Source organism: Hemicordylus capensis, chromosome 4 (genome assembly GCF_027244095.1).
Source record: "Hemicordylus capensis ecotype Gifberg chromosome 4, rHemCap1.1.pri, whole genome shotgun sequence".
Classification (NCBI taxonomy): Eukaryota; Metazoa; Chordata; class Lepidosauria; order Squamata; family Cordylidae; genus Hemicordylus; species Hemicordylus capensis.
Window position 1 is genome coordinate 235,602,036 of NC_069660.1, and position 72,089 is coordinate 235,674,124.

Genomic DNA, 72,089 nt, shown 5'->3' on the forward strand with positions numbered 1-72,089 from the left:
TGCAGAACCGGCCCAGTTTGCAGTGGACAAGTACATTTTGAACCATTCGTGCACACCCCTAATTAGGACTATAGAGTGGTGGAGCTACTTGACTATTTTGGTCTGGCTAGGGATGTGCCTGGTCCGGAGCAGTCCGGACCGGCACCGACGGGGGGCCTTTCTTTTAGGGCTGGGAGGGCTTACTTACCCCTCCCGCCTCTTTGCCCCCTCCAGCGCCCGTATTTTACTGTGTAATTGGGGCGCTGGAAACCAGCCACCCCCGCCGCCCCCCCCCCCCCCGCTAGCGGATTAGGGCCAAAAGTAAACTACTGCCGCCGTCGCCCACTCTCCCTCCCTCCCAGCCACCCGCCCGAGTCCTCACCACATGTTTTTCCAAAAAAGAGAGGAGCTCGCAAACAGAGCTCCTCTCTCGGCAAAGTCTCGGCTCCAACTGGGGCCTTGGGTGCGCATGCGCCGCAAAGGACGACTGGGAGTTCTGCTGGAGGCCCGGTCTACCTGCCGGCAGGGGAAGAGGCCGGGTAGACCGGGCCTCCGATCGCCGGAGGCCCGGTCTGTCTGGCCTCTTCCCCTGCCGGCGGGTAGACCGGGCCTCCGGCGGAACTCCCAGTCGTCCTTTGCGGCGCATGCGCACCCAAGGCCCCAGTTGGAGCCGAGACTTTGCCGAGAGAGGAGCTCTGTTTGCGAGCTCCTCTCTTTTTTGGAAAAACATGTGGTGAGGACTCGGGCGGGTGGCTGGGAGGGAGGGAGAGTGGGCGACGGCGGCAGTAGTTTACTTTTGGCCCTAATCCGCTCACGGGGGGGCAGCGGGGGCGGCTGGTTTCCAGCGCCCCAATTACACAGTAAAATATGGGCGCTGGAGGGGGCAAAGAGGCGGGAGGGGTAAGTAAGCCCTCCCCACCCTTAAAGGAAGACCCCCCACCCGGACCCGGACTGGCCAGGTCCGAACCGGTCCGGACAGTTCGGAGGCCTTTAGAATGGCCTCCAGACCGGTTCGGACACACCCCTAGGTTTGGCCGGGTTTCCAAGCTGTACCTGTTAAGTTGCCCGTCAAGAGAAGGCCATAATATCAGAATCCTTATAAAATTAAAAACAAATATTTCTCCCATAAGACACATTTCAAACAGGATAAGTTTGATGATGTCCAATTAGTAATTTCAGTTAAAATGCCTTGTTTTATTTGGAAGCCATAACCACCTCCCTCCCTTTCTCCCTCAAAAGAGGTGAGAGAAAAATAAGGGAGCTAGCAAAAGGCTTCGCTTAAAATCCCAGAACAGAAAGTGGGAGGTATAAGTAGGACAAGAGTGAAGGCAGGGGGCTGCTTGCTTTCTTGCTTGCCTGTTAGAAAAAGAACCACCCAGACGAAGTCCCAGTCCACAACATCTCCCACTTTCCCCCTCATTCTCTAGATCTCTGAAAGTTGCCAAGATATGCCAGTGGCATTTTTTTAAAAAGAAAGGAAAAGAAGAGAGTTCCCAGCAAATTCTGGAGAAATATAATGTCTCTTGAAGGCTTAGTTGGGGTGCTGAATGAGGAGGGAAGGGCTGGAGAAGGGGAGGCTGGAAAGGAAGGAAGGAAGGGGAGGCTAGAAAAAGGTAGCCAGTCCTACCTGTTCTGAACTCCATTTGCTTGCAGACTGAGTGCTCCCATTTTGCACAAAGATCTCTCAAATGTCTGTTCAGCCTGCTTAGAAGGACCCTGGGAACGCAGATTACTGAGCTGTCTTTGTTTGCTTGCTGTTGGTCAGAAGAGGTGCCTGTAAGCTATTCTACTTCTGACTGGTTGGGGGCAGGGCTCACCCCAGCCCATCCTTAGCGGGGGGGAAAAAGACACATCCTGATTGGTGCTGGGCACTAAATATGCAATTTGGCTAGTGACTAAATATATGGTAATTACTTCGTTTGGGGACAATGGATCCCATTGAACACCCTAAGAGGGAGGAAATGGCTTTACAAAGGAATTAAAGGGGGATGGCAAGAGCCAGTGCCATCTACTGACAAGCAGTGAAAATGCAGAAGCAACGTTCAAGCAAGACAAACAGAGTGAAAGACAGAATAGAAAGATGATATGTTTTGTGAGAGAATGGGTGGCTGGCAAGGAGGAGGGCAACACCCCCTCTGCCCCAAATGAGGAGCCTCCATTGCTTACCAATAGCATTTGAGAACAGATCCACACTTCCTGCTGGTCTTCAGCTCTCAGCACATCTCATCCTCCTTGCCAAAAGAGCTGTGTTGGCAGCAGGAAAAATGGAGGGGACACACACAAGCCTAAAAACACAAGTACCCTTTATTGTTATACTCAAACTCTGCAAAAGCTCCACCCAACAGCTACAGCTCCCCCAAAAAACTTTAAAAGCTGCAGAAGAACAAAAAGCAGAACTAAACAACACAGCGGCCCCTGACATACTTTGCTATGCTACTTGGATGTGCACTGGGAGAGAAAAGAGACTCTGTAGTCTAAAATGATATCTGGATCTTTGTGTGAGAAGGAATCATGCCCTACATTTTTTATCATGCTCCTGGAGAAAGAACGGTTCATTTAAATTGATATTCTAGTTATAGTTTTTGCTATTTCACGTATCCCAAACCTATTTTCCAAGAAAAAAGGCCCTCACTAGAATTCCACAGGAAGCACCATTGTCTAGTTATTGTTCACCATGCAAGTCCTTGTTAGCACTGTGTCTAGCTATCTCACTGCTCCTGGGTTTTAGCCTATCTGTTATTTGCTGCCGCATAAAGTGAACAATAAAACTTGTTATCTGAGTTCACCACATTGGCTCAGAAGCTGCATTCTCTTCTCTTAACAACAAAAAAGATGTTTTCCCCACATGTTTCTTTCAAAGTTGGCCTGAATCCTCTTGTAAATATGAATATGAGCATAATTCTGCCTGCATGTAGATGCTTATTGGGTCACATTAAAAAAGAAAACTTGGCAGCAGTGGGGCGGGGGGAGTAAGTTGAAGTGAAATAAGATGGAGTTGCACTCTGACTAATGAATAGGTTAGAAACAAAACTTCCTGCTTAGCTATGAAGGCCGCTGGGTTATCAGTCACCACCACTCAGCCCCGCTTACACGAAGTTGTTGTGAAGTTGAAATGTCATTCCAACGTCCTTGCTGAAGAACTGGAATACAAATGTAACCCATAAAATCTGGGCATTTACATTGTCAAAAACATATTAGTCAGAATAAGAACGATTAATCTCCTGCCCAAAGAACACAGATAGTACGGTGTGGCTGCTCCTTAATGGCCCAAGCCTGCTGTGAGCATCTGCCCTGATTCAACCTGTTTGCAATACATGTGTTTAGCACCTTGCCATGGTGTCATGCTGCATTACATGTATGCAGCCCAGCCTGGCAAAGCACTTCCCCCAACACAGCAGACCTCCACAGTCTTCTTTTGACCCATATATGCAGGCTGAATTTTCACATGCTGGTCTGTGTGGTGGGGTGGTACTGCCAGAAAACACTGTTCAATCCATGACCCAAGGCGGGTCAGAGAGACCCATTCTCTTAATGAAAGCAACAGAATGACAGAACAGGTGGTAGCAGCAACCAGAGGCGGATTTAGCCATGGACCTTGGGGATCAGGTCCATGGTCTCCTATGTCGAGGGGCCTCCAAATGATATGGGGGCATCCCCAGAGCCCTGCTACTGAGACGCTTCCCCACGCCCACCCTACTGCCGCCCTGTACCCGCCACTGTCCCACCGCTATTTGTAATCCTCACCATCGGGTTGGGGGGTGAGCGGCCAAGCGGAGTAGACCTTCCCCTGGTGATGGTGGTGGGCCACAGACACAGTGGCTGGTAGGCCTGCTGGCAGGCACGCCTGTGCATTGAGGAGCGTCACATGCCCGTGATGTCATGGGCATGCAACTCTCGATGCTCAATACTGTGCAGGGGCTCTGGGGAGAACACACACACCCCCAGCATTTGGAGCTCCTTCATGACAGGAGCAGCAGTGGTGGTAGCCACAGGTAAAAAATATTAAGTGGGGGCCTCACAGTGGCAGCGGCGGCCTCCAAAGCCCCTCAAGTCCAGGCTCCTTTTTGCCCTAGGTTCTCTACTGGCAGCAACTAGTAGAAAGTTAGAAACCCCAACAATTAACGCAGCCTAATTGACTAAAAATCAGCCAGAATTTATTGAGTTATTATTTGCTCAATGGCCAGCATCCTAATTTATGAAGTGTACATGCATCAAAGGAAGCATGCACACATTTTCTGCATTCCAGAATAAAGCAGCAGGGGCAGTTCAGGGAGGGGAGGAGCAATTTAAACCAATCCCCTCTTGCCCCTGGAGCACTTCAGAGGGAAAGGGAGATTGGCAAAAACCACACACATACTGACAGTGTGTCATGTGACCATCCACACTGCTTTGTGCTGGAATGCAACGAATATATGGGTGCTGCTTTTGCTGCACATGCACTCCATAAGTCAGGATGTCAGGCAAGTGTTCAACTTCTGGAGTTGTAAACCGTCCAGAGAAGTAAGTTTTGGGTGGTATAAAAATGTGTGATTAATAAACAAACAAACAAACAAACAAACAAACAAACAAACAAACAAACTACTAATGGCAAGTCCAGATGGCTCAAAACCAAAGAATTGAATGTGCTGTTTCAGCTTAGACTGCCTGTTATCTAGATGTGCAAGAATATTGAACCTGCCATGGCCGCTTGCTTGTCCACACAGCTGAAGGGAACCAGGATACAAAATGAGATCTCTATACTCCTGCCTATTAGACTATATGAAGCTCCCTTATACCAAGTCAGACCATTGTTCCATCTAGAGCAGGGATTCTCAATGTTGGGTCCCCAGATGTTATTGGACTTCAGCTCCCATAATCCCCAGTCCTAGTGGCCTTTGGTTGGGGATTATGGGAGTTGAAGTCCAATAACATCTGGGGACCCAACGCTGAGAATCCCTGATCTAGAACAGTGTTGACTACATTGACTGTCAGTAGTGCCCCAATGCTTCAGAAATGAGTTTTTCCAGGATTGAATCTAGGATCTCCTGCATGCAAAGCATGTACTCTTCCACTATGCTATGATCCCAGTCCCTTTGTTGCTACAGCTTTGAACCGGATGCACAAAAGCTGCCCTTAAGTTAAAGAATTTGAAGTTTAAGCTAGGTTTATGTATTACATATGTTAATATGTAATATTAACATATTAAATATGCTGCTCTTCCAAGAACAGCACTTTTTGCTGGACTGAGAAACAGTGACTTGCCCAAAATCAGTCAGTCCACTTCACACAACAGTAAGGCTTGGAACTGGGTTTCCCACAATCAAGCCCAAAATACCAAGCCTTGGGCTACTCATCAGTCTCACTTTCCAAAGTTAAATTGTTTTTAAGGATTGCTTTATTAAGATTAATCTGAATTTAAGGGGCATTCATCTCACATTACCTTAAACTTTGCTTTTCAGCCAATCTCTGTATTAGCATTGTCATTAGCTCTGTAATAAAGGTAAAGTGTGCCATCTAGTCGGTGTCAATTCAATCAATCAATCAATCAACTTTATTATTACAGCCTTAAGCCAACCAGGAGGAAAAAAAATAAGAAGAACATACAGAGGTGCAATAAATAGTCGGTGTCAACTCCTAGCGACCACAGAGCCCTGTGGATGTCTTTGGTACAGGAGGGGTTTGCGATTGCCTCCTCTATATCTCCAGTATGAGATGATGCCTTTCAGCATCTTCCTGTATTGCTGCTGCTTGATATAGTCTGGGAAACATACCAGTGGGGATTCAAACCAGCAACTTCTGGCTTGCTAGTCAAATCATTTCCCTGCTGAGCCATTAGGTGGCTCTGTAATAGCTGTGTATTAAACAGTAGCTTGACAAATGGTACAATGAACTTAATCTACTGTGATTGCTAGTAATTAACATTCCAATTAAGAATGTTAATAATCTTTCTTTTACTTCCTATACTGAGTTCCCAACCTACTCACTAATAGTGCAAAGTGAAGTATGCAACAGTCTCAAGGAAGTATATGTAAAAATCTTCATTTGTTCCTCTTCCTTTTTTTCTAATATTGTTGTGTCTGTCAAGAGACTGGTCTAAGGGCACACAATGCAGTTCTACTGCTGGAACAATCTATCCTTCCTGGAGAGGAGATCACTTGGGTGCTGTATAGAAGTTGCTCTGAGCTCATTGGAGACAAGAGTGGGAGGAAAATATAATAAAATAATGTCATTATTGGAGCTGTTTTCAGACAAGAGAAGACAACCTTTGGCTCCATTTAACAAAAGTACAGCATTAAATAGCAAGATACATGGTTACACTGCTAAATGCAGCAGTTGGAAAACAAATTCTAGATTTACAGAACAGCACAGTGTGGGAGGCTTTATACAAAAGTAACACAAAAGCATCAGAGGCAAAGTACTATAATCCAAAAGATGGAATCACCTCTTTAATGGAGAAATAACAGCAATGAAATTTTTTATCTCTCCCTTTCCATTTTGGCTAGTTTCATTATGCATCATGTACAGAAAAGCATTTATCCGAGTAGCTGAACTGACCTTAGGACTGCCACCTTTTCTACTGGCCCTGCTCTTGTGCTTTCAATAACAGCTTGAAACACACAAAAATAAAGCAGGGAAAGCTTCTTTTGTGACTTGTCTCTGCATCAGGAGATTTTCCCCCCTGCTTTTTCTGAATTAGATTGGGTGTTGTATTTTTCTTTACCTCCATAGTGTTGCTTGTGACAAAGCAGATCATTTATTTTAAAGTGACATTCCTTCAAGGCTGTAATAACATGACAGTTGCCTTTCTGACTGATATAGATGTTCCAGCTAGTTTGTTACGCAAGGCCATGATGCTGGTCTCAGCATTGCTTCTTTTGTCTGGGCAGAAAAGTAAGAGAGTAGTGCAATATGACTTGTAGAAGAAAAAGCCTCGAATAAGGACCAAAATCTCTGACTCCTTCATAAATTTCTCTTTCCAGAAAGATCTGCTGCATACATTCCTGTCTCCTTTATGGGACCTTTGCAACTCCCACTGACAAAGTACGTAAGTATCTGAACTTTTATTTCTTTTTCTCTTCCCCCACCCAGGTTTTTCCCCCCTTTGGAGTGTCTTCCCTATCTCTTCTTGCATTTCTGTTATTGTCTCCCCATTCATCTGCACCTTTCCCAGTGCTGGCCAATTAGCTAATGTTAATTTCTTCCCTTATGTGGAATTAGAAATAGAATCAAGGGCACAGCACACTCCTGTTTTGGGATCTAACTTTGCTCCTATTAGTAAAACATTCCCAAAACCTTCTAGGGAATTAGGCGGCAATCTTACTATAGAGCAAGTCCCATTGAACTAAATGACACTTGTTTTTGAGTAAAACATGCTTACGGTTATGCTGTTCTAATTGTTTCATCAGTGCAAATGACAACATCATCATTCCATCAGTTCCAGTGTTTGCTTTTGCTCATTGATATGTTTGGTTTTCTCTGCTGTAAAATTGCTCCCCCGATCCTCTTTTACTTATGGTCCTCCAAAATATCTACAATTTTTGTATGGGAAGAAAACAGGCTGTTAATGAGATGTGTCGTAGGACAGAGATTTTCCCTCGTTCATCCCTTGGTTGGGTAATTTACACCAGGCACCAGTGTCACATTTCCAAACAGAGCTTTATTAAAGTTTTTGCTAGCAATCAAAGCTCATTGGTGGCGGCCACGCCCTCTAGCAGGTTCTACGTCTCTTTTATATTGAGATAACAGTACATTCCAAACTTGCTCATTTCATACAGGCCAATTTAACTCAAAACATCCCTGATGGTCTCAAGTATGACTTCTCTCATTCACACAGACCTTATTATCTGTAATGTTAAAACAGCAAAATCCTTGAAAATGTTCACAACCATAGTTGTTCTTTAACAGCAGATAATCATTGGCCACTCTGTTCTGTAACACGCCAGTTCTAACCTGGTCCAATTCTTCCAGTAAAAGTGATATAGCCTTAGAAGTTCTGTTGACAGTCTGATGCAAAAGACAGGCTAGTCCATTTATAAGTCGGTGCAAGCGAATAGTGGACCCAGGGATTCCTACCAGAGAGGAAGCTAATGCAATATATTCAGTAGGAGTTAATAATTGGGGCATGTATGAGATAGTATCTTCACATTCCTCAGCCTTCAGATCCCTTTTAGCCTGATGGGTCTGAGTGAGGGTCTGATTCAGGTACTCCTTTGAAGGTACAGCTGCCAGAGATGTTAAGAATCTGGGCCCCCGAAGCTATTAGCAGGAATATAGGTATAGGCTAGGTTGCCACATAGTAGCTAGAATCCTAGAGGCAAAAACACATCGGGGTGTGTGTGTGTGTGTGTGTGTGCAGGTCATCTGGGTTGAAGAGCAATTTAGAGAGAGAGGAAAACTTGGACTAGTTAGGTTTTGAGGCTTTTGGTATACTCCGCCTCCTGGGGAACCACTCACCCTCCTTTTCCTTTCCAGGATCAGGCAGTAGGCCCCTGGGAATTACCCATGGTTCCTATTCAAACTTTTCTATGATTAGTGAGGGTATGAGGTTTATTTGGTCCAAAAGAGGACACTTCTATATCCATTCCATTGCCTAGGTGAATTCCTCCTTCCTGTTGGAGCTCTTTTTGAGAGCTTGGCAAACCATACAGGCAGAGTAGCGAAAGTTTCACCTGCAGAAAGAGTATTTGCTACACAAAAATTGGAGCTATTTCAGGCAGTGGAGGCTAACTCAAGAAAGAAATTGTGTCTTAAGGAATACTGGAACTCCTCGAGATCTTTACCCTCAGAACTACTCTCAGTGGGGTCAATGATTTGCTAAGATTTGTTTGAGGCTTGGTTAATGATGTGAGGATGCGAAGTTCCTTTACCCTCTTCTCCTTCATATTTGCCACCACCCGCTTTTCCCAACTCCGTGGTAGGGTAGATACAAATATAGGCTTTTGGGATGGCATAAAGTATTAGAAGAACCCCAAATAGAAACTAACAATCAAAATATATAAATAGATTGGATTGTGTGATCCCGCAGTTTAATCAACAATAAATATTAAATAATGTCATTTCATCAATATCAAGATACTGATCCCAATTGCTAAAAAACTATCTAATAACCACACATAAAATCCATATAAAAATATAAAAACAAAATCTCTTTAGAAGTCCAGAAATTCTATTTTAAGGTGTATTTTGATATATCAAGTCTATAAACCAACATTACTCAGGTTCCATGTATCTGTCCCAAGTTTCTACTGTGTAGTGCCACCAAGTGTTGGAAGATGTATTCAATGTTCTTTTATATTGGGGCACAATCCATATGAAGGTAGTAACTTCTCTGATGAAAATATGTGTAATGCTTCTTGGACCTACACCAGACACATTTCAGCACCTTTGCCTTCTTCAGTGGCGTAATATAGAGAATTCTGTAATACAGTCTACACAATAAAAAATGGTTCTTTCAAAAACATACTTTCATATATGTTCCTACTGGAGGTGGCTGTATGGCCATATCCTTAATGTAATACATTGAAATTGATAGTCACTAGAAGTATCTATCATTATATCTTAAACTAGCTAATGTTCATACAAATATTATTCCTCCAGTAATGGACCAAAAATAATATTTGGAATAATGTTTGTATGATCATTAGCCAATTTAGATTAATTTATAGATAATCCTAGTGACTATCAATTTCAATGCATTACATTAAGGATATGGCCATACAGCCACCTCCAAGTCCAATTTCTGGACCTTTAAAGAGAATTTGTTTATATATTTATATAAAGTGTGTGTGTGTGTGTGTGTGTGTGTGTGTGTGTGTGTGTGTGTGTGTGTGTTTTCATTTGTGAACCACCAAAAGGCTTTTACTTCATTGTGATAAAGTATTAGAAGCCACAATCCCGTCAGGAACATTAAGAGAGTTCTTCACATCATCTTCAAGTACATTTCCTTTAAAGCTGTCAGATCAAACTATTTTGAAAAAGAGGGAAAAGGATGCTGAAATGTGTGGTGTGATATCTATTCCATAATGCTCTCATGCTCTGAAGTCAGAAACCTTGTTCTGTCTTAGTAGTGATATTTATAGCTTTGACTATAGTTCAGTGGGGCAAAAATGCTGCCACAAAAGTGAATTCCCAATTTTGGTGTGTGTGTTTTTTTAAAAAAGATGTTTCCTTGTACCAGCTCTGTATGATTACTTATTAATTAGGCACCTGATCTTCTTAGTAGACAAAACAAAAGTCTCCAAGCAACCTTTCCACTGCTGCATGTGAACTTTTCCTTTGTCTCATTTCCTACATTTTGTAACTATGTTCTTAGGACCACATTATATATTAAGCAGAATCAAATGATTTTTTTCCTGAATTGCATCACTGCTTGGAATTGGGGGAACAACAAGTAGAGTCCTCCTTCCTATACCAAAACCCTTCCACATACAGCCACCATTTTATTCTTTTTTTTTAGGATGATCCTGTTTTTCCATTCCAAAAGGAGTGCTCGAGATAGCTTACAACATTTAAAATCAATACCAATACCAAATTGCAATAAAATTATATCAAAACAATATAATTCAGATAAACAACAGATCAACCTACCAAAGAGAAGTACAACAAAAACCAAGTGGAAGGCAAGTCAAGGGCTCGCCTAAACAGAAATGTCTTTAAATTATGCCGGGAAACCATCAAACAAGGGGCAAGATTAATTTCCCATGGCATGGCATGTTCAGCATCCTGGGAGCTGCCTCAGAGAATGCCATTTCCCTCTTGTCCACTAATTGCACATCAGCTAGTGGTCACATACCAAAAAGGGCCTCTTCAGTTGACCACAGAGAATGGGCAGGACCATACAGGAAGAGGGTATTCTTAGGTATCCTGATCCTAAATCATTTAGGCTTTAACATCAATAACCGGTGCCTAGAACTGCACCCAAAAACAGTCTGGCAACCAGTGAAGTTGATACAGAAGTAGTGTGATATACTCTATGAAACTTGCTCTGTTTAAAAGCTTCACTACAGGCCAGCATGTTGGAAAGAATGGTTTGGCCTAGCATTGTCCTTGACGTGCAGTCCTGGGGCATTTTTCTATGCACAGGGAGATTTTCATATAAGAACACTGAAACATGCAGTCCCACTAAAGCTTAACAGTCAACAAAATGCTATACTACTCAAATCTGCAAAAAGGGGGGAAAGTCTCCAGTATCTTTCCTGACAGAGACAGAGTGCCAAATCTGGGGCAGCGAGCCATATTTCTGCAGAGGAAAAGCATTTGGAAGGTCATATATAATCTCTTGCTCTCTCTCCTGGCAGAGACAGGGAGTGCCCATATTGGGACAGTCTGGCCCATCCTGGCTCCTCCATGGTCTCATTCCTTTACAGCCAGACCACAGAGATGATATCATGAGAGCTGCCATGTTTGCATCGTGGCACAGCGCTAAGTTAGCTGCTTCTCATAGTTCCCACTCTGTTTTCTGGCTTTAAGATAGAGCCATGAGAGCTCACACATCAATGCTGTGCTGTGGATGCCACGATGTTGGCTGGCTCTCACAATGGTGGTTAGCAAGGGCAAGCAGGAAAGGGGGAAAACAAGGCATGGATGATTGCCTCCCTAATTAATGTTTTGCTAGGCTGGTGTTTGTATGTTATTACCCAATTAACTATTCCCAGAAATATTAGATGGCTAGATTTTATACTCATTTATCTTCTCTGTTATTATGGTGCAAGTTATAAATTCCACATGTTTGAACTGAGTTGGATTGCTGCAGCTATTATTATTATTATTATTTATTTACACCATCAGACAGGTGTTATTGACTGGTTTGTTTTATCCAGACATCAAGGCCTTCCCAAGGACCTGGGATGGCTGAATTTTATTGTCAATGTTGATGCTGTTATAGATATCGTCACAGAATATAGGCTGTTCCCAGTAAAGTTGCTTTTTGTAATTGGCTGATAGTTATTTCTGTGGCCCCTATGGTGTTGAGGTGCTCTTCAAGGTCTTTTGGAACTGCACCCAGGGCGCCAATTACCATTGTTGTTGTTGTTATTCAGATATACATACTTCAATACAAAATATGCAGGTAGCATGGCAAATATGATTAGGACATGTTTGATTATTTGCTGCTTTTTGCCTTTCCAGTAGTAGTGAGGACGTGACTATCCCTGCTGCTCCTTACATTTGTATTAAAATCAACATGCAATAAACAGATGCATCCTTCATATTGAGGCTATGATTTTGTCTACAAATATTAGTGCTGGCAATTAGGCCTTCTAATGCTATAAAAATCAATGGCAGTGAGAAGATAAATTCTTACATGTTTATCCCATCTTTCCTCTAAGGAGAAGAGGGTGGTGTATTAGTTCTCCTCTTACCCACATTATCCTCATGACAGTCCTGTGAAGTTGGTTAAGCTGGACAGATAGTAACTGGCCCAAGTCACCCAGTGAGCTTCATGGCTGAGTAAGATTTGGACGTGGGTGTCTCTGACTTTAAAGCAACATTCTCACCACATTGCCTAGCTTTAGCAACATAAGTGCCAGTCTATACAGAGTGTTGTGATTTTATGAGCTCTATGAATTTAAGTAATTTATTGTTTTGATTCTAGTGGCACTTTTGTGGCCCATATAGACTTAGGGGCTATTCACACACAAAGGCAAAACCAGGCTAAGGAAGCCCAGCCTGGTTTTGCCGGTGCATGTAATCTGCCAGGAGCTACATGGCTCCTGGCGGCAGCATGGTGGCAAACCTGCTTAAGGAACCTGCTGCTTAGCCTTGGTTTGGGGTGCAAGGGCTCCCTTAAACCGGCCTCAAACCTGGTTGTGTAGGTATTCATGTGTAGGTGCCATGCAGCTCCGTGCAGCACCCACATGCTATAATGCACCGTGCTCTCACACAGTGTATTATAGGACTTTTGGGGACGGGAAGATGCATCCCAGCCCCCGATTCTCCACAGTGCCAGCAGTAGCCGGCAATTGTCTGGGCAGGCAATCCACCCACCCAGTAAGGAGCCCTCGGTTGTCTGCTGCAAGGTAAGCATTTTAAGGCTTCCTCCCCTAAAGATTGGAGCCCTTTCTCACTGATCGTGAGAAAAGGCTCTTAGTCTTTTCAGCCATTTTCTCTGGTGATCATGAACTATAGAAATGGTTTGATGAAGTGCACTTGTGGCCTAATCAAATTTTCTTTTTTAGAGTCTCTGCAAACAGGTTTGTTTCAAGATCAACTGTAATATTTGAGGCCAGTGTAATATATACATGCACTGTTAAGGCCTCTGTCTGTGTCTATTTTGTAGATTTGCAGCTAGCAACACATTAACACAAACTGAGCATGCCCAGTAACCAAAGTTAACTGGACTACTTTAGCAGCCTAGAAACAAAACTCTTAAATACAGAAATACCACATCCAGCATGGCATTTTGCTACAGGTCTGGTTGCCTAATGAAGAAGGTTTCCTGCCTCCCTTTATCCCCCACTTGCCCTGTGTTTATAGTATTTCTTACCTGCCTGAATCATCTGAAACTATTTTCTTTGCAGGGCCTGTAGTCTGATGCACTCCCTCCACCCCACTTGCTTGTAGCCCTTTGAGATCTAAGATTATGTGGGTTAATCTGTTGTGGGCTAACAATGCTTTCTACTATTTTCATCACTATGAATAATTCGTCTTCTATAGACTTCTTAAAAGTAGGCTCTTTCCAAAGGTGATATAGGAATTCATTGGTTACACCACTGAGATGGAGAGGGTGGGGTAAGTGATCTGATTAGTTTACCTTCTAATTCCTTCCAGCTTCAGATTAGATTCGAAACACTGGATCCACCACAGAATCCACAGAAGCATGCCTTGGTACCCTGCCTCTTACACTCATGCAGTTTGAAATCCTGCCTCTCCCATGAGGACAGGACTGTGCTCAGGGAAAGATTCTCTCTGGGATCAGAACACGCCCCCCCCCCCCCCGCCATCACCACTCCAGAGTTCGATTATTAATCACCGAATAATCTGCCCCGAAGTACAATGTTTATCTCTTCAGACAAACACTGTCTTCTCAGTGAGCAGGGGGTGGGATTTCAGTTGCATCAGCACGGGGGTGAGGCTTTGAATTGAGCTCTGTGGGTGCTGTACCTGAATAGAATATTCACAGAATTAGAGCACCTGAACAGAGAGTGGTCTGGAATGTGGGCACAGATTTGTTGCTTCCTGAAAGGTTTTAGTTTTTCTAGCAAGGTTTTTATATTTGCAGACAGTGGCTGACATTCTAACAAAGCACTGGTGCCAGAAGAGAAGCACCACTGTAGCACCAATGCTTCTAAACAGTTCCAGACTAACACTGCACTGGTACTAGTGTGTGGTATGGGGTCTGTCAACTACCACCCCTTCCCTCAAAAGCCCTCTGTGTCACCCAAAAATATGTCCCAAAATATTCCCTGAGGGTTATGCAACCCTCAGGGACATAGTTTTGGGTGGCATAGAGTGCTTCCTGAGGAAGGAGAGGTCATTGAAATTTGCCCCCACTGTTGAACCAGCAGTATAGCTGGATAAGCTGAACTTTTCAGACACACTGGTGCATCTCCTGCTTTGTTAGTCAGGATGTCAGCCAGCCAATGGCTAACATACCATGCAAGGGTACATCAACCCAGTAATGTTGCTCAAGTTGCATTAATGACAAGAGTTAAGCCCATTGGAAAAATGGGCTTGCTCTTGTATAACATCAGTTGCGCAATTTTTGCATGTGCACAACTTGCATACATGCAGCATAACTGGGCTGATGTACGCTTGAGTAGTAAGTTAGCCACTGCATCCTCTTTTCACTGCTTCATATATTTTGTTGTCAATGTGGTACTTTATAATACACAATCTTAAGCTGATTTGTCTTTATTCCTCTCTTGAGGAAGAGGTTAAATATATGCTTTTAGTGATGCCACCTGGTCTGGAAATCAACTTACATTATTCACACAGACAATAGTAGCACCTTAAATCTAAATACGCAAGCAACACTCAAGGAGCAACTAGAGAGAGCTGAACCCTTCAGTCATTTCTCTGGTAACATTCCTTTTGGAAGAGGCTTTTGTTGATGTTTGTTAATATCAACAGGTTTACATCAGCTGTTTTACTCCAATATTGAATAGGTTATCCGTTATTGGAAAAAAGAAGAGTACACATTTCCCCCCAAACAACTCTCAGCTGAAGGCCTCTTGACTTATTTTTACAATGAACTCATGAGACTCTTTGTCCTAGCCACATAGAAGCTGTGCTTCTTCTCTGTTTGTTTATTTAGTACATTTTTTATTTTTTAGCTTTTAGCAATAGTTCATTATATGTCATGCCAGCACTCAAGTGCATGTTGTATTCTATCGAGTAATATTTTATGTTGCGTTGTTGAGAAGTTTGTCCCAGTGGGGATCCTGTAGAGAGGGCGGGGGTGGAAGCAGCTATAAAACAGTGCATATATTTCATGGATAAGTGTTAGACAGAAAATTATTTTTAAAAGGTTGATGTCTGAATGTCATGGTAATTGAAAAAATGAAGCAGTCTCATCTTCCTTCTTCCAACTTCCAGGAGGAATGTTCTTGCTCCATGACAGTATATTTGAAATGTGTGGATGTTGTCAAGTCCTGAATAGATGTCTGTGGTTTTTAGTGGAAACTTAATGGATGGGATTTAAGGGCCCTAGAAGCAGCAAGAAGATTCCATCGGGAAAGGCATTCAGGGACCAAATACTGTAATTTTGCAAACGGTTTCCATCAATTTGAATTTGCCATATTACAGAATCAGTCCCTACGTGGACGACATTTCCCTATGGAATCTTATTTATTCTTCTTATTTATTATTTTATTCAACTTTCAACAAAAGCATTCTCAAAGTGGTTTCCATACAAAAAGCAATAAAAGGATTCTCCATCCCCAATGGGCTCACAGCCTAAAAAGAAATAAAAGGTAAACACCACCAACAGCCACTGCAAAGATGCTGGGGTTGGATAGGAAAAGATGCTGGGGTTGGATGGGAAAAGTTGCTCTCTTCCCCCACTCCACCACTAAATAAAAGAAAGGCACCACTTAAAAAGGTGCCTCTTTGCACAGTTCGAAGAAGTAAATGAACTAGTCACATGGTTCATCGTGATCTTTCCACAAAATGAGCTTCACAGAGAATTTAAAGGTGCCTGTTAAAGATTGAGATTAAGTTATAGATATGCTGTATGTTTTAAAATGGCACTCTAAAGTCCAAAGGTTAGCCTAGGAAATAATTCCATACATGTCCTTATTTCCCCATTCACCTGAAAAGGTTAGCCCAGGTGAAAAGGTTAGGCCAGGAAATTACAGCCTAAGGTTAAAAGGTTAGCCCAGGAATAGAAACCAAGAATGCAAAATCTGCCCTCCTGGTTGGCTGCTTTGGGCAGGGGGGAGAGGTCATTTCAGGGCATAAAAGGCAGAGTTTGCGTCAGTCAAAGAGAGTTAAAAGAAGAAAACTGTTGAAGAACTGCTAGCATCCGGGACACAGTTTCAGACAGAATAGCTGGATGCATTTATCCTATTTTGTTTTAAAACCTTTTGCTCATAAGGTTTTTAAATAAAAACTATCTTAACTCATGCAGAGCATCTGCACGCTAGTACTTGATTGCTCCCCTCAGCCCCTGACACAGCCCCCTCACCTCAGCTGTGCTCCTGCTTCTACTACTCCTCCATCCCACATCCCCTCACCCCTCTTGGTTGCTTCTCCATCCTTTTGCTCCATCCCCCTTACCCCAAACTTGTCAGCTTCCTGCGGGGGACGAGCATCCAAGGCAGTGGCAGTGAGGAAGGGCCCGGTCAACTGTTGCTGCTATTCCTGCGAGGAGCTGGAGGTTGCCGGCGCTGATAGGCCAAGCTGAAGCCCCCTAATCCCAGAGACCTCCCCACCCTCACTCGAGCCCTGCTCCTGCCCCTCCTCGTAGGAGTAGCAACAACAGTTGACCGGGCCCTTCCTCACTGCTGTCACCATGGCTGCTCATCCCCCTCAGGACACTGACAGGCTCGGGCCCATCCCTTGCCTTCCTGCCTCTCTCCACCAATGGTCTCTGTAGCTCTGAGCAGCAGTGACAGTTGACCGGGCCCTTCCTTGCTGCTGCCATGGCCACTTGTTCCCTTCAGGCCACTGACAGGCCCAGGCCCAGACCCATCCCTCACCCTTCCTTCTTTCTATTTTCCCCTCTTTCTTCTTCTCTCTCTTCCACTCACTCTTCCCCTCTGTCTTTCTTCCTCTCTCTCTCTCTCTCTCTCTCTTCCTGAGTTAACAGAACTTGTTCATCTTGTTTCCTCATCTCATTTGCACAGTGCCAGCCTCCTTCTCCTGAAGGGGCTCTTTCCTCTCCCCTATCTGCTTCTGGAATTCCCACTGCCCATTCCCACGGTGCTCCTGCTTTGTTACCTCCGATTGGTAAAGAATTGCGTGGGCAGGGCACACACAATTAAAAAGTATTATTGGAGGCAACACTACAGGTATGCATTTACCAACCTTAATTATATTGGCTTTGATCCTTGCAAATTAAAGCTGTTTACATTCTGAGCTTGAGAAGAACCATTTGGAGGCACAAAAGAACCGAAAGGCATTTTTGAGATGAGAAATAATTTGACAGAATAGATAATTTGATTTTTTTTAATAGTTAGGAATATATTATCAATAATGCCATTCCTTTATTGTAGTAATAATGTGTAATAGTAACCGGACAAAGCATTCACAAGAGCTATCTTGCCACAGCTTGAAGCTGATAATCAATAAGAGCTTTTCAAATATTTCCCGTGCAATTTAGATCCACTGAATGAACGGCAGACTACCATACAGAGAGTCCATGTGGTGTCTAACAAAGGAGCTAAAATATTGAGTGCCCAGTGATTTTCATTTTAAAACTGCAAAAGATGCTCCACATGGATTCTGCATTGCTCTGCATCAAGGGCACAGTGTTGTTATATAAAATGGCTTGAAGGATTTTCCCAAGCTGAGATGACAGACATTTTGTCCCCAGCTTTTGCTGCTCAAGTAAAGTCCAGTACAGTGAAGTGACATGCATGATAGCTAGGTAGGATGTTGACACTCCAAGGATGTCCAAGGTATCATTGTCAGGAATGTTACATTTTCCACATGCAGGGCCATTTAGAATGGTGGAGCCAAGGAGAGCAGGGGTAGGCCATGTGGCTCTCCAGATGTTGCTCCCATCATCCCCATCTATAATAAATTATGGCTAAGGCTAATGGAAGTTGCAGTTCAGCAACATCTGGAGAGCCTATCCCTCGGTTAGAGGGTAATGTTGGGCAGGTGTGCTCTTACTCCTGGACTTCCAGGCTGAAGTCCAGGGCCTCCACAGCCCCGGGGGTCCCCAAATCCGCTTCAGTCTGTCCCGAGTGGTGTGGTCACCTGGTAGAGCATGATGATGTTTAATTTGCAGAGGCGGGGGGGGGCCCTCCAAAGGCCTTTAAGTCCAGGCTCCAAAATTACCTAGGTGCACCTCTCTGATGTTGGGAGGAGGGGTTTGGGTTTTTTAGGACATATTTGCAGAAAGAAACCAAGACTACAAAAGGAACATACTTCACTTGAACCACTATGGAACCAAACTGCTGGTACTATGTCTCTGAGTACCAGTTGCAGGGAAACAGTGGCAGGAGAGGGGTATGCGTTCATCTCCTGCTTGTAGACCTCCCAGGAGCATGTGATTGGCCACTGAGGGAAACAGGATGCTGGACAGACTTTTGGTCTTCCCCACTAGAACTCTTCTTTTGTCCTTATGACTGGCCCTGCAATGAAGACTAAACATGTTTGTAGCAATCCTAGATACAATGGAAAAGAGTAACTCTTCTTCCTATTCCGTAAACACCAGAGGGTGGTGCACTTGTTTCCTAGTGAATAAAAAATTGAACTGAATTGGCCTCACTGGTTTCATTTGTTTTTAAGAATGAAATGAGTGCCAGAGGTCCCAGGTGGGCTCCAAATGAGACAAGTTTCACTTGCTTTCATTCATTACTCTATTTTCCCAGCAGACAGCACAGATCAGATTGATGGTAAAGTATAGGATAAAGAGAAAGCAAGGAAAAGATGATGTGCCAACCTTCAATTCGAACACATTTTAAATCAAGTGTGAGTACCCAACATCTTCTTTCCACACAAACACTTCCAATCACAGTGGTAAGAGGAAGGATTTATGTCTATATAAAAGGGACAGATGCTTGCTTTTCTCTGTGCTTTCTCTCTCTCTTTTTAGAGCTTAAAGATGCTGAAAGGCATCATCTCATACTGCGCCGAAGATGGCAATGGTAATCCCCTCCTATATTCTACCAAAAAAACCCACAGGACTCTGTGGTTGCCAGGAGTTGACAATGACCCGATGGCACACTTTTTACCTTTAATGTTGGCAGGCTACTTTTCTTTGCAAAAAAATTCCAGTCATATTAATTCATACTAGTCAGTCTGATCTTTGTGACTGTGTTGAGGTCTATAGTCATGGGAGGAACAGCCCCCCCCCGCCCGAATCCCCTAATTTTTTCTCTGCCCCCCCCCCCCCCGTTTTATACAAGAAAGCATAAGTGCTCAAGGTCACAAGTTATATGGACCTCCTACCTTTGTGGTCCCCCGCCCCAAGGGGTATGGGTCTGATTGTGTCTTAATCTCTACATTCTCTTTTCTCTATCCATTAAACCTTTTGGCTGTTGCCAAATCTCTTCCCTTTCACCATTCCCCCAAACAATGACAGATGGTATTTGCTAGGGACACTATTAGAGTTGCCAACCCTCTAATAGCCTGAAATGTCCAGGAATTACCATCAATCCCCAGGTAGCTATTGAAAGCAACCCTGGAGATGTTAATGGCCTGATAGTTTGAAAAATAGTTAGAAAAAATAGAAAAATAGTCTCCAGGAAGAGCTTAAGTCAGACATCAGCCCTGGGGACTATGGGGAAGAGCAGGCTCATAAGAATATAAGAACAGCCTTGCTGGATCGGGCCCAAGGCCCATCTTGTCCAGCATCCTGTTTCACACAGTGGCCCACCAGATGCCACTGGAAACTGACAGCAGGAGTTGAGGGCATACCCTGCTGTTACTCCCCTGCAACTCGTGCTCAGAGGCATCCTGCCATTGAGGCTGGAGGTGGCCCTCTGACTAGTAGCCGTTGATAGACCTCATAAGCTCAGGAGGAGGTTTAAGTGATTCTCTTATATTTAGCAGGGGAAGAGCAATTGGCCCTATCCAACATGATCACATCATGCAGATAGATAGATTGTGAGCCCTTTTGGGACAGGATTTGTTTATTTTATTTTATTTTATTTTATTTTATTTAACACATTTATATACCACCCACTATCAAAGTCCCTAGGTGGTTTACAACAACAAAATAAACCAAAAGATTTAACACTTTTAAAACATATATAAAATTTAAAGTTAAAACAAGCAATAAAATTCAACTTTAAAACATCAGCTAAAACTTCAACTAAAAAGCTTGGCTGAAGAAATGTGTCTTCAGTTGTTTCCTAAAAGCCATCAGGGATGGAGCAGCTCTGATCTCAGCAGGAAGTGCATTCCACAGTCTTGGGGCAACTACAGAGAAGGCACGCCTTTGAGTCACCACCAGACAAGTTGGCGGCACCCTCAGATGAACCTCCACTGATATCAATGTATGTATTTATTTTTCTTTGTAAACCACTTTGAAAACTTTTGTTTTGAAGTGGTAGATAAATATTATTATTATTAGTTTTTGTTTTTGTTTGGAGAAAATGTTCCACTGTCCTGCTGAAGGGAAACTTCATCACTCAGGACTGGCACTGAGTGGTGGAGCAACTCTCATTAGCAGGCTGGCTATCCCTGGCCTTTTACTGTAATGTTCACAGACCTTCATCTCTGCCAAAGTCTGCTTTGAAAATCAACCTGTAACCTGTCAATCTGTAACTTCTTGAACACCCTTTGAGATGGATTAAGCATTTCCTCAATGGGGAAGAGTTCAAACAATGATCAAGCTTCAGCAGCCTTGCCTCTTTCTCGTTCCCTGAATTCCTGTACATGCCATGATGTGGAAAATGTTAGCCTAAGCCTCCCTTCTGCTTTAGTGCTTATGGAGTAAGGGGGAAACTTCCCTTCTCTCTTCTCTCTCCCTACTTGCTACTTATAGGGCAATGTGGAAATGTTAGCACCTTGACCCCTCCTTTTTCCCTGGATGGATGCATGTGAATAGAATAATGATTGGGGAAAATGTTCCACAGCTCTGGGAGCATCTCTTGGCTCAGTTCTGATCCCAAATCAGGACCTGGCAATAGGTTGCCTGCCTGGAACTTTCCCAGACAGCAGGTTTTACCATGGATTTTCTGCAAGGCTTTACTGCGAGTTCAGATTTGCCCCCCAAAAACCAATGCAAAAAGTAGATTATTTTACCCTGGATATAAATCAAGCTACATTCTAACACCCGATGGAAAGCCACAATTGTGTGTGAAGTGCTCTCTGATAGTTTGCAAGGATTTCTGGCCCATATGTGGACACTCACCTCCATTCTAGAGGAGATGTGATCTAAAAGCCGGTGTGAAAAACTTCCTGGAGGTTTTACAGACAGGGCTTTATGCTGTGGGGTATCCAAGGAGCAAATCTATTTTGCAGCAGATTCGAGGCAGTTTAATCCGGGGGATCAGGTGGAGCATTCACATAGCCCTCGGCTGCTCCCCTACACACATCAAAGACAAGTGTCAGAACTTAGCAGAAACATCGAGGTTTTTTTCAAAAGCCGCTGGAAATAGAGGATTATTTTAAGTTGGACATACCTCAGGCTAAGCCACAATTCGCAGCCTCCCTTCAGGAAAAACAAAGCCCTGTCTGTCCTGGTCCCTGATAGCCTGCAGGGAGGTCGGGTTAAATACAGCTCAAATCAAATCAAATCAAATCAATCTTTATTACGGTCTCTGACCAGCATAAAATGTAGGGGTGATTACATAATAAAAGTAAGACTAGATAAAAGAAGTGATTGCATATAAGATAATACATTTTAAAAAGCTAAAACACTAAAATATAAGAGTAATATAAAAACCTGTAAAACCTCCTGTTATTTCTTCTCTCCTGCATGTCACAGCCTAATGACCTTGTCAGCAATAGTTTCCCAAAGCAATTCATCTGGCTGGGGCCAATCCTACACTTTGCCTCTCATATATACTCTTGAAACCTGATCCCCAGATCTGCCTGCCTATTGGCATTATGTTGGCCCAGCCAGATCTTGTTTCCCAAAGTAGTTGATCCCTCTACCATGCCGAAGTCTGTTCCCAAAGACTGCAGCAAATGCAAATTAATTTGGGATCTAAGCACTTTGATAACTTCTAAGGACAACAGCCATGGTAAAACTCAACCACCTGCAATAGTTTCTCATTCTCAGAAAGGTTGGTTTGTTTGTTTGTTTGTTTGTTTGCTTGCTTGCTTGCTTGCTTGCTTGCTTGCTTGCTTGCTTGCTTGCTTTTTAGACCACCCTTACAAAATAGCTCAGGGCAGTTCACAAACATCAAAGACCCTTTAAAACAATTTAAGAGCACTGGAAGCCCAGGCTGAACAGGTAGGTCTTTAGGGCTCTCCTAAATTCCAATAAAGAATTCAAATTACGGATGTCGGCAGGGTGATCATTCCACAGTCCAGGAGCAGCTATAGAGAAGGCCTGCCTCTGGGTCGCCACCAGACAAGCTGGTGGCAACTGGAGCCAGACATTTTCAGATGATCTTAGCATGCGGTGGGGATCAGACCGAAGAAGGCGCTCTCTAAGGTAACCTGGACCTAAGCCGTTCAGGGCTTTAAAGGTAATAACCAGCCCTTTGTATTTTGCTCAGAAACATATCAACAGCCAGTGCAGCTGTTTCAAAACAGACATAATATGGTCTCTCCGGGTTACCCCGAAGACCAGCCTTGTTGCTGCATTTTGAACTAACTGAAGTTTCCGAACTATGTACAAAGGCAGCCCCATGTAGAGCGCATTACAATAGCTGGTGCACCACTGTTCTGAGGTCATCCTCCTCTAGGAATGGACGCAGCTGTCGAATCAGCCTAAGCTGATAAGCACTCCTGGCCACAGCCTCCACCTGAGATACCAGAGTGAGGCCTGGATCTAGGAGTACCCCCAAGCTACATACCTGCTCTTTCCGGGGGAGTGTAACCCCATCCAGCACAGGGAGATCTAACTAATCCCTCAGATTCTGAGCCCCTACAATGAGCACCTCCGTCTTGCTTGGATTCAGCTTCAATTTGTTATCTTTCATCCAACCCATTATTGCCTGTAGGCAGGTATTTAGGGAATGAACGCCATTTCCTGATGAAGCAGATGAAAGAGAGAAGTAGATTTGAGTGTCATCAGCATACTGATAACACCCAGCACCAAGTCTCCTGATGACCTCACCCAGAGGTTTCATGTAAATATTGAAAAGCATTGGTGACAGAATGGATCCCTGAGGGACTCCATATAACAGCTCCTGCTTTGAGGAGTGACTGTCACCAAACTCCACCATCTGAGATCTGCCCAAGAGATAGGAGCGGAACCACTGCAGAGCAGTGCCTCCTATCCCCAACTCCGCCAGGCGACCCAGAAGGATGCCATGGTCGATGGTATCGAACGCCGCCGAGAGATCCAAGAGAACCAACAGAGTCACACTCCCTCTGTCGATTCCCAGGTATAGGGCATCCGTCAGGCCGACCAAGGCTGTCTCCACCCCATAGCCCGCTCTAAAGCCAGTTTGAAATGGGTCTAGATAATCAGTTTCCTCCAAAACGGCCTGGAGCTGGTCGGCCACCACCCTCTCGATCACCTTGCCCAACCAAGGGAGATTAGAGATTGGCCTGTAAATCTAGGGAAGGCTTCTTAAGAAACAGTCTAATTATTGCCTCCTTCAAGCATGGAGGCACCTTACCCTCCCTCAGCGATGCATTTATGATATTCACCAGGCCTGTACTGTCCATATTGCTCAATCTCTACCAAAGTCTGCTGCCTAAGTGTAGAGCCAAACATAAACAGAATGCTATAGTTATCTTATTTATTTATCATTTCTCTGTGTAAACTGCCCTGAGCTATTTTTGGAAGGGTGGTATAGAAATTGAATGAATGAATAAATAAATAAATAAATGTGAAAATGTGCAAGTGCTTGTTTTGTGTCTCTGAGTCATCACCATCACAATGGGCCAGTTTGTATGATACAGCCCCTGGCATGATGCATGCAATATGAAGGGAACACAAGAGTTCACCCATTGGGATATTTATTTATTTAACTGTTTGTCAAATTTGTACACTGCCCAAAACCTTTGTCTCTGGGCGGTTACCAATAACTGCCCAGAGATGGTTATTAATATGCTCTGGGGATGTCCTGACAACCCTTGATGCATCCTTTTTTCTCACAGGCAACTGTTCATCTGAATGCTCTCTATACACTCACCCTAAGTACTTGTTTACTGCACTGGCTCCCAGTCTTTCTGGGCCCAATTCAAAGTGCTGGTTTTAACCTTTAAAGCCCTAAATGGATTGGGACCAGGTTTCCCGAGAAAGTGCCTTGCCCCGTATGTCTTGAATGACCTTCAGATCTGCCCCTGCCAAATGAGCCAAGGCGGGTGGCTACTAGGGAGAGGGCCTTTTCTGTGTTGGCACCCCATCTATGGAATAGCCTCCCCAGTGAGGTTTGCCTGGCATCATCACTTTGTTCTTGTACATGCCAGCTGGAGACTTTTCTGTTCACTCAGGTTTTTAAAAACTGGTGTTTTTTTAAGGTTTTAAAATGTTTTGTATTGTGTTTATATTTCTATTTTATATTATAATTTGTTCGTCTTGTTTTATGTGTTTTTATTGGATGCTTTTTACTGTTGCATTATTAGTGTCCCCCAGAGAACAATTTGTTATTTTTATTTTTATTATCATTATCATTTAAACAAGTATTTAGAGAATATGTAACGGAGCCATTCAGATGAACGGCCCCCACCCCACCAAGCAGTAAAGTAAAGGCACAGGCCAGGAGGTTATCAGGATATCTGCGTAGAACATCTGGATGGGCATGTTCTCAGCACATCTCATTTATATTTGTGTGTGATGGAGGCTGTGTTGTATGAACCAACCCAATACGTACCAATGCACACAGGGGGTTTCTGGACAGGTTGTGGACAAAGAAGAGTGAGAACAGCAGAGCCTATTGGTACCCACCTGTCTGGTTTGCCAAAGTGCACTAACTCTGTACCTCTACCCCAGAAAAGTCTGCTGTTCAAGGCTGGTAATCAGGTTTGCTTGCCTTGGTATCCCTGCACTATGCCTATAGTTTTCATTTCTATTGCTATTCTCTTTATATAGTAATTATGCTATATGTCTGTGTGCTGTTTTTAATGCCTTTTGGAATATGAGCCATTTTTCCTATCTGTCTAAAAACTGTCAGGTCTGTTGGTACGGAGGGGTAGTAGAGTGCCTGAAAAATGAATGCCAATTGGGTGAAAAATACAAAAGTCACAGGCAGCAGAAATGCAGCTGCATTTTCCACTGAAATCAATAGGAAATGAAAGCAAATGGGACTTAAGAGAATGGGAAAATCTAGTTACAAAACTAATGTGGTTTTAATACATGAATAGCAAAACAAATTGTTTTTTAAATAACAAAAATGCATTAAATATTGAAACTTTGTAGGGAAGAACCAGAAAGGTCAGAGGGAAAGTTTCAATTTGCATGCCCTATGTCTTAGTTAATGAGGACCACAAAGAGTGCATATCTGACAGGGGCATCAAAACCTAAAGCCAGCCCAGCACCAAATGTTTTACTGGCAAATATACAACAAATGCTATATTGCTATGGAAAATCAGTTGGTCTCTTTTGGTGGGCAATACATTAATGGTGTCCCTTGTTTTTCACAATCTGTTCTTAGATCCTGATTGGGAATGAAACTGGTTACTGGAACCACTCAAATATTTTAATACATAACAAATGCCAACCGTTCCTTCTTTTAAGTGATGCCTCTCATTTGAACAGCATGCCTCTCTTTCAGGTACTTAGCTGTTCACGGGACATAATGGATGCCTCTGAAGTGTTTAATGGATAAAGCAGTGCACAGAGTTCAATTCACTACTATTCCAAAGCACAGTGTAATGCACATATCAGGAACTCATCTTATCCCTGTCATAACTGATTATCCCACTCAATTCAATTGAATAGAGGGTTGTGGTCTAGGACTTGGAGTGCAGAATCCTGAAAAGCCTCCTTAGTGATCTTGGGCAATATTATTTTCAATTTGTCTTGTTATCCTGGTTGGTTTTACTAGCTTTTTCTGGCATCCATGGGGAAAACTGCCAGGGCAATGACTGTGCCTTTGACACAATAGTAAGGATGCATTCATGTAAGCCTCTTACCAGAAATCAGCTACGGGGAGGAGCTAGCAATTAGTGACTCATGTTGCCATCTATATTGCTAATAAAGCTACAGGTTCTAGTTTACAGTATAAACATGAGATTAAAGCTAAGAATACATTTAAGCATTAAGCAGCTTGAAGCTGGATTGCTCACTTGGTCAGATTGATTTTTGAAAAGTAATACAGATCTTCAGTGGCTGATAATACTACATTTTATTCCTCCTTCATTGTGAACAGTGACCAAAAAAAGATGATAGACCTATTTTTCATACACACACACACACCTCCCAACAGATCTTTTAAGCTGCATGTCTCACATTGTTGTGAACCAAGCCTGATTTCTACATTAGATATGCTCCGGAGCTAGCATATGAAATTAGGCTTGTTTCAACAGTGTCACAAAGTGACCAGTTCTTTAGACGATGACCATGTATAGTCTGGGCATGAAGGTAGAAAGAAGACCCAAAATACTCTCAAACAATTCAATTGGCTTTATTATAGAAAGTTGCTCATCAGGATAAAATTCAAACAGGTTATCCAAATTAAATATGTTTCTGATTCAAGCTGTAGTGCAATGTGCCTAGCTATCACATGTGTGTGCAATCAATAATTACAGCTGTCTAACAAATCTTAATAAAGCATTTAGAGAGAAACAGAGAGAGAAGAAGGAAGGGAGGACTTATGAAGGGAATGGCAGTGATTGGTAGGGAGGAGGGAAGTGGGGGAGCAGGCTGGGCTGTGCGTTGAATCGGCATCTCGCCAGGTTCCCAAAGAAGTCTTCAAAGGAACGTTCATTGCTGGGGCTTGGAAGCGATGCAGGCTTCAGATGAAAAAGGCTGGTGCTGGATTCCACAGACAGAGTCCTCCCTTGATTCTTCACCCCATGGCAAGAATCACTGAGCAGTCTCTTGTCGGCAGGTTCCAAGCCTCTGCTAGCTGCACAGCTAGACAGCAGGCACTTGGGATACACACATGAGCAAAGATTGCTTGTTATGCAAAGATTGCCGATTTGCCAGGTCCAGAGACCCCTTCTTAGAATTGTTCCAGCATTTGATCTCCATAGAGTCTATTCAAAATATCATCATCCTTCCTGGATCACAAAAGGTGTAAATTGCTGTTGTCTTCTCGATACTGTCTTTTAATTATTGATATTGATTCAGGATATTAGGTCAGTCCAGGGAAAACAGGATCTGTGTCCTATATCCTGTTTGGGCAGAGTATTGTTCTATTGACGTTCCCAAAGCAAATCTGCATCTCTTGAGCTTGCAAATGGGCATCTTCTTTTGTCCCCAGATTTTCTGGTGCCTGGTCCCCGTCCCCCCCGAGAGTGTTAAAAAGTGTTAGGAAGGAAGAGTCAAAGCTATAGGTGTGAGAGAGAGCAGTTAAATAATTTTCTTTTGTGTGCATCTACCTAGGGTGGAATCCTAAAGACAGCAATAGGGTATAAACAATGCTTCTAATTCTACATAGCAAATATCTCTCAGATAAAAACAGGATTATCCCCTGGCAAAGCAGAGCAATCACCAATGATTAATGTAGACTTTTTGTAAGAGAAAATGCAAGCTCAGCTCCTAGCTTCTCCCAAAGACATTACCTGAAAGCAAGTTCAGGCAAATTTTAGGAGTTTAATCATTTTACTCCATTTGAATTCCTGTCCCAAAGGCACATCATGAGACCTGGGTGTCATGTACTGGTCAGTATCTGATCTCAGGCATTAATTGATTCCTTAATAAAGTAGAATCAGACACAGACCTGGATTCTACATAATTCTGGATTGGTAACCCTGAGTTTAATGTTGGAGTCAGGGTGTCCACAACAACATTCTCCATTGTATTGGGTACCCAGAAAAAATTAATTTGCCATCTCTTGCATTGTGTTTCGGCTGTTTTATGTCTATATAGGATATGATTTTTCAATTGCATTTGGTTATGCTTGCTTGAAAGCCAACTGTGACAGAAAAGTGTCATGCCATTTTATTTAAAAAATAAAAATGGGACTTACTTCCATATAAGTTTGAATAGGATTGTAACCTTACCGCACAATCTTATGCATGCTTTCTAGAAAGTAAGTGTGATTGAGAGTTATGGGGCAGTTGTTTTGTTTTAAGTAGATAAATAGTAGATTTCTCTTTGCCCCCCACCAGACATAGGCACATAGGAAGCTGCCATATACTGAGTCAGACCATAGGTCCATCTAGCTCAGTATTGTCTATACAGATTGGCAATGGCTTTTCCAGGGTTGCAGGCAGGAATCTCTCTCAACCCTATCTTGGAGATGCCAGGGAAGAAACTTGGAACCTTCTGCTCTTCCTAGAGCAGCTTCATCCCTTAAGGGGAATATCTTGCAGTGCTCACACATCAAGTCTCCCATTCATATGGAACCAGGGCCGATCCTGCTTAGCTAAAGGGACAAGTCATACTTGCTACCACAAGACCAACTCTCCTCTCCTGGACATGTGCTGGTACACAGGATCTTTCTCTGTCATAGATTTCAATACAATAATCTCAGCTCCATTAAATTCAGTGAGAGAGAAAGAGTGAGTGTCAGAAAATACACAGTAGGGATGTGCACAAAACCGTACAGGGAGGCTTGAAGGTGGAGGGGGTCTATCTTTAAGAGCGGGGGAGGGTGCACTTACCCCTTCCACCACTTTCCCCCCACTGGCGTCTGTGTTTTTCAAAGCCCATCGGGGAAGTAGCGTACCTCCCTGCCACTTCGTTGCCCTTCTGCTTCAAGGAAAGTTGTGGGAGGGGTAAGTACACCCTTCCCCGCTGTTAAAGATAGACCCCTGCTGCCTTTGAACCAGTGGAACCAGCGGTTCTTCAAACTGGTTCAGAGGCCCATAAAGGGCCTCCGAACTGGTTCCATGCAGATCCCTAACACACAGTGGTGGTCAAACCATCCCGAAACATTGTGAAAAGATAATCCTCAGGGGCTGAGTTGCTATTTGCCCCCCATCAGATGTTTTACAAGACAGAGAAGGTCAGTTTTGACCAGGGCTGCTCAACTTCAGCCCTCCTGCAGATGTTGGCCTACAACTCCCATAATCCCTGGCTATCAGTCATTGTGGCTGGGGATTATGGGAATTGTAGTCCAAAGACAGCTGGGGGGGCTAAGTTGAGCAGGCCTGGTTTAGACAATACCTCATCTGCTGGCCTCAGCATACATGATAAGAATGTGTGCATGCTGTGAGTGTGCAAGTCCTTTCCCTTCCCAACATGCTAGGGCATCTTTCCCTAATTGTATGGGGTACAATTCATCCAAACCACTCATCTAAATGCCCTGCACATGATAATTTAAGATAAACTATTTGAAGCCCATATGGAGGGGTGATTTGGATTAACTGCTCTCCCATGTGATTAGGGAAAGACACCCAGGCATGTTGGGAAGAGGAAGGATGTGTGTACTCATGTTGCACCACACTTATTAAATGTGCTAAAGCCAGTGGACATAGTATTATCTGAACCAGTTCAAAGTCTTTATCTTAACTGATTTCAATGGAACAATCTTAGTCCTAGTCCCAAATGCATGGTAGGGACAAAAAGCAACTTATCCCTGAAGACCTTTGAGTAAGAGATCAGATATTTAAAACATTTTTAAATGAACAGTTGCATCCCTACTATCCAGTTTGAAAGCAGCTCTTGAAAAGACAAGGCTCAGACCAGAGGAGGCAACAGACCTTTTGTTTTCTTTTCTAAAGAAGACCACAAGCAAGCAAGCAAGCAAATAAATAAATAAATAAGAAAACAAGGGGGAAAGACAAGCTAAGTTTGTTTGTGCTAGTATTTTCTAGGACTTGATTTCTGGCTGGCTAGAGGTTTTGTTCTGGACAACACAGTATTTCAGTTGTGCCAAGAGAGATATCAGGTGGGGCATTAGCTGTAGGTTGCACAGCTTTTCGGAGGGGCCATATTCCTGAGGTGGCTCAGTTTGAAAGCAGCTCTTAACAACTCAAGGCTCAGACCTGAGGAACTTGTTTCCCTGGAGCTTTGTGTACAGGAGTTTGGAAACAGATATCGAAGGCAGGGATGCACCTAGGTCCAAAATCAGACTGGACCTGAAGGGTTTTGGAGTTAAATTAATTTAGGATCAACAAAAGGAAGTATTTTTTCACAAGATATATAATTCATCTATGGGATTCTTTACCATGAGATCTGGTGCTGGCCACTAGCTTGGATGGCTTTAAAATGGGCTTAGACAAATTCATGGAGGACAGGTCTATCAATGACAACTAGTTGTTGGCTATAGAGCACTTCCAGTCTCAGAGGCAAGATGCCTCTAAATACCAGTTGCAGGGGAGTAACAGCAGGATAGAAGGCATGCCTTCACCTCTTGTCTGTGGGCTTCTCAGAGGCATCTGGTGGGCCTCTGGGTGAAACAGGATGCTGTACTAGATAGGCCTTTGGCCTGATCCAACATGGTTGTTCTTATGTTCATGATAGTGTAGGGGAAGAATAGCAGTTTATTCCCCAAATAGCAAAGCAAAACCAGTTTGGCGAGAAAGCAGCAAAGCAAGAGGCCTTGAGACAATTCTTTAGTATTGTAGAACTACAAGGATTTATTTAAAGAAAAGGTTACAGACAAATGTGAAAAAGCCTGCAGCTTAATTTCAACTGTAGCTCATGGCTGAAGAGAGAGACCAAAACAAACAGCCATCTCTGGACTAACACTGGAAGAAGAAAAAGGGGAGGAGGAGTCCAGTACTTTTATCCATGACTCTAACCCCTCCTCCCCCAGTGGTCACTATGAGACATTGCAGTTGAGAGCTGATGCTTCTAGGGTCCTAGCCATCACTCCTTCTCATCAGCTCGTGCTGCTGTCTATAAGTCCCAACTTCTCTCTCAAGGTTTTGAAATGATCCCTAGGCAACAGGTAAGTTATCACATCTGGTACCATTTGCTCACTTGCTTTGTAATACTGGACATCTCCTTCTGCATTCTGCTTAATCCTAAAAATCAATTTGCATCCCATAGTCTTTCTTCCCTCAGGTAGCTCTGTGAGTGTCCAAGTGTCATTTTAGTGCAATGATTCCATTTCTTTTCGCAGCTTCCTTCTAGTTTTGTGCTCAAGTTGCAGGTAAGTTATCAATGTCTATCCACATGCTTGGTTCTTGAAACCTTTCTCCCTTTGCAATGTAGGAGTGTTTCTCAGGCGAAACTCTTATTTTGTTGAACGCTGCACTCTTTGTTCATCAACATATCCTTTTAGCAATAGCAATAGCAATAGCACTTACATTTATATACCACTCTATAGCTGGAAGCTCTCTAAGCGGTTTACAATGATTTAGCATATTGCCCCCCAACATTCTGGGTACTCATTTTACCGACCTCGGACGGATGGAAGGCTGAGTCAAACTTGAGCCCCTGGTCAGGATCGAACTTGCAACCTTCTGGTTACAGGGCGGCAGTTTTACCCCTGCGCCACCAGGGGCTTTTCTGCTGAATCGCTGCCAGGTGTACAACTTACAGTGGATCCTTCCTTTTGGTCATATTGCCTTGATTCTTTCTCCAACTGACAATTGAGCTCTAAGTTTGGCAGTTCACTAGTGATTAGTTTTTAATTTTCACTGAAGTATGCTACATTACATATTTTAATTGTTTCTGTGGCAAGATCTTAAATCATATATCCTTTACATCCAACAAGAATAGCCAACAATTATTCCTTCCTCAGATTTACAGTTGAGTAAATCCTTTTGGCATATAGGTGTATGCTTTAGATCCAAACACTCTTATATGACTCAAAATGGGCTTGTTGCCATGCCATAGCTCATGTGGCATTGTTCCTGTGGCCTTTGTTGGCAATCTGTTTTGCAGGTAAGTAGCAGTCATCACTGCCTCTCTCCAAAATTTAGTACCCAAACCAGCATCTACAAGCATGCATCTGGTCATTTCCATAAGAGAACAGTTCTTTCTTTCCACCACTCCATTTTCTTCCAGAGTATAAGGAACAGTATTTTGTTATTCAGTGCCCTCCTCCTTTAGGAATCTTATGACATCTTTCTCAATGTATTATCCACCATTGTCAGTACGGAGGATCTGTGCCTTTCTCCCAAACTTGTCACTCACCCTTGCAACATATTCTTTTAGTCTTTCTAGTACTTGTCACTTTTCACTTAACAGGTATGTATATGTGTATCTAAAATAGTCATCAATGAAAGAAAGAACATATTTATTCTCTCCTGATGTATTAACTTGCATAGGTCCACAAACATAACTGTGAATCAGATCCAAAGGATGCTGTGTTTCTCTTTCTTTGCATGGAAGAAAAGCAGGCCGTGTCGCCTTTGCTCTTATACAGCATGCACAGTGCTAATACAGCATGATTCAGTGCTGCAGGGGGCTATTTTCAGACCCTTTACCAAGTCCAACTTTTCAGCCATTTTGGCATCTCTATGGCCTAACCTTCTGTGCACACACATCCTTTGTGTGTGCATTCCTTCACAGTTTTGGCCTTTTTAGTCACGCATTCTACTTCAAACAATCCATTCTCTTGTAAAACTGTGTTCATAAGCAATTCCTGTTTATGAGTAATGAAATAGTGCCTTCCTTTAAATTTTACTTTGTGATCCCTTTCTGTAGCATATTTTACAGACATCAGACTTGTTTCTAGAGTCTGATGTCTCTATATTCTATATCACAGTTTCTCAACCGCCGGTCCCCGACAGGTTGAGTGCCGGTCCGCGCCTTCACTAGTTAACACCTCCCTCCCTGCGCACCTCCATGTTGTTTTTTAGGCAGGCAGGCAGGCAAGCAAGCAGCTTTCCACTTGCCCTCCCCTGCCGTGAGCCTCCGTGTATCTTTAAAAATCCCAATGCTGAGGGGATGGCTGCTGGGTGGGGGGTGAGCCAGTAGTCCTTCCACCCCCCCAACCCCCTGTGAACTTCTGTGTTGTTAACAAAAGTTCTTCAAATTCCAGCTGCTGCGCAGCCGAGGAGATGGCTATTGGGGTGTGTGATGCAGTAGTCCTTCCAATCACACACACCCTAGTGGTGGCAGTGGCAGGCGGTGGATAGCAAGCACAGTGACACCATGGCCTGCCGTCTGGCCTGGCGCCGCTTCCCAATTGAGAGAGGCACGCCTGTTTTGGGCTTCCACAAATAAAGCATTTCTTATTTCTTTGAAAGGTTCTAGATGTATTTTCTTCACTTTCTTTTGGTTGCCTATCATCCCTTCTGCACAAATCCAAGTCCTCTAGATGGTTAATTACAAATGGTAAGTCTGCATCATCCTTGTCTTCCAAGGCACTAGTCACACTATCAAAGTAATGTGGCAAACTATTCAACAGCAGTCCTATCACAACTGCATCTGGCATGATTACTTCTTGAGTTTGCAGTTGCCTAGATATTTCTAACATTTCATTTATGTGCTTGCACAGACATTCTCCTTCTCTAAGTCTTTTATTGCTCAGTTTTCTTACTAGATGCACTTTGGAAACCACAGACTTGTTTTTATAGAATCCTTTCAGAGTTTCCCACATATTCTTTGCATTTTCTTTGTCTATTAGATGCACTAAGATTAAATTATTCCTGATGCCAATTTGCTCTGTCCCATTCTTTCTGCTCCTTTCCTGCATCTGCAGAACTCTGGGTGTGCAGAACACTGCCAAGTCCATTACTCTTGAGGAGCATCTCCAGCTTGAAAGACCAGAGCTCATACTCAGGATCTTGGAACTTTTCAAGTCATCTGGAATCCTTATGCTGTCTCCATCTTCAATGTTTTTCTCTTTGCTTTGCTTTCTATTTAACTATCTAGGCTTTTTTCTTTTATTTACTGGCTCCTGGGCCCATAACCCTTTGTAGTGGAAGAATGGGAGTTCAGACCCCAAATAGGAAAGCAAAACCAGTTTGGCGAGAAAGCAGCAAAACAAGAGGTCTTTAACAGTTCTTTAGTATTGAAGAACTACAAGGATTTATTTAAAGAAAAGTTTACAACCAAATGTGAAAAAGCCTGAAGCTTAATTTCAACTGTAGCTCATGGCTGAAGAGAGAGACCAAAACAAACAGCCATCTCTGGAGAGACAAAATGCAGACTTACACTGAAAGAAGAAAGAGGGGATGAGTCCAGCACTTTTATCCATGACCCTAAAAGCCCCCCAGTGATCACTATGAGACATTTCAGCTGAGAGCTGATGCTGCCAGGGTCCTAGCTCCAGCAGATAGATCTATTCATGAAGGTAAATAACTTCATGAAATGAATCCAGTCTTCCTTTTTGCCCAGAGGACTAACAATATGTTTGCCTGGGTTTTCAGGAGTGTTTTAAATATAAAAATAATCATGTAATTGAATGCTCATCAATGATGGAAACCTGAGTGCACTTCATAATGCAGACTCTGAAAGCCAGTCCAGCACTCCAGCAATGAGTGACTGCCTAGGATGGTTGTGGACAAATGAGCATATTTAGCTACCTGCTATTACCATCAGGTTGCCATGACTACCAATATCATATTCATCATAGAGCCAGCCCTTGTTTCATTAGATTTTGTTGCTGTTTGTAGACTTTGGTGTTATTTGTAGGATGTGAAAGGTTCTTATAACTAATTTGTTGTGGGACACTTTGAACTTCAGAAAAAGACATACACATTGATACAGGCTGGAAGATGCTTGGGGTCCTTCCCCCCACTGACCTGTGCCCTGCAGTGGGTGCAGACAGTGTGGGTTGGGTCACCATGGCAGAGCTCAAAGTTGTTCCACACCTTGCTGCCATCTGCTCGGGACTATTTCGGTGGTGGGTGATACTATTGGAACTGCTGGTTTCTTCTGGGGGCTGCCACCACCCTCAGTCCAGGGCTGAGAAGGCTCAGGGAACAGAAAAACTTCCTCCTGCTTCTCCTCAGCCTCAGATGGGGGCTCACTGCCAAAGGGGTCTGGGGAGGATTGAAAGAGTGATCTGGCAGGGCTAGCAGCCGAAAATAGCTATTCCTCTACTGCCACAGGAAGAGCTTCTTCCCTGACAGAGGAGGACCTCTTCCCGAATTCTACCTCAGAGACCACAGGCAACTGCACTGCAGGACCAAGCACCTGAAGAAAAGTGGGCCTGCACAGCACCACAGCAGTGGGGATGGCTTGGGGAGTAAGCTCCTCTCACCATTGCCCACAACGGCCAGCAGCATCACCCCTCCCTCTGCCTGGCAATCTGCTCCTGGCTCTGCCTCATGCCCTGCCAGACATCTTGGTTTGTTTGTTTTTAATCTACAGCCCTAACTCTGATAGCAGGGGAAGGAAGTGCCTTTAAGGTGGTTATTTTTAAAAGGGTGGTGTGGTTGGGGTAGTCTATTTATGCTGTGTGTACACACACAGTGCTATATATAGCACTGTAGTGCACGCACACGAAGGTAGAAAAATTAATTCCCCTCAAATAAAGGAGGCTTTATGGGGGGCATTTTTTTAGGGGAGCAAACAACAATCGGGTAGGTCTAAGGGAAGGGAAGGGAAGGGAAGGAAAGGGGGGCTCTCCTAAATTAACCCACCCCTTCTGTCCTACAGTCCTAGTGCCTACCTAATCCCTTCCCCAAACTAGGCCCTATTTAAAGATTAAGAACTCTAAGTTCTCTAATAACTTGTCTAAGGGGGACTTACCTTCCAGAGTCTTCTCTCAGTCTCTTCTGCTGGAGTCTGGTCAAGTGCTGCTCCCTGAGGCACTTGGACTGAGACTCAACAGCTAGGGGGAGGGCAGGTGGGCACCAGTCAGGCACCCACCCACCCAATTTTTTAAATTAAAAAAAGTAGGGGCAGTGGAACACCAAGGAAACAGAGAGCGCCTGGGCAGGCTGGGCTCCAGTCAGAAGTCACAGCACGCCAGCCTGCTCCTGCCCCCCCCCCCAAAAGCAGTCCAATCCAGATGCAAAGTGGTGCAGCTTGGAGCTGCAAAAGAAAAAAACAAAGTCAGCACAGTACCCAGTTATTAAAGCCACTGGGGGCTGGCTGGCTACAAACAACAAGAAGAAAAAGTCCACAGAAGAAGAATTCAAAGCAACACCCAGTGAAAGAGAAGCGGGGCGGAGAAAAGTAGTTGGCACTGCAAATTAAAATGAGAGGGGAAAAGGAGAGACAGATAAGCCACAAGGACTCTTTGTCTCTCTCGCCACTGGGCCAGGCAGGGCCACACACCACCACTCTGGTTCTGTGCTGCTGCAGTCTCTGTCCTTTCTCTCCTGATGTATCCTACCTCTTCAAGAGGCATTGCCACACTGTAAGGGCTCTCTGCCTCCCAGGCCCTTATATACATTTGAAACTCCCTCTTTGGCCTCCCCTGCTTCCCCCCCCCCCAGCCAATGGGGACACGGTTGCCCATGAAAACACTTGATTTGGATCATAACAAGCCAACCAAAGAAGCAAGGAGATTGCAAGTCAATAGGAAGCAAGTGCCAGATAACCAAACAGCAAGGGGAAAGCATCCCTCCAAAATCTTGCTCGAAGCACTCAAAATGATTCAAAGTGGGGTTGTTTAGTTTTCAAGCTCAAATCATTTTGCATATCTCACATGGTTCTGTGGTCACCAAGAGTTGACACCAACTCAATGGCACAACTTTAATATGTATATGTGGGTATTCCCACAGGAGTGTGTAAACTGACCCTGCTAGTGAAACTCATGTGGAAGACTGCTTCTGTACTCTGGGATAGTAAGAGTAGAAGTCTCTGTGCCTTGCAGCCATTTGGCCGATGCAGAATATATCACCCTCTTTTCTGAAGTCTATGACCTAGACACTGAAGTCATGTTTACATGAGCTGTTATTTCAATATAACAAAAAGGTTGTAAGACCTGAACTATCTTTAGCACTTGTTTTGTTCAAAGAAAACTATGTTAAAGTGACTTCTGTTTACAGATATGTTTTACCCCTACTCCGAAACCGTTTCATGAGATGAATGTTAACAGTACTAGGCTGGTCATTCAGTCGTGTGTGTGTGTGTGTGTATAAAGCAGTGGCATAGGGAAGACATAGGTGGCCTCTGCTCTCATAGGCACCCCCCCCCATTGTGGCAGCCCCCTCCCATGGTGGCAGAGAGCACGGTGGGCACCTCCTGGCAGTGATGGCAGAAGTGCGGCAGGGCACTCCCAGCAATAGTGGAGGCATGTTCCTGTCACTAGCCGGCTCTGACCCCCAATGTGGCTGGGAATGAAGAGTGCACACACACGTATCCCCTCATACAAATAGTTTGCCTCCCCACCCCCATTTTTGTTTCAGGAATTTGCCACCCAAAAAGACACTTTGGCCCTCCTGCACCCCCCCCCCATCCTTTTTTCCTGATGCCACCACTGTCCAGGTCTTTTCCATCAAAATTTGAGCTCATGGAGGGTGGAATCCATTTTTCCTCCTCTGCTCCACCAATGATAATTGTTCCTATCCCCTGAAGGCAATGGGGTGGCCAGTTCCAACAGTACATCTGATTGGCCTTTCCATTACATAAGAAAGAATGTTGTACTCACATTTCCTCCTCCACTGCTGCTCCATCCCACCTGCTGCCCCATCCCCCCAAGCCAAATTATGCACACAGTCCTTCTGGCAGTGTATGGAAGTGAACATCCACAACATGCACCTCTGCGCAGGACCCACCTTCCAAATTGACTGCTTGCCACTTCCAAGTGTCCCTTTAGGTGCACAATGCCATTCTGGAAGGGGGTGGGGCACTGGTAAGTGTAGTCCTTTCCAGTGCTTTCCCCACTGCCCTTCTTGCGGGATTCCTGGCACCATCTGGTTGGCCACTGTGGGAAACAGGAGGGTGGCTTCGATTACTTTGTCTAATCCAGCAGGCCTGTTTTACAGTTTACCAGGAAGGCAGTTATCCTAGCAGAGGGCCGTATGTGACAGTTAAAAGATGACACATATCCTGCTTCCGAGGACCTTTGCTCCATGTACTGATGTTGAGAGAGGCTAAATTGTTGTGCACACAAGGCAGTGCCTTCTCCGCTGATGCCCCCAGGCTCTGGAATTTTGTCCCATTGAATGTCTGCTCTTTGCAATCTGTGGCTGCTTTTTTAAAAACCCACTAAAAACCTTTTTATTTGTTCAGGATTTTACCCCTTAGGGCAGGCATCCCCAAACTGCAGCCCTCCAGATGTTGCTGAACTACAACTTCCAGTATACCTAGCCACAAAAAATTGTGTCTAGGGTTGCTGGGAGTTGTAGTTCAGCAATATCTGGAAAGCTGCAGTTTGGGGATGCCTGCTTTAGGGCCTCTCAACTTTCCTGCTTCTTTTTAATGGGGTTGGAGGGGTGGTTTTTATTGTTTAACTGGTTTTAAGGTTGTGAATGTTGTTTTTATGGAGTTGTATTGTATTGTATCTTTTGTAAACTGTCTTGGGATGTCGTATGAAAGGTGGTATAAAAATTGAAAAAACAAACAAACAAATAAACAAATATCACATCATAGTCATAATTAGGCAAGGACATGCTAGTGCAGTCTCTTTGTACCAATCATAGTGAAGAGATACTACATGAAAGTCCATTCTTGTGCCAGGATTTTTACAGCTGGAATCAAGGATTCTTCCATTGTTTTGCCTGTCCTTGTTGCTGTGCTTATTATCACAATAGCTTAGTATCACAATTCTAATTTTCCTTCTTCTGTGTATTCTGGATCAGAGACTCACAAGTAATGACTCATCAGCAGATAACAGAGCAAGGAATGGGGGCGTTATTTAAGTTCATGCAGCTAGGAATAAGCAGTGAGTGAAAGTAGCCTCATAGTGTGTGATGCAATGATACAATGATGCATGGAGCTCATATTTTTATGTATATTAGCTTGGAACACAATGAGGCCGTCAATCACAAGTGGCAGTTAGAGTGTGCCAGCTGGGAGTGGGGAATTAGAAAGCTCCCGCAGCCCAGCATGGCTAGCAGGGAGGGAAAGTTCCCACAGCCTGGCCCAGCCAGTGGGGAAGTAAAGCGCTGGGCATGCCGGTCAATGAGGGAAACCACCGCCGGCGGGCAGGGAGGGAAAGGAAAGCCAAGTGCAGAACAGGGGCTGATGGGAGGAGGGGATGGAGAATGGCCTTGGGCTGAAGGGAGGGGGAAGGACAGAGAATGTACTGGGGCTGAAGGGAAGGGGGGAAATGACAGGGAGAACTAGGGACACAGAAGCAGGGGCGTAACTACCATTAGGCAAGGGGAGGCAGTCGTCTTGGGGCCCTACTGCCTCAAGGGGCCCCCCAGAGGCACATCACATGACTCACCACCCGCCCATGTTGCACCCCCTATGAATTATGTTGAGTCTCTTGGAGATCGGCAGGAGCAGAGAGTAAAAAAACTAGATTCAATGTGAACTGGATATTCACTGTATTCATAATGGGGATGTGAGTGTGAGTGCACTATATATTGTGAAGTGTGCTTGTCTCTGGGCCCCCTCCAACCTTGCTACGCCCCTGCACAGAAGGTCTACGCCGGATCAACTAGTCTTTAATAAAGTTTTATTCTTGTTTTTGTTTGAAACATCTCTAACTGAGTTGAGCCACCCTGAGCAGTAATGTACTGGAGGGGCAGAGTATAAATATTTTAAATAAATAAATAAAATGCCTGTCAGCGACCTTCCCCACATCTGCAAGGTCACGTTACCAGATAAGAAACTCTCAGCGTTACAGAGGCTTCATAACAAACAAATGGTGGCAGTGGAGACATAGGTGAAATGAAAAGGCCTGGGTAACCTTAAAGGTGGGGGGAAATCTGGAAATAAACTGAACACACACAGCAGAATCACACCTAAATGCCACATTGAGCAATAAACCTGAATTATGAGATGGTAAATTATGGTAAAGCCTTATGAAAACATCATTATGGTAAAGCATTATGAGATGCTTTACCATAATTAGGTTACATAGGACCTAGTATGTTTTCAGTTTAAGAAAGATTTGCATCTAAATAAGATGGATATCAAACTTGGGTCTCCAGCTGTTGTTGGACTGCAAAAGATGACATGTATCCTAATTGTCCAGCAGGCCATCCCTGGCTATCACATTCTAGTTGTAATTAGACAAAGAGGTCATTCACACAATCAAAAACTGTGTTCTACCCAGTTTTGGGGGCTGTGTGTACTCCCAATTTTTGGCTGTGTGGAAGCAAGGTAAAAGCAAAACCTGGGTGATTGTGTGGAAGCAAAGTAGGAGGAAAAGCTACTCAGGTTTTACTCCTACCTTGCTTCCACACAGTCACTGCTACCCAAGTTTTCCTCCTACCTTGCTTCCACACAAGCGAAAACTGGGAGCACATACTCAGGTAGAACACAGTGTGGTGCGTCACACAATTAGTGTGAAGTGCCGTTACACTTTGTGCAGGGAGAGCAGGCTTAGCCCGCTCTCCTTGGGCATGGAGCCGTCCCTGGGTGGCCAGATTGGCCATCCACATGATTGCCGACTCCGTCATGGAGCCAGCAGGGGCAGCGGGGATTGGGGGCCGGCTGGCCCCTGGAAGTTCCAGGATGCCTTGCACAAGTGTGCAGGACATCCTGGAGAGATCTCTCAGGCTGGGAGGCTTGTTGGAGCCTCCCAGCAGGGGTCTCCTCAAAAGTCCTTGCAGAGTGGCATCTCATAACCACAAAAATACAGTTAATAGAGCAAGCGCTCCATTAACCTCATTTAAGGGGGGAGTTCCTAGGTGGACTAGCCTCCATGGAAGCACCGGGCTCGTAGGCCATCACTTTTTGATTGTGTGAATGACCTCAATGACTTGCTAGTGCAGAATCTATTTGCACCCATTAGTGTGGGGATAGAGAACATGAAATTCCTGTCTTTTGTGAAGATTTTTACACAGCTGAAATAAGTAGCTGGTATGGGTCTGCAAGCAGGTTCAAATTTGAACTGGCTTGATGTTAAACCTGCCCAGTTCGAGGGCTCAGTGTCAAGCTGGCTTCGAACCAAACCTGCCCCTGTTCGGCTCAATCTTGAGCCGAACAACCTCAAGTTCGGTTCAGGGGTTCATTTTAAAAAATTGTTTTAAAATATATATTTTTTAATCTGCAAAAACTCACTGCCACTGCTCCAGGGGCCCAGCCATGCAGAGGCCCATTGGGCATGTGCGGCAGCCTCCAAAATAGCCACCACCATGGAGGAGAGGCCCAGAACAGGACAAAAACTGCCCAAACCAGGTGTATTTATAGCAAACTGGAGGCCGGCAGGGGGAGGAGGAACATGCAAAGACACCATCCGATTTTGACACCCCGCCCTAATATTTATCTATTTATTTATTTAGAGATACTTCTGTCTAATGTGACAGAAAGGGTGTCTGCAGGGAGAGAAGAACACCTATGCTGATTTTTACTGGTGACCAGAGCTTACGTTTGGTTCTGTGAATACACCCTGCAGACTATCATGGCAGCAGCAAGCATGAAACAAAGGAGGTTCGCCCAATCTTAGGAGGACCTTCCTGGCATGCATTGTGAAGCTAGAAGGTGGGATACCCCATGATGTCAGCAGCTGCCCTCAGATTGGCCACAAGAAGGAATGAGGTAGGCCCAACCCTATTGAAGTCATTGCTAGCATGGGACCATAGAGTGTGCTGTACAGAGCAGCACATTCCCAGCTAGCAGCCCCTGTAGCCACAGCAATCTCTCACAAACATGGCAGCCAGCTGTAAGGGGATGCAGAGCAAGGGAAGCAGAAGCACATGAACTAACACCAAGGTAGGACAGCTCTTCTTTTCATCCCAGCTTAGTAAAGGTTCAGGTAAAGGATCTAAACAACCCACATTTACTAGCTGAGTTTACTGCCTTCTTCTACCCTCCAATTCTTGGTTGTGTGAATTGGCTCAGTGGCTGACATGATGAAGAAAATTACTCAAACTAAATATATTGCAATTAAAAGGACAAGCTAGGTAATGCCTAAGTTGTTCTTTTAATTTCAATATTTATTTATTTGATTTATATACTGCCCTTCCAAAAATGACTCGGGGTGGTTTACATCTACTTTAAGTAATTTTCCTCATCATGTCAGCCATTAACCATTAAGCAGAAGCCTTTGGCTTAAAAGGGAGAGATGTGCTCTGCCTGTGCTCAGAGACTATCCCCTGTGTACAATTTTTAAATGTACTACTTTCTAGGAAGCAGGAAAAGAAAGAAACCGATACTAACAAGTTTCAATAGAACATGCTACAACTTTATTAAAAGAAGAAAAATAGCCAAGGCTAGTGGAGCTCATATTATCAGCTCCTGAGAGGACAACTTTGGCCTGAGAACCTGAGCAGCCCTTTCTCCACCACCCCGTGGCTTGCTTAAGACCTGTTTGTCCTGGAGGAAAGGAGGAGGAGGAGGAGGAGGAGAAAAGGGCTCAAAGGCTTCCAACCTTTACAACAGTTGGGGTTCAAAGAATGTGGAGGTTTTTCCTCTAGGGGGGCATCCACAGAGTATGAGTTACCATATATGGTTAAAAAAGGGCACAATTCAGAGAGTGTGAAGCAGAAGGTTTTATCTCAGAAAGCTCAGAGAGCAACATGGCTTAAGGCATAATGTTCCATTAAACTATTTCAGTAGACAGCAGTAAAGTTCTGATATCAACACGATCCTGAAGAGATTTTACTCAAGAAGAACTGTGAGATTTGTGGGAAATTTGTGATTGTTTGTAATGAACTGCCTTGTGATTGTTTTTAATAAAAGGCGGTATATAAATTTAACAATAAATAAACAAACAAACAAATAAATTTTCTGGGAAGACAATCCCTAATTCTGTACACTGAGTCTAAAGCAGTTTTTTCCCCATTGACCATTGTTTGTGGTTTTTAAAAGAAAGAAAAAGAAAAATGAAATACAAATACGAAGTGAACAGAAATTACCATCCTAGCAGTGACACCCCCCACACACACACACACACTTTCCCAGGACAAACTATGCTTATGGGTTTCCCAGGCAGTACGAGGCCTTTCTCAGGTCCATAAGGGCATTATTATTATTATTATTTTATTTTATTTTATTTTATTTTTAATTTACAATATTTATACCCCGCCCTTCCAGTGCACTACTGCTCGGAGTGGCTCATAACAATAAGATACATACAAGATACAATAAAAGTAATAGAATTAACTAAATTAAACAAAAAGGTTGTCAGATTAAAAACCACAATCATTATTAGGTTCAAATTAAAGGTTATTTTAAAAACTAAAAACTGAAAATTATGAAAAGCTAAAGAACCTACCAGATATAACATTTTAAAAGGAGCATTAAAAAACCTCCTTTAAAAGGTGTATTTTAAGATGTTTTTTAAAAACATTGAAGGAGGGTGCTTTGCTACCACCACTCAAATCTGATTAGGCAGGATTTGAGACCACCTCCTCCCTCTTTGTGTGGGGGGTCTCTCTTCAGGTGAGGTGGGAGAAGAAGCAAAACACGCTTGATAAAACTAAATAATCAATTTATTGTTTGACAAATGTGCCTTAAGTGTAATTGTTACAAGTTCTCGAGGTGCATAAGCGTAGCGGTTTCAAAGTGCTGTCATAGCTTACCGAGATGTTAACAGTCTTTCTTCACTCTGGGGTTCAGCTGCCTTGCTTGGATACAGAGTTTCTGCTGAATCTCCCTGCTTAGCACTTTTGAGTCTTCCCCTGAACAGGCACTGGATTTCAAATGGAGAACAGATTCTCCTCTGCCTCCAGCTAGCCCCACGTCTCTTTTCACCAGAGAAATATCTCCTGTTCAAAACCCTTCTCTCTCCAAGTCTCTGGCTCACCTTCTCCCCTCTTCACCATCTGACTAGCTGAGGTCAGGGGAGGGGAGGGGGGCAGGGGGAAGGCTGCGCTTCACTCACCTTCCCCCCAGACGACTGCAGGAATGTTGCTGAGAACACAGAGCATGCTCCCAGACAAGCGGTCCCTGTCCCAGCCTCCACATATCATACAATGCACTGTGTGCTGAGCACGGGGCATTGGGGGAGTCCCCCAGGAGATGAGTGCTCTAGGCGCCCATCTCTGTAGCCACAGAGCCTGGGTTAAGGGAGCGCTTGCACTCCCTTAAAAAGCTGGGCTACTAAACCAGGCTAGGCAGTGCTACTGCTTCCCAGGACTGGGCCCGATCCCAGCGATTCTCACACGCAGCCTAACCCAGCTTGGGCTTCCCTAGCCTAGATTAGGCTGTGTGTGAGTAGCCTCACTGTCACCCAACTGATTCTTAACTGTCACCTCTCTCCCTCTGCTCCCTCCTGCATTCCAAGCAGAGTTTCCTTATCCTTCCTGAAGGGGTCCATATATCTGCTTCTGTTGTCAATCAACCTCCTGCAAAGATTCATTTATACATTGCTATAAACATAACTTTTAAACAACAACAACTATTTATATACCGCTTTTCAACCAACGTTTCCAAAGTTGTTTACATTAGAGAAATAACAAACAAATAAATAAAAAGATGGATCCCTGTCCCCAAAGGGCTCAGAATCTAAAAATAAACATAAGATAGACACCAGCAACAGTCACTGGAGGTACTGTGCTGGAGGTGGATAGGGCCAGTTACTCTCCGCCTGCTAAATAAAGAGAATTACCACATTAAAAAGGTGCCTCTGCCAAGTTAGCAGGACACTGATTATTGGGTTATTAACACATATTAATAACACAATAATCAGGGGCGTAGCTAGGGGAGAGGGAGCCATGTTCGCCCCTCTCCCCGGTGGCCCCTTGGAGTGAGAGAGATAATGTAGAAGACAGGGAGGGGTTGAGCTGGGAGGTCTTCAGGAGCTGGAGGCCCAGGTTCTTTGAACCCATCTCTTCAATTATAGCTATACCCCTGACAATAAGTAAATCTAACAGCCAGTACTAAAAAAAAATTCAAACCATCACAGAGCTTCCCACCCTAGTGAGATCTGCCCTTAAAAACCTTTTTTTTTTTAGATAAAGTCATGGAGGACGGATCTAACAACAGCTATTAAACATGGTCCAGTTGAGATGTATGTGTAATCATCTCATGATAAGTAAATGAAACTTTGTTCAGAGGCGGTGAACCTCAGATGATGGTGGAAAACAAGGAAGGTGGCCATTGTGTCTTATTTCTGAGTTCCCAGAAGTATCTGGGTGGGAAACTGTTAGAAATATCCATCTCATCCAGCAAACATTTTCTTATGTGCATGTATTAGCTTTCACAAAGGGGCATTTTTGCATAGAGAAAAGGCTGGGGTGGGGGAGATTACTTAACCCTTCCCTTGCCTGCCATTCTCTACTGCATCTCCCCCACTGCCAAGTTGCTTTTCTCCGCAAGGAATTGTAATGATGTGCAACTGGAGAGTTGCCTGGAAAAATGGTGGGTAGCAAAAGGGCTGAGCACCCTTTTCCTTGCCATTTTTTGGTGCAAAAAGCTGCCCCTGCCCCCCGAAAAGCTGCTTTTGTTCCTAAAAACTGGTCATCAGGGTTTCATTACATAAGTTTGCACATACTGTGTAGTTTGCTCCTAAGGCAGGATTTTTAAAAGAACAGCCAGATGGCATCCCTACATCGTATGCATCAATATTTACAAAGCTGATATTCAGCAATATATAAACAAGGAACACAGGAGGTTTGTATGGCAGTAAATACTTTATTAGTGTCTGTAGCAGCTCCACTATTCATTCATCTAATTTGTTTCTTATAATATCGTTAGCCTTCTAAGTACCAGAATTAATAAAGGCAAACTCCTGAAGCACTAAAGGCTTGCCAGGAAAAATGAGATATATTTATCCACCCTCTTTGAACTCAATTCTGCAGTTCTATGCACAGAGGTGGATCCACCATGAGGCAAAATAAGGAATCACCTCAGGCGGCACCTTGGGAAGGGCAGAATATACTCCTGTCACTGCCACTGATGCTGCCACCACCTTCAGCTATACCTCCTCCCCCTGGCTCTTCCTCTTTCTATTGATTGCTTGACGGAGTCAAGCATAGACACAAGGAGGAGGGAGCAAGGAAGGTGGCAACCTGACAGCAAAACAAATCAAAGAAATGGGAAGTGTCTCTGCCTTCTCAGAGAAGGTAGAGAGCATCTCTTCCAATCATTGCCTTTGCCCAGCTTCCAGAGTATCCTGTTTCAGGCTGAGTCAAGGTCTCCATGAGAGCAACAACAGCCGCAGGAGTCAAAGCCACAGACAGACAAAGTAGCATGGCCAGGTACTGCAACATAAGACTACTCCTCTGCAGATGTTATTGTCTGAATCCCAATTCATGCTTACAGCACCGAAAATGGGTAGGAAGTCCCACCCTAGCACTGTCACTCACCAACTCCAGCTGACCTCTTGTGGTCATGGCACTCTTTGTGTAAAGCCTTGAAAAATCCAGGCTGCCACTCACAGAAATGCTGGCCATCACAGTTATGGTGCTTCCCCCTTTACACAAACAGCGCCAGAGCCATGGGCAGCTGGCTGGAGGAGGTGAGTGACAACACCAGGGTGGGACTTTCTATTCACTTCCAGCGCTATAAGCGTGAGCAGGACTTCAGGCAATAATGTCTGGAAAGGGCTAATGTTGCTTCTCCAAAATCTAGCAGCAGGCTGTTGGCTTTTAAAGTTGCTTGACCCTGCCCCTTTCCTGAGAAAGTTTTTGCTCTTTAAGTGGGGAAGCAACCTGCCTAGAGAGCAGGAGGCTGTTGGTTCAAATCCCCACTGGTTTGTTTCCCAGAATATGGGAAAATCCTATACTGGGCAGCAGCGATACAGGAAGGTGCTGAAAGGCATCGTCTCATACTGCACAGGAGAAGGCAATGGAAAACCACTCCTCTATTCTACCTCTTGGCTCTGTGTTCGCCAGGAGTCGACACCGATACCGACTCAACTCGATGGCACAACCTTTCCTTTCCTTTCCTTGATTGCTCAAGCACTGGCTCCAGTGATGTTGGTGGGGGCTCTGCTACAACTTGCAGGCCATCAGGGGACTTCACATGTTGGAAGTCTCAGGCAGGTTGTGTCTTTGGGTTGAGATGAGAGCACTGGCTCCGGTTCCCCTGGCTTTCCCAGTGTGGAGGGTGTTGGTGGCAAGGGATCACCAGGTGTCTGGATTCTGGTTGACTTCCAATCTGTCTTGTCCCCTGAGCTCTCTGACTTGTCTCCTGTGGTGGGGAGGGTGTCTCCAGACCTGGAGTCATGACATGGGGCTGCCTGCCAGCCCATTGGCTGCCTAGGATTGACCTCCTGTTTGTGCTCTGCCTTGAGCTCTGTGCTGAGTGTAGTCTGAATTCAATTTGACTCAGCAGCTGATCAGTTTAGAGTGATCTGAGCCGAGTTCAGCAAACATAGAGAGGAGGAAAAGATTGACTGTGCCGTGTTTATATGAGCAAATGAATGAATGGAAGAGAGAGAAATAAGGGGCAACAGTACCCCAGATGTGAAGCAGCCTTTCTTTAACCTTTTCAGCAATCCTCCAGAAGAACTGTGAGTTCTGGTTTCCATTTTTTCTTCCCTACTCAACTTTTATTTAGTACAGTGAAGTTTTGTTTGTTGTTGTTGTTGTTGTTGGCGGGGTGAATCAGAAGTCTAGCATTCATTTCCTGCTGAAAGGGGATATATTTCCAATTTTTTAATGTCAAATGTGTTTCAGGGGTAAGAAATCCTCATGGTTTCCTCCTTTAAAAGCTATTTTTTTGCCAGTAATGTGTTCTGTTCTGTTTTGGGGGGTTCTGGGATGGGGTGGATGTGTTGTGATTTCCTTCCTGTTGTTTTCCTACTGATGGGGGCTTTTTTCCAGTTTGTTAAATGTGATTTTGGGGGAGTGAGAATTCCTGATGGTTTTATCCCTGAACTAAATGTATAAAAGTACATGTGTTTATTTTAAACATTGGAGTGAGCCTTGTACGCACCTTCATCCAACCCCCTGCATGATCAATGAAATCCAGAGATTGAGCATTCCCTATAGACAACTGTCCAACCTCTGCTTGAACATGAAAGAGCCCTCAACGAAGGAGAGCCCACCCCACAACCTAAGTAATTGGTTCCATTGTCAAATTAAAAAGGGAAGACATTTTTCCCCAGACTGTTGTTAAACCCAAACTTGGGGCTGCCTTTGAAAACAATTTGGAAGCTTCAGCTGGTTCAGAAAGTTACTGCTATTAGTGGGGGCAAGCCAGAAGATTACTATATATCTGTCCTGTGCTGCTAACTCCATTGACTGCTTCCAGACTCAATTCAACGTTCTTGTTTTAAGCTTTAAGGCCCTTTACTATTTTAAAACAAGATAGCTCTTTAGGGAGCACTTACTCCCTTTGTACCGTGCCTGGCCATCAAGATCTGCTACCCAGGTCCTACTCTTTGGCTTGCCATTAACTGAGGTCTATTTGACAGGTATCAGGAACAGGGCCTTCTCCAAAGTGTCCCCACAGTTATAGAACTCCTTTCCTAGAGAGATTTAAATAACTTCCTCAGTCCAGCTTCTTAAAAAAAAAGTTCAGAACTTTTTTATTCGCAGAATGTTCTCCCTTTAAAATATGTCTCCTGGTGCCTGTGTGAAAATGGAGGAGGGAGAACAGAAGTGTCACGCAGAGGCCATATACGCAGGTTCCCAGCCCCCAACATGGCCACCGGGCAAAGGCTGAAAACCAGCCGAAGAGCGCCCGAACCGGGCGAGGGGGTGATTTAGAAGGCTGGTGGGAAGAGGGGGAACCTCAGCCGACACACACAAACCCCGCCACCTCCAGGAACTCCTCTGAGGGGAGTAAAAGGTAAATTAAAAATTAAAAAATAATTTTAAGATCGCGAACCCCCCCCCCATCAAACTGAACCGGGGGGGCGTTTCGAGGGGGTGCCAGATTGAACTGGCCTGGTTGGGTTCAAGGTCGGTCTGGCTTCGAACCAAACCAGGCCAGCCAGCTCCGTGAACATCCCTAGATATAAATGCAATAAATACTAATAAAAATGGAATTATTCACCATGGAAAGATCCTCAGCTCATCAAAGTTACTGCTTTAACAGGTCAAAATAAGAGTGATTAACAATTATATATATTTTCCCCAAAGGTTGAAAAGATGAGGCCCAACCGAACCTCTGAAATAATACCGCTACTGGGGCAGACAAATATTCATGCATCTGAAAATCTCAGTGAACCTGCAGTGAACATCTCTGACTGTGAACGCATTGTTGTGCCAGAAGAAATCTTCTTCACCGTTGCCATTCTGGGAATACTGGAAAACTTGCTTGTGCTCATGGCAGTGGGGAGGAACAAGACTCTGCATTCACCCATGTACATTTTCATTTGCAGCTTAGCAGTTTCAGACATGCTAGGAAGCTTCTCCAAAACGATGGAAAATATCTTGGTCATCATCTTCTGCAAAATGAAATACTTGACATGTAAAGGAGATTTGGAAAAGATAATGGATGATATTACAGATTTCATGTTTATCTTATCTTTACTAGGATCGATTTTCAGTCTGTTAGCCATTGCAGCTGATCGATATATAACCATCTTCTATGCACTGCAGTACCATAACATCATGACGCTGAAGCGTGCTTTAATTATCCTGGCAGTGATTTGGCTATTATGTGCTGGGAGTGGTATAGTAATGGTCATTTACTCCCATGAAACAGCTACTGTGGTTTCCTTTTCTGTTCTGTTTGGTTTTATGCTCATTTTTATCCTCTGCCTTTATATACATATCTTCCTGCTGGCACGCTCTCATGCCAGAAAGATTGCTTTGCTGCCTACAAGTACTGTTCACCAGAGAGCTAACATGAAAGGGACCATTACTTTGACTGTATTGTTTGGAGTTTTCCTCTGCTGTTGGGCTCCCTTTGTCCTTCATATGCTTCTAATGCAGTTTTGTCCACTAAACCCTTACTGTGTTTGCTACAGGTCCATTTTTCATGTGAATGGGACACTGATCATGTGCAATGCTGTTATTGACCCAATGATTTATGCATTTCGAAGCCCAGAACTGCGAAGCACATTTAAGAAATTGTTCTGCTGTCAAAAGCCAAGGTAGACATAGCCCCCACAACTTCAAAAATAGATGACAAAATAACAGTGAACTGCAGTTCATAGAACACAGAACTGTTTGATATGTAGCACCCCAAGTATTCCATAGTATTTATTTCTGAGGGATGTTTCACATATGACACCAGCATGTAGATTATTCACAAAGTGCAGGAATTAGCCTTGAGTATGCACCCTCCCCCACCATGCACAGAACTTGGGCATACACATTTAAGCTTCTCTCACATTACTATGTGTAGACCTTGGCTTCATTGCAGGTTATGCACACAGTAGGAGAGGTTGACAGGGGCGTACCAAGGTTGGAGTGGGACAAGATTTTAAAATGGGCCCCTTGCTGCCTTCCTCTCCTTCTTCTGGCCCCATGTCTCTGCTGCAGAAGAACATTCAGGGCACGTGTAATATAGTGTAGCAGATTAACAGAGGACAGAAGACTACAGTTACAAGGTGTAAACAACAGCAGATCAAAATAATACAACCATCTCTGAACCAATTTTCTTAATAAATATTTCTTGAAATAGCCTCCCAGTCATACATTTGCAGTATAGTCTTAAAATAACATTGGATTTAAACTATTAGATACTTTCACAAAACTGCATCTGAAATGAAGAATGCTTTATTCTATAGGAATGTAATGAGTTTTCTCTCTCTCTCTCTCTCTCTCTCTCTCTCTCTCTATATATATATATATATATATATATAAAATATTTCTTGTTTACACAGTCAGACAGGTGTTATTGACTGGTTTGTTTTATCCAGACATCGAGTCCTTCCCAAATACCTGGGATGCCTGAATTTTATTGTCAATTGTTATAGATATTGTCACAGAATATAGGCTGTTCCCAGTAAAGCTGCTTTTTGTAATTTGCTGATGGTGATTTCTGTGGCCCCTATGGTGTTGAGGTGCTCTTCAAGGTCAGGTGGAAGAGGAATGCTGCAAGTCCATCAAACAGTAGAGGAGGAGAAAAGAGGCCTTGAAGAATATATCAAGGACAGTGAAGAAGATGCACTTCAGATGGCCAATAACGCGAAACTATTCAACACCAATGAAAGAAAGCAGGCCTACAAGAAAGAACAAGTCAAGAACCGAGCAGAAAAATGGAAAAATAAGCCCCTGCATGGTCAATATTTGCACAATAGAAGTGGAAAATCAGACATCACCAAGACCTGGCAATGGCTTAAGAATGGTTACTTGAAGAAAGAAACAGAGGGTTTAATACTGGCTGTGCAAGAACAGGCACTAAGAACAAATGCAATAAGAGCAAAAGTCAAAAAATCCACAACAAACAGCAAGTGCTGCCTTTGTAAAGAAGCAGATGAAACAGTGGACCACCTAATCAGCTGTTGTAAAAAGATCGCACAGACGGACTACAAACAAAGTCATGACAAGGTAGCAGGGATGATACACTGGAACATCTGCAAAAAATACGAGCTACCTGTAGCCAAAAATTGGTGGGACCATAAAATTGAAAAAGTGGTGGAAAATGAAGATATAAAAATATTATGGGACTTTCGACTACAAACACACAAACATCTGCCACACAATTATTACTATTATTATTACTATTATTATTACTATTATTATTATTATTATTATTATTATTATTATTATTATTTCTTGTTTACACAGTCAGAAAGGTGTTATTGACTGGTTTGTTTTATCCAGACATCGAGTCCTTCCCAAGGACCTGGGATGGCTGAATTTTATTGTCAATTGTTATAGATATCGTCGCAGAATATAGGCTGTTCCCAGTAAAGCTGCTTTTTGTAATTGGCTGATGGTGATTTCTGTGACCCCTGTGGTGTTGGGCTGCTCTTCAAGCTTTTGGAACTGCACCCAGGGTGCCAATTACCACTGGGATTATTTTGGTCTTTTTCTGCCACAGCCTTTCAATTTCAGTTTGTAGATCTTTGTATTTGGTGATTTTTTCTATTTCTTTTTCTTCTATTCTGCTATCTCCTGGTATTGCTATGTCGATTATTGTAACTTGTTTTTCTTTCTTCTCGACTACAGTTATATCTGGTGTATTGTGTGGCAGATGTTTGTCTGTCTGTAGTCGGAAGTCCCATAATATTTTTACATCTTCATTTTCTTCAACTTTTTCAATTTTATGGTCCCACCAATGTTTGGCTACAGGTAGCTTGTATTTTTTGCAGATGTTCCAGTGTAGAATCCCTGCTACCTTGTCATGCCTTTGTTTATAGTCAGTCTGTGCGATCTTTTTACAACAGCTGATTAGGTGGTCCACTGTTTCATCTGTTTCTTTACAAAGGCAGCACTTGCTGTTTGTTGTGGATTTTTCGACTCTTGCTCTTATTGCATTTGTTCTTAGTGCCTGTTCTTGTGCAGCCAGTATTAAACCCTCTGTTTCTTTCTTCAAGTAACCATTCTTAAGCCATTGCCAGGTCTTGGTGATGTCTGATTTTCCACTTCTATTGTGCAAATATTGACCATGCAGTGGCTTATTTTTCCATTTTTCTGCTCGGTTCTTGACTTGTTCTTTCTTGTAGGCCTGCTTTCTTTCATTGGTGTTGAATAGTTTCGTGTTATTGACCATCTGAAGTGCATCTTCTTCACTGTCCTTGATATATTCTTCAAGGCCTCTTTTCTCCTCCTCTACTGTTTGATGGACTTGCAGCATTCCTCTTCCACCTGAGCTGCGAGGGAGGTATAGCCTATTGACATCACTGTGGGGGTGCAGAGCATGATTGATGGTCATGATTTTCCTGGTCTTACGATCCAGCGTCTCTAGCTCTGCTTGGGTCCAGTCTATTATTCCTGCAGTGTATCTGATAACAGGTATAGCCCAGGTGTTTATGGCTTTTATGGTGTTCCCGCCATTGAGTTTGGACTTGAGGATTTTTCTAACTCTCCTGATGTATTCACTTCCAATTTTTCTTTTAACTTCAGTGTGTGCAGTGTTATCAGCCTGGAGAATGCCCAAGTATTTGTAATGTTCTTCAAGTTCTTGATCTTGCTTCCATTGGGCAGTTCTATTCCTTCTGTTTTTGTTATTTTTCTTTCTTTTCATTATTAATGCAGCACACTTGTCTAGTCCAAACTCCATTGCTATATTATTATTATTATTATTATTATTATTATTATTATTATTATTACATGTATAATGGTAGAGCATCAACATTACCTTGACACACTGAGCATCCTAGTAACATACAAATGTACCACGTTCGTGCATAATTAAAATACCAAGAGGATATTTGATTTAATACACAGATAGGTTAAAGGGAATTTAAAGAGATCACTGTTGAGAGGCTATGCATGCACAGAAGTAATGAACACAAATGGAAATAAAAGCAGGGATGTAGGATCATGCTGCTGTCTGGGAACCTAAACTCTTTGGTAACAGAAGCACAGTGCAAACAACAATATTTGGCAACCCTTGCAGCACCAAAAATATGAAACTATACAAGACAGGGTGAGAAATTAATGGCTATCACACAATATATGAAGGAAGAGGGAGCAAAGTAGGCAAAAGGGAGATGGGGAAAGGTGAGAGAGAGAGAGAGAGAGAGAGAGAAGGAACACACAATTGGAAGGGAAAAGAAGGTGCTGTGGGAGCAAAGGAGGCAAAAGGGAGATGGGGAAAGGGGAGAGAGAGAGAGAGAGAGAGAGAGAATGAACAGACAGTTGGAAGGGAAGAGAAGGCGCCGTGCCAGTCTGGTTGAGAATAACCCGGAAACACTGGGACCCTCTGTCTTGACCGAGCCCTCCATCCATGCCATTTGCTCCACCTCCACATCTATTGCTCCCCCACCCCGCCACTGCCTTTCCCTGTTGCCTGTAATATTCCCACCCTCCAACTTCGCTGCTCTGCTCTCCCCAATCTCCACCTTTGCTCTGAAGTCCACATGGCAGCAGTGACTGCAGCAAACAGGCGACGGGAAATGGAGCAGAGGCTGGAGCCAATTCCCCCAATCTTGTTGTGCAAGAGCCCAAACGGCAATGATGTCCTCATCCATATTCTCCCCTCTAGATTAATGTGTGTAGAGTCATGCTTTCAAAAATAATAGCTTTCCAAGAGACACAAGCATGGACACACACACTTACTCATACTCGACATATAGATTAAAGTGGATTAGGAGATGAGGAGGGGCTTGGAAAGGTGAGTGAGTTGTTTAGTAAACAAGCACCAGACTGCCAGGCGTGTGGTAATCCGCTTCCCCATCCCGCCCTTCCCCAAGACTAGTATCTTATTTTTGCACAAACCTGTTGAAGTATTAAGGGGAAGGGGAGACAAAGCCTGAGCCTGAGCCATCTCCTCCTCCCAATTGCAAAGAGATGTAGGGCAGCAGAGAGAATTTTCAGAGCAAAGGGGAAGGAGGGACGGAGGCAGGTGAAGGGATACCAGAGGACAACCGACCACGTCTGTTTTGCAAGCCATAGACCACAATGAGAACCTGCAATCATGTGAGCAAGCCTCCCAGGCTGCTTGTTTTCAGGTGGTCATTTCATCATTATTTTATGGCACTTCTGCTTAATGTCATCCACCCCCACTCATGAACGCCCCCCTGTATCAGCATATCTTCCCAAAACAAGATTTCAATTTCAATCATGGGGGATGGGGATATGCACAAAACCAGCTTGGCCGGTTTGGTTCGAATTTGAACCAACTTTGAACCAGGGTGGGTAGGTTCAGTTTTGGTTTTGCTCAAAAAAACCCGATTTGGTTCAAATTCGAACCCAATTCGAACCAGTTCTGAAAAGTTCTACATAGAGTATAATAGGGACTCGAACCAGCCCATTATTCCCTATGTAGAGTACCTAGGGGCACAAAACCAGGGTGGGTAGTAGACACCCAGGCGGGAGGCTGTTTGAGCAAAACTGAAACTGAACCTACCCACCTTGGTTTGAAGCTGGTTCAAATTCGAACCAAACAGGCCAAGCCGGTTTTGTGCACATTCCTAGCAGGTGTGCCTTGATGCCTTGCCCAGTTTGCGGGAGGCTCAGCCTACCAGGCCCACCAGTGCTGTGCAATGCATTGCTCAGTACTTGAAGGAGCCTGTGGAGGAAGACGTAGAGATGTACTGTGTGCAGTTCGGGGCAACCCACCACCAAGTCTGGCCAGACCTGGCAGTGTTTGCTGCGCAGTTGTTTGGCGCAGTTGTTTGGTCCGAGCTTGAGCCTTCAAACTGAACTGATTTGAATTCAAACCGGTTCGAATTCAAGCTGGTTTGCACATCCCTAGTGGGGGAAGAGGCAAAGCAAGTAGGTTCGTCTTTCTGCCGCAACATTATGTTCCCCTTGCAGAGAGACAGGCTTTTGTAAAGCCTGGCATAGCCACACCTGCTTCCCAATCTCAACCCCTGGGGCCCCACTTCCTTGCCACCACGCTTCCCACCACTTGTCCCTGAAGAGGGGAAGTTCACTTCTGCTATAACGCTGCAGCACCACCGCCGTTATCGAGCCCCTTCCACGCAGCTCTCCATTCCAATCCTCACCCTGCAACGCCTAGCACCATGCCCAGAAATGCATCGGGGAAAGGCGAAGGTGGAGGACAAGATCAGGGGAATCGGATCTAGCCTCCACTCCGAGTCCCAGTGCCTGTTTGCTGCCACTGCCATGTGTGCTCTGAAAGGCAAAGATGGAGGAGCGGAGAGCAGAGCAATGAAGGTGGAGGGGGGGGAATACTACAGTCAATGGGGAAAGGCCGTGCAGGCAGGATCAGCAGCTGCGAAGCAAGCGGCAAACATTAGGGGACTCAAGGCAGGAGCAGCAGCCACAGTGGCAGCAAGAGGGCAAGTGAGCAGCTCAGTGAGCGGCTCTTTGGGATCACTGCATGGTGGGGTTGAAGGCTGTGCACACATGCAGCCGTGTGGCTTAGTGGGGATGGTGGCAAGGACTGGCCTTGGGGGGCCCTCAGAGGCTGTGGGCCAGGAGACATTTGTCTCCCTTTGTCTTATTAATGGTATGCCCCTGGTTGAAGACTCCCTCCTGCTCCCAGTGAATATGAATGGCCTATTCTTCCAGGTCATCTGTTAACCAGCCTTGTTGGTGGAGGCAGTTGTCTACAGAATCTCAGGCACAACGGGCCAAGTAGTGTCTAAAATGCCACCACTCCCTTTTTGCTGCTACTGATTAACATGGCAGTTTTTTGAAACTAGCTGAAATATCGTAGTAGGAGATTCCATTTTAGGGACAAGCTGAATGAACAACTGACAGACATGATGTAGATATAGTGAAGCACACCTCTCCACCAGTTTGTGTATGATGGACTAAGGTTCCTTTACTGCTTGTGATTTTGTGAGCATCCAGCACTATTCTCAGGAAGGGACATGAGCTCAATGAGTATAAATGTTTGTAGATCATGATGGATAACTTTATGTCAGGGTAGTCTTAGGTAGCTCCATATATTATTTTTCAAGTTGCAGAAGCATTCTTGCCTCCATATCTAAAAATAGGTGCAGGCATATCACAATGCCATCTACTGCCAAGGCAACAGTCATGACAAATAAGAAGAAATAGGTACACACTTTTCTAGACCACAAACAATGTACATCATTACTGGATAAAATGCCATAAATCAAACGCATAATAATTTCCTGTATGGGCACAGAACATCTTTGTCTTTTACAGGGAAATGGCACAAGAGAAAGGCGTCAAACTAGTTCCTTCCCTAATGCTATTACTCCAGCAAAAACTGTAGCACTTGTAGCTGCTCTTAGATAAAAATGCTAGAAAGAGCTCATCACAGATCTCCTATATCATAGTAGGTTTGGTCCTAAGGCAAATGTCTTAATCCACCATTCATTGCATACACTGTCAGCTGATCAGTTATATCCAGCTTGGGGCAAAAAATGCAGATTTTCAGGACTTCTTTTTGAGATTCCTTGCTCTCTTGTGTATAGATTTCTTCAAACTACTGACAATCTACTATTTCACTAGCACATATTATAGCCTAACAGCTGGGCTGAATAATGGGAAGACCATGCGACTACTTCTTAGAGCTGGTACCTTCTGATAATCCTGTCCCTTAACAGTACCCTAACAGCAGAAATTCAGCAGGTGATGCTTTCCCCTTTACTACATTTCATGGCAAAGAAACACTTCACTTGATCTATCCCATCCTGCACCTGTCAAAAGCAAGGAAGGCTTTGTGAGGGAAAGTGGCAATCTTATTAATGTTTCTATTTGAGAAAGTGTAACTCTGTGTATGCCAAATTCTTTGTAAGCTTATTGAATAAAAGCACAAAGATTCTCCAAGTTTAATTAAGTCCCTCTTGAAAATTGCTTCTTTCCTTCTAGAAAAGAATACCTTGCCTATGATCTAATCAAGTCGTTCAGTAAATGTTGTTATGAGGTTCAAAATCTGCAAATGTGCATGCTTGAAAATAATTGCTCCAGTGATCCATTTGCTCATTCTAGAGCCCCATATGTCTGCCTTACTTTGAGTCCCGACAGATGAGTATCTGGGTGAATTGTAGGTATATGTTGAAATAGTGCATATATGGTAAAATAGTGTGGAACATGGGGAAGAAGAAAAGAGCTTGTCTCAGCCCAGAGGCCAGCAACATGGAGGAGGAACGCCGATCAAAACAGTCCCGAATGGAGGGGTTTACAGTAACTAAAGTAAGTTCTGCTCAAACACCTTCTTTATCAAACAGATTGAAACCACTGGATCTACTGGAATCTCTAGCCGAACCAGACTCAAACTCTAAGAAGAAGATAGCCTCAGTCTCTCTCCTATCATACTTAGCTCAGATCACCCAGGATATTGGCAAATTAAATGCTACGCTTTCTCAATTTTGCCAACTGATGGCTAATACTCTTCAATTAGTTCTACAAACATCATCATCATCATCATCATCATCATCACATTTATATCCCGCTCTTCCTCCAAGAAGCCCAGAGTGGTGTACTACATACTTAAGTATCTCTTTCACAGCAACCCTGTGAAGTAGGCTAGGCTGAGAGAGAAGTGACTGGCCCAGAGTCACCCAGCTAGTATCATGGCTGAATGGGGAGTTGAACTCGGGTCTCCCCGGTCCTAGTCCAGCACTCTAACCACTACATCACGCATTCTCTTGAAAAGAAATTGGATTCCTTATCTTCACTGTGTCTTCAAAACTTCGAGACAAATCAACACTTTGCTTTCATCTAAGGAATGTTTCTGTAATTCTTCATCGGCTGCTTGTTTCTTGAAAGCAGGAGCTAAAACTTTTCCCTCCCCAAGTAATTGGTCGACAAGTCCAGCTATGTTTTTACACCTAATTGTGTCACGTTGTTGATTGCCAGAACCCCAACCAATCACTCTAAGTGACACCACAAAAATGCCATAATTCGCTCTCTGAGCTTATTAACTCATGTAACAGTTTTGTATCGTAATATCCTTCATTATGATTATCTGCCAAATATGGGTGGCTACCAGAGAATTATGATTATGTTTAGAACACCTAGGATCCCATTGATGCTGTTTTGTTTAAGTTGGCATCTTTCCAAATTTGGCATCCCAACTCAAAGATGTTTTAAAGATTTACAGTCGACAATTTTATGTCCACAGAAATCTAAAGTTAACCTCCATAAGAATGAGTCTCCTGGTGCAAAATCTTAAGTACGCTTCTATGAACCCAACAAACAGAAACCTGCTGACAACTACAGGTGAAACTCGGAAAATTAGAATATCGTGCAAAAGTCCATTAATTTCAGTAATGCAAATTAAAAGGTGAAACTGATATATGAGACAGATGCATTACATGCAAAGCGAGATAAGTCAAGCCTTAATTTGTTATAATTGTGATGATCATGGCGTACAGCTCATGAAAACCCCAAATCCACAATCTCAGAAAATTAGAATATTACATGGAACCAAGAAGACCAGGATTGAAGAATAGAACAATATCAGACCTCTGAAAAGTATACAGTGTACTGTGCTTGATTGGCCAGCAAACTCGCCTGACCTGACCCCATAGAGAATCTATGGGGCATTGCCAAGAGAAGGATGAGAGACATGAGACCAAACAATGCAGAATTGCTGAAGGCCGCTAATGAAGCATCCTGGTCTTCCATAATACCTCATCAGTGCCACAGGCTGATAGCATCCATGCCACAATGCATTGAGGCAGTAATTGCTGCAAAAGGGGCCCAAACCAAGTACTGAATACATATGCATGCTTATACTTTTCAGAGGTCCGATATTGTTCTATTCTTCAATCCTTGTCTTCTTGGTTCCATGTAATATTCAAATTTTCTGAGATTGTGGATTTGGGGTTTTCATGAGCTGTACGCCATGATCATCACAATTATAACAAATTAAGGCTTGAGTTATCTCGCTTTGCATGTAATGCGTCTGTCTCATATATCAGTTTCACCTTTTAATTTGCATTACTGAAATTAATGGACTTTTGCACGATATTCTAATTTTCCGAGTTTCACCTGTACTAGGGATGTGCAAAAAATTTCGGGCACAGAACGATCTGTGCCCGAAATGAACAATTTCGGGTGATTCGGGGCCGAACCGAATCACCCCCGATGCCCCCCGAATTTTTTCGGGCACGAGCCGAATCACCCGAATTTCGGGCACAAAAAATTCGGGTGATTCGGTTCATGGTTGATTTTTGGCGATTTTTTGAAGTTTTAGTGACTTTGGGGCAGTTCGAGGGCATAGCATGGGATTTGGGCAAAAGGAGTGGGGTGGCGTGGTAGTGCCTAATGGGTGCAGGCTACCACCCCAATTTCAGGGGGATTGGGCAAAGGGCTGATTTTTGGTAAATTTCTGAAAATTTCATGTCTTTGGGGCAGATTGGGGCATATTGGGGCAGAAAGTGGGGGCTGGGGCAGAATAGTGGGGTGGGGTGGTAGTGCCTAATGGGTGCAGGCTACCACCCCAATTTCAGGGGGTTTGGACAAAGGGGTGATTTTTTGAGAATTTTTGAAGTTTTGGTGACTTTGGGGCAGTTTGGGGGCAGAAAGTGGATCTGCCCCAAAATAGTGGGGTGGGGTGGTAGTGCCTCATGGGTGGAGGCTACCACACCAATTTCAGGGGGATTGGGCAGAGGGCTGATTTTTTGAGAATTTGGGTGCCTTTGGGGAAGATTGGGGGCAGAAAGTGGATCTGCCCCAAAGGAGTGGGGTGGGCTGGTAGATAGTGCCTGATGGCTGGAGGCTACCACCCACCCCCAATTTAAGAGTGATTGGGCAGAGGGGTGAATTATGGTGAATTTATTTGTATGAGGTTTGTCTTCATAAGGTGAAGTGTGCTAAATTGATTACTTCCTCATATTATTCATAGTAATGGAAAGTGTGAAAAAGTGAAAGTGGGGTCATGAGAGTTGTTTAATTGAAAAAAATCTCATTTGCTATGATAGAATGAGAATTCACACCTCAGAAGTTTTTTCTGAGGTGTGAATTCTCATTCTATCATAGCAAATGAGATTTTTTTCAATTAAACAACTCTCATGACCCCACTTTCACTTTTTCACACTTTCCTTTACTATGAATAATATGAGGAAGTAATCAATTTAGCACACTTCACCTTATGAAGACAAACCTCATACAAATAAATTCACCATAATTCACCCCTCTGCCCAATCACTCTTAAATTGGGGATGGGTGGTAGCCTCCAGCCATCAGGCACTATCTACCAGCCCACCCCACTCCTTTGGGGCAGATCCACTTTCTGCCCCCAATCTGCCCCAAAGACACCCAAACTTCAAAAATTCTCAAAAAATCAGCCCTCTGCCCAATCCCCCTGAAATTGGTGTGGTAGCCTCCACCCATGAGGCACTACCACCCCACCCCACTATTTTGGGGCAGATCCACTTTCTGCCCCCAAACTGCCCCAAAGTCACCAAAACTTCAAAAATTCTCAAAAAATCACCCCTTTGTCCAAACCCCCTGAAATTGGGGTGGTAGCCTGCACCCATTAGGCACTACCACCCCACCCCACTATTCTGCCCCAGCCACCACTTTCTGCCCCAATATGCCCCAATCTGCCCCAAAGACATGAAATTTTCAGAAATTTACCAAAAATCAGCCCTTTGCCCAATCCCCCTGAAATTGGGGTGGTAGCCTGCACCCATTAGGCACTACCACCCCACCCCACTCCTTTTGCCCAAATCCCATGCTATGCCCCCGAACTGCCCCAAAGTCACTAAAACTTTAAAAATCCACAAAAAATCAGGACTTTGCCCAATCCCCCTGAAATTGGGGTGGTAGACTCTACCCATTGGGCACTACCACCCCACCCCAAAATTTTGCCCCTGGGCCCCTTTTTACCCCCCCGAATCGATTCGGATTCGGATTCGGATTAAATCCGAATCCGAACCGAATCAAGGGTGATTCGGGTGACCCAGATTCGGGCACAAAACAGAACGGGGGTGATTCGGCTCGGGTCCGAGCCGAATCACCCGAAAATCCGAATTGCACACCCCTAACCTGTACATCATCCCTCCTGACCCTCAAGGCCATTCCACCTCTGCTGGGTTTACACTGCTGCCCGAGTTAACCCATGGAAAGCAAAATCTGCTTAGTTGCTCAATTCCCACTTCTGCTGATTTACTTAAAGCAAATAACTACTAACCTAATTGATCTGCCTCTTCATGAGAGCTCCTTATTGCTGCCTGAGATCGCAGACAATATGCCTCTGCTTAAGCTTACTGAAAAGCAAAATGCAGCTTCTAGAATCTCTTCCCAGCCTAGGTTAGCTAAAAACTCTGCTGTGCATTTTAAGGAGCGGTGCCTTTCCTGCTCCCCACAAACTCCATCTGATCATGGACTCAGCAAGGAGGTCCTGAACTTAGTTGATATGGCCATACGTGAAAATGCATTGTTGGAGAAAAACAACTGGTTTGGAATTACAACCGATCCTCATTTTGATGATTTGCATCCCTCTCTGGCTTTATCTCACACAAGTATTTTTAACAACTATCTGGCAAGCTCAGATATTCAAGATCCTAGTGTGGACCTTAATTCTCATCGCGCTTTACCTGAGGCTATTCCCCATAACTCGGCCATAAGCCCTCCTTCTACAAGGTTATCTTATCAGATTGCTAACTGTGATAATTTACTTAAATCTCATCCTGATCTGGTGAATGTCCAGCCGCTGAAGAAAGACCCCTAATCTGGCTCCAATTGACTTGGAGATCCTGCTGTAGTCCTCAGGATCCTTTGTTGGAACATTGCAAGCTGGAAACATAAGAGTCGTGACCTTGACTTCCTTATCTTTATTAACACTTTTGATTTGATTCTATTTCAAGAAACCTGGGTCATTGGCAATATTGCTTTACCTGGCTATGTGGTCCACAGCCTTGATGCTAAGCCGAGTGTAAAGAAGGGCCGGTCAAAAGGGGGCATGGCCATTTTTGTCTCCTCTAGACTTAACTGTAAAATCTCTTTAATTGGTCAACTGGACTCACTAGCTCTTGCAGTTCTTATTAGTTTAAATTTTTTGGAAGTGATTGTGATCTCTGTCTATATTCTTCCTTCTGGTGTCTGTTCTAATATTTTGGATATAGGGCATGATTTAGAAGGTTTTATAGCCTCTGTTCAAATGGCGCATCCAAGGACATGTTTATTATTGGCCGGTGATTTCATGCCCGCTTAGGCCCAGATGATGGTGCCCTCTGTAATAAATTTCATTGCTATCATCTTGATAATCCCATCCCCCTCCCCTACTTTTAAGACATTCTAAGGATTCTAAATCTGATAGGCAAGGGTTTAGCCTGTTATCATTATGCAATAGGGAAAATCTTCATCTTCTTAATGGTTTGGTTATCACTGATTCCCCAGCTCAGTTTTCCCATTGGATTGGTATGCAGCCCTCCCTGATTGATTATATGGGCATATATCATAACCTATTCCCTTATGTCAGTTCCTTCAGGGTACTGCCACACCTCAAAAGTGACCATTCCCCCTCCCCAGAACTCTGTTTTTGTTTAACTGGCCAAATTTACCTAGTTTGCTCCATGAGCCTGTTAGAGCCAAGTGGACAGAAAACTGTTCCACCTGGCTTTCACTAATATTGAACTCCAAAGAAGCTCATGTCTATCATGAAGCTATATTAACCTCTTTTGACCCTCAAGGTGATGAAAGTACTCTCTCTAGTTACCAGAACATTATTATGCTTATTTTTCCAGTTTTGACCAAATCCTGTTCCAATTTTAGTTATGCCTCTAGTTCTATATCCAAGGCATGGTTCGACAGGGATTGTCTAAATGCAAAGAGGGATCTGATTAGGGCCTTTAAAAGCCATGTGGCTGATTCCTCAACTTCTTCTAAATCTGTAGTCACCATGAAAAAATCCCATTATAAACAGATAATAAGAGATAAGAAATTCACAGCTGCCAAAAAGAAATGGGCTCATCTTATTGAGGCGGCTAGATCTAATGGGAAGCACATTACCACTCTCTGTATAAAAAGGCTCCAGGCACCAATGATAATTTGAATGTTTTAAAGGAATTACATAGTTCTGAACTTCCTAGTTGGGACCCAGTAACATTTTCCGAAATCGATAAGCTTATCTCTTCTTTCCCTTGTGGCAAAGCTCCAGGCCACGACTTTATTACTATTGATGCACTCCAGGCTAATCTTGACTGGTGGATTCCCCTTCTCGCCTCTCTCTTTACATATATAGACCGGACAGCTAAAATTCCCCATGACTGGGGTATAGCCATAATCATCCCTATTTATTAAAAAAAGGCAATAGGGATGATCTAAATAATTATCATCCAATCAGTCTATTAAATGTCATTAGTAAGATTTATGCTAAACACCTCCTTCTTAAACTCGTGGATTGATGAAGGCAATATTTTAGCCCAGGAGCAGGCTGGTTTTTGGACTGATAGCTCAACCTTGGATCATGCCCTTATCCTTCAATTCCTTTCTGAGAAATATTCCACCAAGCCAGCTCATGGGCTCTACATGGCCTTTATTGACCTTAAATCTGCCTTTGATTTAATTTCACGGGAGAGGCTTTGGCAGGAATCATGGGATCTAGAAATAGACAAGAGACTGCTACGTCTGTTAATTTCCCTTTATCGTGGTGCCCTGCTGAAGGTCCGCTGTACTGCATCAGGGGCTTGTCAGCAGCCATACCCTCTTGTAGGGGTGTCCATCAAGGTTGCTTATTAGCTCCTATGTTATTCAATCTTTATATTAATACTGTAGTGTCCTCTGTTTCTAGCCCTTCCACCCACCCCACTAAAATTGCTAATAGGCATATCTCCATTTTGCTATACGCTGACGATATGGCCGTTCTAGCTCAAACCCCAATTGGCTTGAAACATGCTTTGATTCTCAAAATCAAAATTTTGCACACAAGTGGCTATCACGATAAATTATCAAAAAACCAAGATTATGGTCTTTGCTAAACGTCCTAGACTCCATAACTGGTCCTTGAATGGCCATAAGATAACCCAGGTCAATTCTTTCAAGTACCTTGGAGTTGTTTTTCACTCCTTGGGGTCTCGTAGTGCCCATTATAATGCCTCCTTGATGTCGGCTCAACTCACCACAAAACTCATAACTTCCTTTTACTATTTGAGAGGTGCTTCTTTTATCTCCGAAGCGGTTAAACTATTTACCACCAAAATGTATTCTCAGTTGTTTTATGGTGCCCAATTAGGTCCACCTCGAAACTTCTCAAATTTAGAAGTTTTGCAATCTAAATTCCTGAGATCCTTATTAGCTGTCCCTCATTGTGTTCCATCGGTGGTACTGAGAAGAGAGGTTGGCCTGCTACAAATGGAATCCGGAGTCTGGAGAACAATTTTCCTATTTTGATTAAAGTTTATGTCGTCCAGCTCATGCTTGGCTTCCCTCATTAAGACTGATTCATTTAAATTTAAATGGTCTTCACTGGTTATTGATAAATTAACTTACTATGGGTTTTCCCCAGAGGTTCTGCTGTAGATGGGCAATGACCAGGCTAAGGGGGAGATCAAACAACGCATCATTGATATAGGATCGCAAGAGGAAGCTGCTTCTATTTCTAAGACCGTCTATCTCGGGGCGCAATTGTTTAATCTCTGTATTCTGTTATTATCCCCAAATTCAGATGTGCATTGACATTGGTCCGAATGGACGCCCTTCCATCTGCCGTTTTAGAGGGCAGATTCAAGGGCATCCCTTTCCCTGCCTGCCTCTGCCCTTGTGGTTCTGGCTAAGTGGAGACCAGTACACATTCAATTTTACACTGTGATTTTTTTTAAGGAAGCCCGCTTGAGATTAATCTCCCCCTTATTGTCTAAGTTTTTAGGACACTCTGATCATGTTTATTTGAAGTTTTATTACTTAACCCAGATGAAAAAATTATTAATATAGTGGCCAGGTTTTGTTTTATAATCTGCAAAACTCGATCTGATCTTTAGCAATGCATTTCATAAGTAGTTTATACATTTCTCTCTTCTCTTTTTAATTTTATTTACATTATTCATTGCTTGTATTTGTTTGTATATTGGTCTATGACTGTAATAAAGTTTTGTTCTGTTCTGTTCTGTGATAAATGGTTGTCATATCCAGCGTATTTTATTAAAATATTTCCACACCACCTTTTTGTTAAAATGTTCAAAGTGACTTGCAACATAGTAAAACAATCACAGTTACCTGTCCTTCACATTAAAAATGAATAATAACACAGTAAGACAGATGACACAGCTAATAAAACTATTCAAAATTAAGGTAACAGTTATTAAAACATAGAAGGTCAGTTTACCTCCTAAAAAGGAAAGGTCTTCTTTCTTATAGTGGTGGAAGGCCATCAAAGATTGGGTGAGGTAGGTTCCTAGAATGAGAGTTTCAAAAGCTGGGTGTGGCCTCAGAGAATGTCCTCTCTCCTACACACCAACCAGAGGCACTCGTACCCCTCAACTTCAGGGCTGGTCCAGGCCTCCACAGCCTCTAGGGGCCTCCAAATCCAATTTAGTCTGTCCCAAGTGGTGTGGTCACCTGGCAGAGCATAATTATGCTTAATTTCCATGGGAGGGGGGTGGCCTCCAAAGGCCTTTAGGTTCAGGCTCCAAAATTGCCTAGGTGTCACATCTGACACCAACTGAATACAATCATGGTTGGCAGAACATGAAGGAGAGTTTCAGCAGTAGGACTAGAAAATCCAGGAAATGTCACCAGAGCAACTGGGAAACTGTTGGCTTAAAGGTCGTCCAGAAAGAAGTCTGAACAATATATGGTCAGACCTCCTTCTCCTGGAATGGCCTGACCATCTTCAGCTTCCAGTTTCCTTTGCCCTCCACTCTTTGATGGTCCATCCAGCCCCCTCCCCATATCTTCACCACATGACACTATCCAAAAGGCTCTGGAAAGCAGAAAGTATGGAAAAAGAAACCTCACTTTCATTTTAGGCTTTTGTTAGTGGAGCATAGAGCTTATTTTAACACCACCCACATGATTAACAAGCACCAAGTCTGAACTGAAAATTTTCTCTAGTGCACACATCACCTTCAAAGAAGAGGTTTGTGTGTGCATAAGTCCACACATGTTTGTGTAATTATAACATGCAATTATAACAAACTGGTAGAACATTTGAGGTCATCAAATTATAAGCTTCTGTAGTGAGCAGATAAAAGTAATCTGGTCTAATCATCCAGGAAACAAATGCTTTTTGGATCAGTCAGCCATCATGATTTTGTTAGTCTTCAAAAGCACTATCTCGCTGTAAAGCATATCCATATGATTTCCATCAAATTTAATTGCATTACTTCAGTTGTGTGATCTTTGTTCAAGAATATTTATTTATGAATTTCCTTATATAATACCATCTGCATGCATGGCATTTTACATTGGGTGAGATGGGTCCCTGCTTCAGGGGTCTGGTTATCTAAAAGAGACCACAGAGGGATAGGAGATAAGTGGAAGCAGGACAAGACTGGGAGAAATTGTGCTATTAAGTCATGTACCCTTGGTCATTTAGGCTTATTTCCCATCATACTACGTTTTACTTGTGACCATCTTTCTATTCTGTTCAAATGCCTGAAGTTAAATTCCCAACTTTGGGTCCCCAGATGTTGGACTGCAAACCCCCATCATCCATTGTATTGGAGATGGAGTTCCAGTGACATTGACCTTTTGCACTGACTATCCCAGTGACCACTAGGGGCATTGAGAGTAGAGGTAGTTAGTGAGGGTCTCCTTACCTGTCCCTGCTTGCCTCTACTTTATGATCCCTTCTTTGACGCCTCAGATATTTCCTGAGTTGAATCAGTCTCCTTCCTTTCATCCTAGAGAGAAGATGGAGACATCTCTCTCCCTATTTATTCATTTATTTATTTATTTCTCATTTTCTGTACCAACTGATATAGACATCTCTAGGCAGTATACAAAGTAAAAACATAGTGAATGTAAAACAATATAAATTGTTAAAATTAACAAAACCAGTTTTAAAAAACAATCTCAAAAGATAAAAATATATTAATTTTTTAAAAAAATCAATTAAAAGCCTGGGGAAACATTTTGTGGTTGTTTCTAAAAGCAAGCAGAGAAGGACATGGTCTTATTTCAAGAGGGAGCATATTCTGGAGCCCCCAGGCAGCCACAGATAAGGCCCGGTCATGAGCCAAACAAACCGGTGGCAACTGTAGTCAGAACTCTCCAGAAGATCTTAATAGGCAACAGGGTTCATGATAAAGAAGGTGCTCTCTTGAGTACCCTGGGCCCAAGCCATAGCTTGGGCTATGTAGCTGTTAGATAGGATTAGGTCTTTCCTATCCTAATGTATTTCACCAATAAACTCATTAAGTAATTTAGACTCTACAGTGATATCTTTGCATGTTCCTTAAATAGCTGCAACAACTAGACTCCACACTCTGTAACTGGAGTGAAAGCTTTCCATACCACTCTGCTGGAATACTTTGCACTTTTCCCAAAGGGAAAGGGGAATTATCATAAAATCCCAACACATAGCCATTGTGGACAAATGTTCACTGGCCCTGATGCTGCCCTTCTTCTCCCTCACCAGCCTCACCTTCTGGGACTGGCTTCCTTGCCAGCCTCACCTTCTGGTATTCTAGGCCAGCTAGGCAGCATGTCTTGGAGTTCCAGTGCATCGACCTTTTGCACCAACTATCCTAATGACCACTAGGGGCATTGGGAGTAGAGATAGTGAGTAAGGGTCTCTCCAGCTGTTCTGCCTGTCTCTACTCTATGGCCCCTGATATGACTGTTCAATTGAGGGTCAGAATCCCTTCCTTTCTTCTTAGAGAGCGGATGGATGGAGAGAGAGAGAGAGATCTCCCTACCTACTTATCCATTATGTATTTCTTTAGATTAAGGATTAGATCTTTCCTATCCAAAGGTGTACTTCACCAATACATCTACTTAGTATTTTATTCTACAAGGATCTCCAGGTCTCTTCTCTAAATAGCTGCAACAACTAAACTCTGCATTCTACTCTGTAACTGGAGTGGGTAGCTTCTTTAGAGCTCTGCTAATTAACTGGGGGTAAAAATTACAACCCCCCCCCAACAGCATGAGTGGCACTTGCATGCAACGGCAGCAGCTTCACCCAGCAGCATCTTGTTGCCATTGCTGCACCAGCACCAGTAGCTCTCTCCTTCCCTTCCAACAACAAACTGATCCACTCAGACATGGATTAAGGCACAGGCAGAAGAGTCATCTGCCTACGGCAGCAAAATCTGAAGAGCGGTAGTAGCTGCAGGGAGCGGGGTAAGAGGAGCTTTCCGCCCTTTTACAAGAAGAAGAAGAAGAAGAGGAGGAGGAGGAGGAGGAGGAGAAGAAGAAAGAAGCCGCCACCGCAGCAATAGCTGCGGGGAGGGGCAACCGGACGAGGGGACAGTTTCCCCATTTTGCCCCCTAAAGTTCAGTGGTGGCAGCTGGCTGCAGGGAGGGGGGAGGGGGCAGTGCCTGTTTTTTTACCTTGTGAAAATCCCACTGATGCTATGCAGGCAGCGGTGAGCTCCTCCCTCCTCCCCAGTGCCTGACTGCACACAGGGGCTCTGCTATCCATAGCAGTCTGGACCAGTGTTTCTCAACCACCAGTCCCTGGACCGCTGCCGGTCCCCGAAGGGTTGAGTGCCGGCCCCTGACTGGGAGTCAACCCCCCCCCAACTGAAATCAAGGCACTCACTTCCTCAATTTTGCACATGGCATGGAAGAGGAAGAGTATCACGGTGGCATGGGACCCTTCTTGTGCCTTGCCTCCATGTGCTGCTGAGATCTTCCTACAGCTATCTTATTCCCTATCTTTACAGCTTCAAACTGTATGCGGTGCGGGGGCATGGAGGAAAAAGTATGGCAGTGGGCGCCACTTGAAGGGCTGCTGGTTCTTGCACGCTCATTGTTTGCAGCCAAAGGTTGGTTGATTGAAACCCAGCTGCCTGTTGTGGTCGAGGCGCCTTGAGAGGGAACGCTGTTTCCCTCTTGCATCAGTGGGGCTTGCTTGTATGTTGTTTTCATTGGCCCCATGTAGCTTTTGAATTTTTCTAATGGCCCAGCATCCCCTCTCCATTGAGTAATCACAAGCACCTCCACTCCAGACATACTGGAGACAAATGTGTTCACCCAGGCTTTTAGATTCAGGGGTTCTCAACCTTGGGTACCCAGACGTTGGTGGACTTCTACTCCCATAATCCCCAGCCATAATGGCCAAATGCCATTGTTGTTGGGGGTTATAGGAGTTTAACTGAGGGACCCAAGGTTAAGAACCCCTAATATTCCATGTTTGCAAAAGATTCCAAATTTAATTATTTTAATCCTTATATTATTTTCATTCTAAACTGCCCAGAGATGCAAGTTTTGGGCAGTATAGAAGTCTGATAGATAGATAGATAGATAGATAGATAGATAGATAGATAGATAGATAGATAGATAGATAGACTTGAAACCCCTTTACTAACTGCTGGTCCGGGAAACTGCGCATGAAGAATGTAGCGGTCCTTGAAACTCTGCACAAAGAATTTAGTGGTCCTTGACTCCAAAAAGTTTGAGAAACACTGGTCTGGACTATGGATAGCAGTCAGAGCCCCTGTGTACCGTCAGGCACTGGGGAGGAGGGAGGAGCTCACCGCTGCCTGCATAGCATCAGCAGGATTTTCACAAGGTAAAAAACAGATACTCCCCCCTCCTCTCTCCTCCTTGCCCGCCCCCCACCCTCCCTGCAGCCAGCCGCCGCCACCCAACTTTAGGGGGCAAAAGGGGGAACTACTGCCGCCACAGCAGCTTTTTTCTTTCTTCTTCTTGAAGTAAAAGGGGGAAGCTCCTCTTGTGCATGCCCCCACCAGCTACTGCCACCGCGCCTTTTTTTTTTTTTTAGGGACGGCTAAAACCTTTTTTGCCTCTGGGTGGCAAAAAGGTTAATCTGCCCCTGGGTCCACTCTGTCTCCACTGCTTTACCTCTGGAGTGATGTGAAAATGAGTATGTAGCAGGTATGTTTCCCTACCTGCACACACTCTCTACTTCATGCGTTCCTGGCACCGCTTTGCAAAGAAGGGGGAAGGCCCCCCCCCTCCATTTTTAATTTTTTAAAATTTATATTCATATTTGCAGGGAAAGTTGACATAAGTAAGCAACAGTCAAAAACTGGGGATGGTGAAATCACCATGATGTACCATTCCACTAGAAACCTTCATTTTACAGCAAAACCAATGACTGAATTCTATGCTGAATTCTACATTTTAATAGAAATTTTGACATTCTACAATTTTCATATTCAATATTTTCTCACTGGAGCAAGAGTTTGCAAGATATGTGCAAAAAATTGTTCTTTTGGCTGCCCTTTTCCAAGGTGGTGGCCAGCTCAACTCAAAACGTTTGGGACTTTCAGTATGCTACTTATAACACTGTCTTTAGCATTTCTATCAATTTTCAAACATTTTCATCCCTAAAATGACTGGGCTAGTGTGAAAGTACCTGTCCTGCTTATGGAAGTCTATGAGCCCTCTGTATGCTCCTTTTGCACATCTTCTCCCAATTCAATGTATCACTCACTTTGCTAGACTGTTTGTAATTGTATGTGTGGAGGCTGCATGCAACACATATGAGAATAATTTCATTTAGTAATATAAGAACAGAAGAAGAGCCCTTCTGGATCAAACCAAATGTCTACCTAGGCCAGCATTCTCTTTCCAACCGTGACCAACCACATGCCTCTGGGAAGATCACAAGGAGGGCAATGTAGGCAATAGCTTCTCTCTGTGTGTCGTTCCCCAGAAATGTGTATTCAAAGGCACCCTGCCTCCAGACATGGAGAGTCCATTACTAGTAACCATTGATAGGCCTGTCCATCATGAATTTGTCTAATCTCCTTTTTAACGCCATTAAAACTAAGCCACAATGGATTTTGTGGCCATTATTTCCTCAAATTTAAGCAAGCATTTGGGGAAGAAGTACTTCCTTTAGGTCCATCCTGAACCTCTTGCCAATCTAGTTCCTTGAATTTGAGTTCTAGTTAGGGATGTGCTCGAAACGCTATCCAGCATCTGAATCGTGTTTTGAGCACATCCCTAGTGCTAGTGTTTTGCGGAAAGGAAAACAACTTCAGTCTATCCACCTTCTCCATATAATACATAATTCTACAATCCTCTTACTTGTCTCCCTCCTTTGTTGTCTTTTCTAAACTCAAAAGGCCCGAAGTCTTTGTAGTCTTCCATTGTATGAAAAGGACTCTGACACCAGTCAGTTTTGGTTGCCTTTTCTTTACTGCTCTAGGCTATCCTTGACCTGGAAATGTGTAGAAAATGATAGGGGTCAAGCTATCTAAAGATAATACAGTCTGGTCACACTTTTCTCAAACCAGATGGCACAGTTAAGCATACCTATGGATTTGGGTTCTAGACATTAAAATACATTAAAGGAACGTAATTCAAAAGTTCTCCGTAATTCACAGTATGCCTAAATAGATGTACTAAATGCTTCAAGTTCTGCTAGACAGGAATAAAACATCCACAAGTCTATTGTGCACTTCCAAATTGCTTACAGTTGGCATATCAAAAGCTAGTCTTTTGCAGATTTGTAGAATGGCATAAATAAAGCTTACTAGACAGAGAAGGAAGCT

The 72,089-nt window shown here is 43.7% G+C and overlaps 1 protein-coding gene and 1 long non-coding RNA gene across 6 annotated transcripts; one reads left to right on the forward strand and one right to left on the reverse strand.

Moving 5' to 3' along the window:
• Nucleotides 1-6,337: 6,337 nt before the first annotated feature.
• Nucleotides 6,338-16,811, reverse strand: LOC128324158 (uncharacterized). The gene is made up of 3 exons (XR_008306675.1): nucleotides 16,583-16,811; nucleotides 7,337-7,487; nucleotides 6,338-6,837 (listed from the first exon to the last, which is right to left on the reverse strand). It is a non-coding gene; the product is annotated as an uncharacterized LOC128324158 (long non-coding RNA).
• Nucleotides 6,881-50,759, forward strand: MC2R (melanocortin 2 receptor). Of its 5 annotated transcripts, none has more exons than XM_053248371.1 (3): nucleotides 17,136-17,408; nucleotides 18,939-19,038; nucleotides 49,141-50,759. In XM_053248371.1, the coding sequence occupies exons 2-3, from the start codon at nucleotides 18,997-18,999 to the stop codon at nucleotides 50,101-50,103; spliced, it is 1,005 nt and encodes a 334-aa protein (XP_053104346.1). In that variant the 5' UTR covers nucleotides 17,136-17,408; nucleotides 18,939-18,996; the 3' UTR covers nucleotides 50,104-50,759. The 5 variants fall into 5 exon arrangements, with proteins under 5 accessions (XP_053104348.1, XP_053104346.1, XP_053104347.1 ...); XM_053248372.1 differs by having other exon boundaries at nucleotides 18,942-19,038; XM_053248373.1 differs by lacking the exons at nucleotides 17,136-17,408; nucleotides 18,939-19,038 and adding an exon at nucleotides 6,881-6,999.
• The last annotated feature ends 21,330 nt before the right edge of the window (nucleotides 50,760-72,089 follow it).

Coding starts and splice junctions, on each gene's coding strand:
- MC2R (XM_053248370.1), top strand. CDS start 41,660: ATGATGTCAGCAGCTGCCCTCAGATTGGCCACAAGAAGGAATGAG. Junction 41,705..49,140: donor TGGCCACAAGAAGGAATGAG/GTAGGCCCAACC, acceptor TTTTCCCCAAAG/GTTGAAAAGATGAGGCCCAA.